Below are 60,169 nucleotides of genomic sequence, written 5' to 3' on the forward strand. Positions count from 1 at the left end.
AAAATAAATTCAAAATAGATATTACAACCTGATCTTTATGGTTATAATTGCACACTTACCCAGGCTTAGCATGTGCATGTTAACAATGTATCTTTGTCTTAAAAATGTGTGCAATAAGAGAAACTTCAATGTTTCTTTAAACTCTGGAATTATATGCAGCCACTTTAAGATATTATTCCCTTAGAATAAGGCTGAAAGAGACAGCCCTCCCCGCTGTGGTTACTATAATCTCCAGTTTTTTTTGTTTTTGTTTTTTTTTTTTTTGCTTCATTTATCATCCAACTTTTTTTGTTGAATATTATGTTAATTCTTTACCACTACATATGCATGATCGGATATAATATATTAATATGCAATCTTGACTTTGAAGTGATTTCTGAGCAGATGGCATTATTAAAAAAAAAATCCATAGGCATAGCGCAATGCATGGAAGATATCCAGTTTTCCAAAGCCAGAATCTTTTGACGTAGTCTTGGTTTATTAGCGGCGACATTACTCTGTTGTCGGTATTCAGTAATTCTTGATGGACATCTTATGCTTAAAATGTCAGCTGTGATCAGTCATCATCAATTTTTTTTTCTGAGAATTACCCACCCTAAAGATAGGGATGCAGCATAGTTTTAAATAAACATTATCACTTGATGCAGGAAAGAGAGAGATGCCACCAGGCATTGGTGGCTCAGGCCTTTAATCGCAGCACTCAGAAGGCAGAGGCAAGGGGATCTCTGTGAGTACAAGCCAGCTTGCTCTACAGAGCTAGTCCCAGGACAGGTTTCAAAACAATACAGGGAAACCCTATCTCAAAAACAAAGAAAGAAAAAAAGAAAGAAAGAAAGAAAGGAAGGAAAGAGAGGAAAGAAAGGGAGAAATGCTTTAGCTTTGATGGCCAGGTTATTTACTGTCCTTTGAGATTAATCCACGGAGCCATCCCCCGAGCATTAGTGAATGTTGTCTCTGAGTGGAATGCTAGTCATGGAAGCTTTCTCATGCATCAGACTGGAAAGGATCACAAAGACGACTGAATGTGTGGAAGGTGGCACAATCACGCCCAGATGTTGTGTGTGGTTGTGGAAAACCTGAGAGCTTTATACAGAACAACGTGGTAATTCTCGTCAGAACCATAAAAGAACTTTTGATCTGTCAGTTTTACTGCCAGAAATTTATTCTATAGCTTCATAAATGTAAGGGATGCAAAACAATGTGTTGAGATTTTCTAAAATAAATGATCAGATACAATTTGAGTGTATAGAGTATAAACACAGGGAATGCTGTAGGGCTATTAAAAATAAGTCTGCTATGTTAAGATCAAACTTTTTGATTTTTTTACATCAAAAACACATTAAATGGTTGTATGGAAATACATAGGTTGGGGAAGAAAACATTGTAAAAGTGAGAAGATCAAATGAGAGCCATTGGTAGAATAGTATTCAGGCATCAATATATCAAAACGAAGGGCATTTAGCCTTTTTTACTGTTGTTTTAAAATTTATAAAGGATTTACTCTTTCAATAATTTTTCATTATTTTGTTTTATTTTGAGATTAATAATTACATTTCCCCTTCACGTTCTTTCTTCTAATCTTGCCATATAGACCTCTCTGCTCTCTTTCAAATTCATGGCCTTATTTCTTTCATTAATTGTTGTTATATATATTCATATTGGTCTAATGTTACTTGAATGTGTATTTTTGAGGGTCACCATTTGGTTACATGATGAGATCTCCCTGTTCCTGTTATTCTACTTTTAGCATTCCTTAGTTGCCTGTAGTTTCTTGTGTAGGATGGAGATTTCTTAGGCTTTTTTTTTTTTCCTCTTTGCAACAGAGATCATTAAGGATATGACTTTAAGTAAAAATTAAAAGTTATGGAGCCTAGTCCCAATGAATACATCTACAAAACACTCCTCTACCCAGGGCTCAGGGGAATTCTGAAAAAAAAGGGGAAGAAAAAATATAAAAGCCAGAGGGCCAGGGGGTTTGCTGTGAGACTATGTCTCCTAGTAATGTCACAAGCTACACCCAGAGTCTATGTAACCTACACGACTGCCTAAACATGAGCTAAAAAAACGACAGCAATAGACATGGTAAAGTGGTCAGGGAAAAGCCCATAAGGCTCAATATTTTAAAATTGTATAAGAGGAAATTTAAGATACAATTTATTAACCATTTCCCTTGTAGTTTCATTTAGAGTGCACTTAGTTGAATTGCTAATTTTTCCCCCCAAGACAGTTTTTCAGTGGCTTTTTGACTGTCCTTGAACTAGTTCTTGTAGACCAGGCTGGCCTGGAACTCACAGAGATCCTCTGCCTCTGCCTCTCCGAGTACTGGGATTAAAGTGCCACCACTCCCTACTTGTGCTTTTTATTTTTAAGGATTTATATACCCATAGTACTAAACTTTTGCTCATTGTGTGATCTTCAAATATTTTCTCTAGTAGGGACCAACTTCAAGGCCGCCTTCTTGGTAGTCAAGTGCTTTACCCCTTATTTAAACAACCAACATTTTTGTTTGTTTTTGTTGTAGTCTTCTACTTGTTTCTCTCCTTCCTTTTCTTAATTAAAGTTTTAAAAATGAAATAATATAATTACATCACATTCCTCTCTTACTTTCAACACCTCCCATGTTCCCTCTTCACTCATTAAATTGATGGCCTCCTTTTGATTATTATTATTTTATATGCTTATGCATACACATGCATAAATATATAAATACAACCCACTGAGTTCATTTATTGTGGCTTGTGTGTATATCAGTTCAGGACTCATCATTTTGGATTAGATAACCAATAAGGAATCACATCCCTTGTACAGGCTAATTTTTGCCTCTCCTAAGTCATTAGCTGTCAGCCATTCTTAGATTAAAGGTGAGGCACACTTCCCTAAGATTTCTTTCTGGATGAAGCTTCCCAGTCATTTCTAGGAGACATAGACTCATAGCCGATTTCCTGGTGTTCTGACCCATACAATCTTTCAGACCCATCTTCTCCAATATTCCCCAATTCGTAGATGCAGGAGTCATGTTGTGAATGTGTCTTTTTGTGGGTGGATGCCCTACAATCTATTGATCATCATTTGCGGCTTTTTTTTTTTAATTGTTTGTTTTCATCTTCTTAATAGGTCTTTCCATAGTGGAAAAGTATATTTTGTTTCTTTTCTTAGCTCTAGGTTTCAAAGACTTTCTCTGGTTTTTGTGTTTCATATTCATAAACCATTTTGAGTTAGCTATTGTATAAAGTTTTAAGCTTAGTTTTGACTAAGTATGTTGAGTTGTTTTTAGATTAGCTTATTAAAATAGCTATTTTTCTATTGCCATTACCTTTGTATTTTATCAAGAAGTCTCTGAGCATATTTTATTCAAATGTATTTTGTTTTTATCAATAGAGTGTTCTGTTCCATTGACTCATGAATTTATATTAGCCCCGCTCAGTCTTTATTACTTATTATTTATGTTATATTTACATTTATATTTTATTTTTTTGTGGCGTTTTCATTCTCAGTGGTACCTTGTGGCTTAAGAATTATGGCTTTATATTTTTTCCCATGTACTCTGTGCTACATCCATAATATTTCTTCCTGTGTTTTCTGTGTTTTGGTTTGTTAGATGTAAGATTTTTTTAGGCTATTTACATGGTGGAGAGTTTTCCTTTTTTCCTCAGTTAGGGTTTGTAGTTTTGCTGGGTATATTAGTTTAGGCTGACTGCCATAGTACTTTAAGATTTACAAAGCATTTATTGCAGGCTTTGCTGGCTTTCAAAGTTTCCATGGTGAAATCAGCTATTATTATCATGGGTTTTCCTTTACATGTGGCTTGGACTTTTTAATTTTTTATTCTCGTATCTTTCAATACATTTTCTTTGTTGTGAATACCTAGTGTTTTCTTTTCTAGTCTTGTCTATTTGGTGTTCTGTTTGCTTCTGATAACTGTGTGGGCATGTCTTAAGTTTGTGGAAGTTTTCATCTATTGCTCTTGTTTGCGATCTGGTCTAAGGCATTGTCTCGGGATTCTTCTCTCTAACCTAGTGTTTTCTTTTCTAGTCTTGTCTATTTGGTGTTCTGTTTGCTTCTGATAACTGTGTGGGCATGTCTTAAGTTTGTGGAAGTTTTCATCTATTGCTCTTGTTTGCGATCTGGTCTAAGGCATTGTCTCGGGATTCTTCTCTCTAATCTATACCTGTAATTCAAAGGGTTGACTTTTGCATGGCATCTCACATTTCCCGTATGTTACTTTCCTATGCTTCCTTACATTCTTCATTTTTCCTTGCTTATTTGTTCTTGATCTTCTGTAGTAGCCATTTGTAGTAGTAACCTGTCTTTTAGTAGCCCCTGTATTAACCTGTCTTTGTGGGGCTTCAGTTGGATCCAACTGACTTGCCCAGTTTGAACCTGAGAGGTGGAGTGTGGATTGAGAAAAGGCAGGTAAAAATGTTAAAGAAAAAACACAAAGTAGAATCAGGAGAGCAATCCAGTGAATACTGAATGCACCAAGTTTATTCTTCAACATTCTTATATACCCCAACCAAAAAGGGGAAAATGGCAAAAGATTTCTTTATCATGAACAGGAACAGAATTTCTTAATTTTCCAAACATTTAGTAACCATGCCTTAGACTAAATCTCTTGTTATCTGGCCTTGAGGATTAATAGTAACCATACCTCAGACCAAGTCTCTTGTTATTTAGATAAAATATCTGCAACCAAGCATCCTATAGTAGCCACACCTTAGATCTTTGGGTTTTATGACTTTAATCTTGGAAGAGTTAGCCAAGATGAAGTGATGCCATTTTGTTTTGCTTTTTTTTTTTTTTTTGAAACAGGGTTTCTGAGTAGTGCTTTGGAGCCTGTCCTGGGACTAGCTCTGTAGACCAGGCTGGCCTTGAACTCAAAGAGATCCGTCTCCCTCTGCCTTCCAAGTGCTGAGATTAAAGGCATGAGCCCCAAACAATCTTCTACTTTATCTTGACTTCCACCTATAAGTTTTTTGTTTTTTTTTTTTTGGATTATTTAGTTGAATTACTGGGTTTTACAAATCCATCTTCATTTCAGCTTGGATCTTTCTCAATGTTTCTGTTTCCTTATTCTATTTCCCTATTGAAATAGAAATTCTCAAGTCCTGGATTGTTTTTCTCATTTCCATTAACATTGTATTTGTGTTGTCTTGGGCATCATTCTAGTATTTATTCCAGTTAAACTCTTTCTCCTTAATTTCATTGAAGTCTTCTTTGAGTTGAGTTTTTGATTATTCTTTTAAAATTTAGTGTTCTGAGGTTTATCTAGGTAAATCTTTTTTTTTTTTTTTTTTTTTTTTTTTCTGTATAGCTTTGGAGTCTGTCCTGGAACTAGCTGGAACTAGCTTTGTAGCCCAGGCTGACCTCAAACTCACAAAGATCCACCTGCCTCTGACTCCCAAGTGCTGGGACTAAAGGCGTGCACCACTACCACCCGGCTTATATAGGTAATTCTTATTGGCAAACATTTCTACATGGCTGGTAGGTTTTTGATAGAAGGTAGTGGCTGGATCTTCCCTATTGTCAGTATTTTTATGACATGATCTAGGTTTGTAGACTTTGTTTTTAATGAAGCAGGTTGGGAAAGAAAACTTGTGGGGATGGATTGGGGATAGGAGTTGGAAATGGCTTTGATGGAATCAGGTCAGGTGGACAGAAGGTACTGGGCTAATGTACAGGATGACATTCTTGGATCAAGACAGGAGAGTGAGGCAGCTCTGCCTAGGGGAAAAGACAGAACACGGCATGCTAAGGGCCTGCTGATTGAGGAACAGGTAGAGACAGTCCTGGCAGAAGCCTAGAGATGCTTGTGGTGCAGGCAGGGAAGGACAGACTAGACAGGCACACTGTGTATGGGATTCTGACCAGATAGTGAGGGCTGGAAAGAATACACAGGTGGAGAAGGTAAAAGAATCTCACCAGGATGGATGCTGGAGAACAAAGTAGGGGGTCTATCTGGTTGGAAACATTTGATGCAGTTAAGAAGGGACCAGCATTTGGTGGCAGGTAGTGTGAGTTCGGACAGGATCCTAAACAAGGGTTTCCAGTGTAGACTTGGGTGGCCAGATTTGGCTTGGGCTTTGGTTTTGGGACCTGGGCTAACTCTGGAGGGTTGTTGAGAAGGTCAGGGAATCTCACCAGGATAGACACTGGAGAATAAAGTGGGAAGTCTGGATCTGCCCTCCCACTTTTAACCTTTTATTCCAATGTGCGCTGCCCCAAATATCCTTGAATATGTGACCCTTCTTCCAGACAGAGGTTCAGTTAGCAGAGGCTACACTCTTAGGAGAAAAAGAAGAAAAAAGTGTCTCTTCTCTCAGAAGCTAACAATTGCCGATAAATTCTGTGGTGCCTAATTCCTCTCTCCGTGCTGCGATTTGTTCAGGCTTGGCTTTTTTTGCACTGGTTTTTGGAAAGTTGTCCTAGTCACTGTGAGCTCTTCTGTGCAGCTGCTCTGCTGTTTCCAGAAGACAACCTCTGGCTGTTAGACTATTTCTCACCCCTCTTCTATAATTATCCATGAGCCTTGGGAGGCAGAGTACAGTATATATGTTCTCTTCAGGGCTGAGTGTTCTGTGGTCTACAATTCTCTGCGTCAGGGCCAGTGTGGTTTCTGAGTCAGTCACTACCCTACTGTTTATAGATGCTTCCCAGATGAGGATTGTGGGATACACTGATCCACTGGTATAATGTTAAGTTGCTAGGAATCAGTTTAACATTACTAATAATACATCCATTTAGCAGAGTAACAGTAGTAGGTCCCCCTGCCCCCAACCAGGGCTATCTATCCATACATTTTTGGCTTGATCATGGTGCAGGATATGGTTTTCTTCTTGAGAAATGGAGCTTAAAACCAATCTGAAAGTAGTTGCTTATGTGACTTTTGTGCCCACTGTTGCCCCGGTGGGCATTTCTTGTCAGCCTTGTCTTTATTGTAGCTCACGGGGTTCACAGCTGAGCAGAATTGGTTATTACTATCCCCTTTGATAGTGTGAGTAGCACCCCCAGCTCTGTGAAACTAACTTCAAGGTGTATGCCCCCCTTAATTTTGCCATGGTCTATGATTCTTTTACTTGGTGTCTTCTATAGCAGGATCTAATTGCCAAGTTCTGGGGGGCCTAATCAAGGGCAACTGTATTAGCATGTAATGTAATTTTGTTTTTCAAGGACAGTCTAAGGAACCTCATTGGCTAACAACTCCAAATGAGGGAACCCATTCCCAGCACTGGCCTCTTCATTTGTCAGATTTGTCTAATCGTTCAGTGTTGTTCTATTGTAGGGTAACTCTATTTTAATTATTTTTATTTATGGGTGTGAAGCTTTTATAGTAGTTGCTTTCCATCTGTCTTTTTTTTGGAAATGGTATTTAATACCATTTATCCCTCTCCAGGCCCCACCCTATATCCTGACCTCCTTTACCCATGCAATTTACCACTCCGGTTCCATGATTCTCTTTTAATCCTTTATACCACTATATTAGTGTGTTACACCTCCACTCCATTAAGAGCCCCACCCAATGGCCTCTTGGTGACATTCTGATCTCAGTCCTAATCGTTCCAGGTATGGCTAACACTTGCCCCTGTTATTCCATGCCGTGACTGTAGTAGTTTTATTATTCACTCACTTAGACACGTATGTACGATTTCTGACTTTGGTTCTAATGTGGGTAAATATTGTTAATATTTTGTATATGTTTTGTGACTTTTTGTTTCTCTGGGATGTACAAATTCCTGCATTCAGTGCTCACTGTTATTTTCAGACATATTTGGATAGTTTTATTCATATTAGATATATCCTTTTATGTCACATCTGTAATGTGTAATATGGTCAACTTTCTCCACAAATTCACCAGTATTTGTTGCTAATAGTTTTTAATATTAAGTTATTCTGATAGTATATATACTTAGTAGAGTATAGATTATGATTTTGGGATTGTCCCTTGTCAAATATATTTCCCACGCCACCTTTTGATGTGTCATTTGGTTACTTTTTGCATACTACAACAGATATAGGGGGGTAAAAACTACAAAAGAAACTTTAGAGTCAAGTCTATATAGACATAATACTTTGTTATTTGTCAACATCATTTTTTTCAGCAGCTCATACATTTCTCATCTGTGTTGCCCTTGTAATTATTTCACTACATTAGAGCAAGCAGCAAATTTTTCTATTTTTCTAGAGCATTGTAATAAGGTTCAGGCTTTCTTCCGATTCAGATAGTTTGTACTTTATATTCTGTTTTAGGATTAGGAAGTACATTTAACTGAATCCAGGAGGAATGTAAAATTCAACATTCAGATTAATATTTAAAGAAAACCGTAGCCAGTAAAATTGTAGCTTGCTAAAATTTAAGTTTCCTAATATAGATCTGTGGGTGTTCTAGTGCATTAGGAGCATAAAGTTTTTGGCAAATGCCAAAGCATAGTCTGGCTTGTCAGAACCATCCCTTGTCACATGCAGGCAATTTTGTGAGACCTGTATCTCAGTCCAGTGCAGTAAAGCCTGTAGAAGCTCTATGCTAGATATAAGATGTGCACGTCTCTTGGTCTGCAATGTCTCTGCAGATTTTCATTACAAGTGCTGATTAAAACATATTTCATAGTTTGGAGTCGAGAACTCCTGAAATATGAGGCAAAAATTACGCAAGTATTGAGGCAATTCTGCAATGAAAATATTAGTGTGACCTAGGAAAGAAAAAGAAGATGAAGGAGGAGAAGGGAAGAGGGAAGGAGGAGGAGGAAGAGGAGGAGAAAGAGGAGGAGAAGAAGAAGAAAAGAAAAGAGCTAACATTAAAATCATGGGAAAAATGAAATAAAAGGACAGTTGCTTTTTAAAAAGCCCTTTGGAATATTAAAAGTCAGTAGTATTGGTGAAATTGCCAAAATCCTTGCAAAATGTGGCTTCCTAAAACCAAGGCAACAAAGAATTTAAGTAGCAGTATATCAATCGGGTGAATTTCTAATATATATTATTCAGAATATAATATACATGTGAATTATATATATTATATGTATATTATATTCTGAAAAGTAATTTACAGTTGCAGATTGCTCTATTGGTGAGCATTGCCAAATACTTAAAAAAGAAATAATAGTGATTCTATATGTTTTTCTTTCAGAAAATAAAAGAAGTATCAGGCAAACTTCCTCTTATGAAAGCATTAAAATAAAAAAAAACAAAATATAAGAGGAACATTTAATGTACATTCTTAAAATACTTGTAACCAAATGTTCAGTGTGTGTGTGGTGTGTGTTAAGGTCCCATTTTGCTCTAAGGAGAAACTTTGAAAAGGGGTGGTAACCACACTTATCTGTGTATATAAGGATAGGACTTGGAATGTAGTAAGTCATTATTCTGTTCTAGCAAAGTCCAAGGGCATAATTTTCCTCCTGTTGAGTGGTCTTAAGTTCAACTAAACAGGAGTTGGTGGCCCCAACTTGGTTGTTGTGGTTTATATGTATTGCAGCTGGGTAGGACTGTTAATCACTTTCTCCCAAGGCAGCTTGCATAGCGTTTTCTGGAAGGTATATCACAAGGGGAGAGACATTTTGGGTCAGATACAGCTAAAGTCATCTGAGTCCTGAGTGTGTGGTGTCTTCAGGTTAGGCACCCATCCTCAACCCTGAGAGGCAACCGTAGTAACATAGGCATCTATTTTATTTTGACAACAGATCCTGGGGAACTCAAACCCAAGTGATATATCTACATTATGTAATTACGGCTTAGTGGGCATCACAGGAAAGGGGGCAGAAATGTTTTGAGAGCCAGAATACTGGGACATTCAGCATGAAACAGTCTTTCCTAGAAAACAGCTGCATAAATAAGTTGGAACAAAGGCAATGTCAATACATGTTAGCATAGGAGTAGCTGGATTTAGTGGGGTCTCACCTCTATACAAGGAACTACAGACAACTAATGGCTGCCAGGGGGAGAATCAGCCCCGCTCAGGGATTAGCCCTTTATTGGTAATCAAATACAGAGAGGTCAGCCTTGAAACCTTATACACAATAACAACAAAAAACCTCAGAAGGTTTTTTGTTGCACATGATTGTGCACACACACACACACACACACACACACCAACAATAATATAAGAAAAAAGAGCTATTAATTTGAGAGGGGACAGGCATGGTAGAGGTTGGAGAGAAGAAAGGGAGAGATGAAATTGTTATAATTCTATTTCAATTAAAAATATATTTAAGCCGGGTGTGGGTGGTCCCTTTGATCCCAGCAGAGGTAGGCAGATCTCTGCGAGTTCAAGACTAGCCTGGTCTACAGAGCTAGTTCTAGGACAGTCTCCAAAGTAATAAAGAAACCCTGTCTTGAAAAACAAACAAACAAACAAACAAAAAAAATTAAAAACTAAAACCTACTAGAGCCAAGTCTTAAAAATAATTTTCACAGGCTTCTTCTAGTGGTACATTAAACACAAAATATATACATTATTACATAAATTAAATCATTTAAGAAACGGTCAGTATTTGGTATTCTATATTAGCATGTTAAGGAGTTACATAATTATTTTAATAAAGGCAGAAATGCATGGGTCAAAATTAGTCTCTTAGACTCTTATTCATATTTTAAAATAGAAATTATAAAATTCACTTCCTGATTAACAAATGGAACAACTTTAAATTGATACAAAAAAAGTACTTAAAAATTCAATTGCTAAAGCTTCACTTAATTGAAGAGTATATTTCCAGTTTTGTTAGGACATAAGGATGTCTGTTTGCTCCTAGCACTTTTGTTCAATATTGTGTCTTAGCCAGTAACATCACATGAATGAGAGATGTTAAAATTAACTAATTAGAGAAGCACACGTTATATTATCTCCATTCATTGATAGCATGATCACATAAATATCTATTCTATATTATCCTACAAAATGACAATCTGATTTATCATCATTAGAAGGGAGAAAGTGAATTAACAATCAGTTTTCTTCTGTATACAGTAAAAATGAAGTCCGAAACTAAGAAAGAATTATAATAATGAAAATGTAAGGTAACTAGGGGTAAATTTAACAAAGTATACTATGAAAGATTGTTTAGTAAAATTGATGAATACTGTAAATGTAGAGATATGCCATGTTTATGAACTGGAAGAGCCAAACTTGCAGATGACATTATACCCAAATGAATTTGCACACTTAATGTAATACTGTTTAAAATACCAGGAAACTTGGTTTTAATTATGTTTTAAAATTTTAATTTTTAAATTATTAAAGTTAATTTAATTTAATTTAAATTTTTAAATTATCTCTCATTCTTTGACTCTATTTGTGTCTCTGCTTATCTCTCTCACTCTGTGTGTGTGTGTTGTGCATGTGTGTATGTGGTGTGTGTGTGTGTATGTGTGTGTGTGTGTTGTGTTGTGTGTGTTGTGCATGTGTGTATGTGTGTATGTGTGTGTATTGTGCATGTGTATGTGTGTGTGTTGTGCGTGTGTGTGTTGGGCATGTATGTGTGTTGCGCGTGTGTGTGTGTATGTGTGTGTGCATGAGTGTATGTTTGTGTGTTATGCGTGTATGTGTGTGGTGTGTGTATATGTGTGTGTTGTGCGTGTGTGTATGTGTGTGGTGTGTGTGCGTGTGTGTGTTGTGCATGTGTGTATATGTGTGTGTTGTGCATGTGGTGTGTGTATGTGTGTGTGTTGTGCGTGTGGTGTGTGCATGTGTGTTGTGCATGTGTGTTGTGCGTGTATGTGTGTGTATGTTTGTTGTGCGTGTGTGTATGTGTGTGTTGTGCGTGTGTGTTGTGCGTGTATGTGTGTGTATGTGTGTTGTGCATGTGTGTGTGCATGTGTGTGTGTGGTGTGTGTGGTGTGTGTATGTGTGTGTGGTGTGTGTGTGGTGTGTGGATGTGTTGTTGTGAGTGTGTTGTGTGTGTTGTGCATGTGTATGTTTGTTGTGTGTGTGTATGTGTGTGTGTTGTGCGTGTGTGTTGTGCGTGTGTGTTGTGCGTGTGTGTTGTGCGTGTATGTGTGTGTATGTGTGTTGTGCATGTGTGTGTGTATGTGTGTGTGTGTATGTGTGTGTGGTGTGTGTGTACCATGGCTTACATGTGGAGCTGAGAGGACCACTTGCTAGAGCTGGTTCTCCTCTTTTACCAAGTGGGTGCTTCAGAACAAACTTAGCCAATCCATCAGGTTTGGTGGCAAAGTGTGCTCACGATCTGGGCTGCCTCACAGGTTTTTCTCTTTGCCTTTTGCTTGACCTTCGCAGGCTGATTTCAGCACAAGTGTTGGAAGACAAACACCCTGACCAGGTAAATCATTCTGTGAAGTGGAGGAGATATAAGGTAGTTCTGTTGGAAGTATTTGTTGTTTTAAAAAGATGTGGGGTTAAAATTTAAGTGCTTCAAATGAATTTTATTTTGAAAAATTACGTGTGATGATAACTATTAAGTAGATGAAAAAATGTATGGATGAGAAAATTTAAATACAAATTTAAACAATAAAGTTCTCAGCACATTTTCTAAGTAGCTATTTTTATACATTGACTAACAGAAAGACAAAATAGTTTGACATTTAAAAGTGCTGTGTTATTTAGAGTTCTTGTTTGCAAGCTGTGGAAACTGATGCTGGCAAAAAAGAAGCAAATTGAATATATATATATATATATATATATATATATATATATATATATATATATATATATATATATATAGAAAGATACTGCAACAAGGCCACAGACACAACAGGGTGTTTGGCAATGAGATGGAAAGAGGAAAGTTGCTCTGAGAGTAGTTGTGTTCCGCCATTGATATATTTGATGGAGCTTAATTGAAGGAAGAAAATGTTGTCTCCTTATGACTCAAACCACATGCAAGGAGGATATTCAAATAGGACAAACATGGAGCATTATTTTCAAAGATGATGATGGCAGTTTTCTCTTGTTGCCACACACCCTTTGTTGTACAACTTTGTTGCCCCTTCCTTCAAACAAACCAAATCAAACTGTTTATGTGTTCTTTATTTCTATCTAAAGATTAACTTGCATCTGAGTGTGGTGGTGCACACCTTTAATCCCGGTACTCAGGATGCAGACGCAGGCAGATCTCTGTGCGTCTGAGGCCAGCCTGGTCTACATAGTGAGTTCCTGGACAGCTAAAGCTATATAGTGAGTCTCCTTCTCAACACTCCTTCAAAACAAACAATTAAACAAAACTCTTTAAAAAATTATCTAGCAAAGTAGATGGTTTCGTTATGGTGTCTGGATACATTTGGTACCGGTTGATCGTCCTTGTCTTCCACCTCCCTCTGGGCCTCTTGTACCCTTCCATTGCCAATATGCCCCATTCTACTCTCAAATACATATGTTCTACCATCTTATCTTGTTCCCTTATAAGATCTGCATGAAATAGAACATGTGGCATTTGTATAAGCCTGGTATGGTCCACTTAATATAATTTCATTTCAAGATATTTCCATTTTCCTGGGAACTGCATGATTTCCTTTTTCTTAGTGGCTGAGTAAAATTCCATTGTGAATAAGCACAACACATTCATTATCAGTGCATCAGCTGGTGGACATTTCAGCTGATTGTATTTCATGGTTATTGTGAAAAGAGCAGTGGTAAACATGGATTTACAAGTATCTTTGTGGCCTGATACAGTCATTTGGGTGTTTATCAAGGACTGGAATATCTGGGTCTCATAATTTTATTCCTAATTTTATGGAGAAATCTTCAGACTGTTTTCCACAATGGCTATATCTGCTTACACTCATGCCACGAGTCAACAGGGTTCCTTTTTTTCATATCCTTCCCAGATTTTAAAATACTTACTGATCACATGGGTTTCTTCTTTTGAGAACGTCATGACTAGTTGTCTAGCCCATTCATTTTGGCAGAAATTTGTTTTGTCTTTAGCAGTTCTTCACATACTCTAGACAGTAGAATCTTCAGTATAGCTGGCAAAGATTTTTCTCCCTTTCTGGGGACTTTTCAATCACTGTAGCCCCACGTTTCCTTCATGTGCTACTTCTAATATTTTATGTGACCCACTTGTTAATGTAGTGTTGTTACTTTTACTATTGGGATTACATTCAGGAAGTCCTTGTCTAGACCTTGAAGGGCATCCCCTGTTTTATGCTAGAAATTTCATATTTTAAATTAAGGTCTTTTATCATCAATATGGATTTTATGCAACGTGAGAGGTATATATCTAGGCTTATTCTTCTGAAGGTGGGGACCCAATTTTGTCAGCACTAATTGTTGAATAGGCTGCATTTTTCCACCATCATCAAAAATAGTGTGGCCAAAGTTGTGTGAAATTATTTCTGAGTCCTCTGCTCTTTTCCATAGGTTTAGAGGTCTATTTTGTTCAAATCAGTGTGAATTTAGTTGGGAGCCTGCCTTTGAGCAGTGAGCCATTTTCAAATATGGCTCAGTGGCTTACTAGTACATTCACTTGGGCTTACCTTCCTTAGGCTAGAATTGGTAATCTGTGTTTACAATATACACAGCGGGCCAGACTGTAAGGATACATCTAGAAGATATACAGTGAACTGAAGGCTAGTTTGTCTTCTGCTTGGTTGAGGTAGAGACTTTAGGGTCATCATATTGGAGCTGAAAGAGTTCATTGGTGCAGTAATATGGCATGTTATAACTGGTGCTAGAACTGTCCACGAAAACCTAGCTCACATTAGTGAACCAATGACTCATACATGCTCAAAACTCTGGCTTTGTTTGAAGTCAGTAGGTTTTGAAATGACTCGGTATGAAAAAGAAGAACATAGTATTTAGGAAAAAAGTCCTGCTGAAACATGAAGTATTTATATTAATTATTTATTAATTATAGACTAATACGTTTATAAGCGTGAACATAGTCACAGTGTAAAAGCAGACCCTTATTGCACCTTCTCATTATGATGTTATTTCCTCAAGACTTTGTTGGGCAAGCTTATTGTCATTTTCAATTTACTAGTGTGTTAAGTTATTTGGTCAAGATAAAGCATCCATAAGATTTCAAATGCCCTCTCTTTATAAACTAAATTTAAACATTTGGCAGTGATGTATCTCTTCCCATGGGCATATTAGTTCTTATACGATCTCATTATCATAAAAGAAGAAAGCTTATATGAGAGCAAGAAGAGACGAAGTTGAGGACAGTATCTGTTAGATTATGAGGATTCTGTCTTCCTCTTTCGTGATGAAACAATGGCATTTTTATACTTGTATTTCTATATATTCCTCACATTTTATTTCCCAATTTTGATACATTAATTTAAATTTCAATTTGCATCTTTCTCTCAATATAATTTCTACAAATTATAATTTTTCTTTTGAGACAGAGTTCCTCTGTAGCTTATGATTCTATTCTGAAACTTGCTCTGTAGACCAGGCTGGCTTCAAACTTACAAAGATCCACCTGCCTCTGATTCCCAAGTGCTTGGATTAAAGACATGCACCACCAGTGACCCGCCAAATCATAAACCTTATTTCCTATAAAAATCTCAACTTCTGCGTGACTTCTCCTATGGTGGTTCTTGTGTGGTTGAAGTTCATGATGCTGCAGCCCAGTTCCCCAGTCTGCTGCCCCATAAGACTCCACTGGCAGGAAGGAATAATTGCCAATGGCATTCATAACTGCAATACAAAGTAATTCGAGTTTGCTTAAATGGGATCTTGTTGCTACTTAGCAGCCACTTCCCTCATTATATTTACATTCTGTGTTTGTGTTTGTTCATCTTCAAGCTCTACTCCTTTTTCTCTTGTATCTATAAAATACTATTTCATTTGTCATAATGATTTGTCTGTGAGGATAGGAGAGGGTTTCCATCTTGATTATATATATGTGTGTGTATATATTATGTATATATATACATATATATTATTATCTTTTTATAATATTTTTAAAAACTTATTTACTTATTTTTAATACATATATGGTGTTCTGTGTGCATATTTGTCTGCATGCCAGAAGAGGGCACCAGATCACATGATAAATGGTTGTGAGCCACCACGTGGTTGCTGGGAATTGAACTCAGGACCTCTGGAAGAGCTCTTCACCTCTGAGCCATCTCTCCAGCCCCCTATATATCATTATCTTATAATGAAATATAAATGAAGTTAATTGGGGGAATTTACTTCTTAGACTAGGGTTTATTTATTTGCTTACTTAAAAATCATTTTGTCATTTATTTTACATACCGACCTTAGTTTCCCCTCCTCTCCTTCCGGTCCCCGACTTTCCCCAAGCTCTCCATCTACCTAACTCCCCTTTCCCTCTTTCTCTGTCTCCATTCAGAAAGTGTCAGGTCTCCCATGGGCTTGAACAAAACATGGCACCACAAATGGAGGCAGGACAGTGCTCCTTCCTGCAGCACAGCTGGGAGAGGTAATCCAGCATGGGAAACAGGTTCCCTAAAGCCAGCGAGGCTGTAGGGACAGATCCCTGCTAGGAGCCCTATAATGAGACCAAGCTGCAGGTTTAGGTTTTCGAAGAGTTTGGAAAACATTTTTGGTAAAAGAGTCTGGGCATAATCTAGGTTTTGTAAGCCACAACATAGCCTTCTGCTGTAACACAAAGTATTAGATGATATGTATTAGAAACATTAGGGACATTGTGGGAAAGGGTTACAGTTGGACTGAAATGGAGTAAGGACATACCAAACGTAAGTCTAAATAAATAGAATCAGCACGTTGTGACGTTCGTGACAGATCTCCCAAACTTTGCTACTTCATACACCAGTCAGTTTCATGGCTTTCATTTTAGATTTTTAGACTACACTTCCCATCCCTTGCAAATGCAAACTCAGATGAAACAAGTACATAAAGCATATCTGCATGTAACAGTGCTGATCTCTTTATATATCACTTTTTAAAGTGGTATACAACCAGATGCATAACTTGTTTTCATCAAAGATGAACAGGCAAGCCTTATAATTTTATGACTCCCTGCTGGAAAGATGTGTCCTATTTTTTTCTTTTTTGAGACAGGGCTTATCAGTGTAACACCCCTGCTGTCTTAGAACTTTGTAGACCAGGCTAGAAGTTATACAAGTAATTGTACTGAACAGAAAGAATAGATGTGTAAGAAAAGAGTTACTTGAGTTAGAAAGGAAAGAAATCAAGAATGCTAATGAACAGTTTTATTTTATTTTTTGGTTTTTCGAGACAGGGTTTCTCTGTATTGCTTTGGAGCCTGTCCTGGAACTAGCTCTGTAGACCAGGCTGACCTCAAACTCACAGAAATCCACTTGCCTCTATCTCCAGCGTGCTGGGCTTAAAGGCGTGCGCCACCAATGCTCAGTTCAAAGTGTAGTTTTTCAAGGAGGAATTTAACTAAAAGAAATATGTGTGAAACTCATACTCATTCTAGTTCAAATACTTTTGAAATTACTGAACCATAAAAATGAACAGGAAAGGATTTTGACGTATTGTTGATATATTTCATTACTAAAGATCACATTTCAACTTTTCATTTCACAGGTATCTACAGAGTATTGGGATCAGAGCCAGGATCCCTAAGAATTCCTCACCTTGAATCAAGGATTTATATGATAATCATCTCAGATTTACTTCATTTTAAATAACATTTAAAAATATATTTGTCTCAAAGGCGTGTTTAAAAAGAGCACTTTCCAATGCCTAAGAATAGCAAAGTGGTAAAGAGAGATTTAGATGATGAGGTCATTGAGTCTGTCAAGGACCTTCTGTCCAATGAAGACTCACCTGAAGATGCTTTTAAGAAGAGTGAACTAATCGTGGATGTTCAAGAAGAGAAAGATACAGATGCTGAAGATGGATCTGAAGCTGATGATGAAAGGCCAGCTTGGAACAGTAAGCTGCAATACATTCTGGCTCAAGTTGGATTTTCTGTAGGCCTGGGGAATGTGTGGCGATTCCCATACCTATGTCAGAAGAACGGCGGTGGTAAGTTGCATTTGTTTGCCATACAAGCACTAGTAAATTACTGTTCGTTATTTCAGATAGCTCCTAATGCTACTACGGCATTGTTATTTCTGAAACTGTCACTTCCCTTGAAAAGGTAGGGAGACTCACATGTGGGAAACAAGCCCAGCTCTGTGTTCAGATTAAGTTTCCAGAGAAACAGATTGGCGTCCTACAAATACCCAGGGATTTCTTAAGGTAACACATTCTCAAACTTCTTCCCTGGATACTGTAAACATTGCTGAAGTATGGAGGGGAACTTTTCTAACATGGGTTATGTTCTTTCTGCGTGCCAGACTTTCTTTTCTTCTCTCTCTCTCTCTCTCTCTCTCTCTCTCTCTCTCTCTCTCTCTCTCTCTCTCTCTCCCCCCTTCCTCTCTCTCTCTGCCTTTCTTTCTTCCTTTTCTCCCCAGTTCCCTCTCCCTCCCTCCCTCTTTCCCTCTCTCCCACCCTCCCATGTCCCCTATTCCCCTCCCATCGCCCCCTACTCCACATGTAGGGTGATGCCTTCCAGGAGGGGTCATCTAAATCTGTCAAGTCATTTAGAGTAGGGACTAGGCCCTCCCTCCTGCCTCTAGGTTAAGGGAGTATCCCTCTATGGGGAATGTGCTCCCAAAGTCCTTTTGTGGACCACAGACTTTAGCTTTCAGTAAGAATCTAAAGCCAACAACATTGACCGAGTATGGATGCTCTCTTGGTGACTTGTTACCTCTGAATTTTAAATTGTTCATTCTTTAGCAAATGCAGAACTAACATGTAATTTAGAATGATTATGGTCTTTTAAATGCGGCGTAGCACTCTTAGGACTCATGAGAAGGTGTTGAACCAGATAATTATCACAATGCCAGTCATTCTTTTTGCTTTGGAGATTTTTTACACCATCGATCGCAGTTCTGTAATACTTTGGAATGCTGTCCAGCCTCAACAAGTACTTCACAAAAGAGAATACTCTTAATTTTAAACAAAAATAGTTTTGCCATTATCAGCACTTTTACTATGTATAGTGGGCACATAATTATCGGTGTTTTAAAATGAATAAAACTGTCATAAAATTCCTGTACAAAAGCTGGGCATGGTGGTACATGCCTTTAATCCCAGCACTCAAGAGCCAGCGGCCAGTGGATCTCTGAGTTTGTGGCAGCCTGGTCTACAAAGCAAGTTCCTGTACATCTAGGAACAGCTATGGCTTTAACAAAGAAACCCTGTCTCAAACAACAAATATATGTATGTGTGTGTGTGAGTGTATACATACACACATACATACATACTGAAAGAACTCTAGATGTGTCTCAAGAGTGAAATGATTTTCTGACATATATGAAATCACAGACTCAATTTCTAGCTCAAAGGAAAAAAAAATTGAGAAAAGCCAATTGTTTTGAAATTTTATAATAGATGTATATATAGAGTCTGTTGAAGTAAGTATGGATATAAGTACATATTCTGAGCTGGGAAGATGGATCAATAGGAAAATTACGCTGTGTGCAAACTCGAAGCTTTGAGTCTGGATTCTGTAACCATAATTCTCATGGCAGGGAGTCAGGCAAATCCCTGAGGCTTGCTAGCAGCCAGTTAAACAAAATTGGTGCCAGTTTCAGTGAGAGACCTTGTTTGATAGACGAAGATACTTGAAATTGACTCCTAGTCTCTACGTGCTCATGTACATGTCAGTGAACTTCTGTTCCCATACATAAACAAACCCAAACGTACATATTCTGTACACATTTTATCACCAAATATTATAAGGAGTATTTTGATATTTTATTCTGGTCTATGCTTGTTTGGTTGGCTGAAAAAAATATGGTTTTGCTTCACAGTAATTATGATCTACACACACCATGTCAAATGAATAGAACTATTCATATGCAATTTGTCTCTTAGTTACTCAGATAAACTCCAAGGTATTGTGTTGATTAAAGTATATTTGAGATGGTTAGATAATTCCACCAGGAACACAGTATGAGGCTTGGGGCCAAAACCATTTAACAGACTTGTCTGAGAGCTAAGAATTCAATTTTACAGGAAGAGAGCCGCACACTATGTGTTGCTCATAAAACAGTAATTCCCTAATAAGTTGATAATATCACATGGGAAGTATTTATGGTGTCAGAGATTAGTACCTGCATGTGATTGTTTTTCAAGATAGTTTGCTTACTTGCTGGCTGGCTGGCTTGTTTTTTTTGGGGGGGGTTTGTTTTGTTTTTTCTGAGATTGGTAGACCTTTCTACAACTTACTGGATGAAGGCATAAGGATGAAGGCAGCCTCAGATTAAAGTCAACTTTCATTCCTTTTAGTAAGACATTGGCCTTGCTAGACAGGTATTAGAAGTTTAACTAGTAGTTAGTAGCAAGACACACACCTCTACCTATTATTTTGATAAAAGTAAAATTCAAAATATTTTCTCTACTATTTATTTCTCACCTACAAATGAAAATAGAGAGAAGTGTTGCATGTCTCATGAGAAATAGGCTGGATTGGCGCAGGACAAGGACTGTGTAGCATAGATTTCTAGAAAGTTGAGGGGTATCTTAGTCAAACACAAAACAAACAAAACCCCTTATTCATATTCATGAATCATTTGAAGCGTTTTCTGAATAACAGAAAAAGTAGTTTATAACATTGATTTGTGTAGATATTACATTACCACATACTGCCACACTTAATAAATCTTAGGCTACACTCCGACAGTTGGAAACCTAGTTCTTTACTCTGTTTCAAGCCATGTGACATTTCTGTAGCTCATTTCTTCATACTCAGTTTCCACACTTGTAAAATGAAGCTAGTAATTGTAACATGCTCCGTGTGTGTGTGTGTGTGTGTGTGTGTGTGTGTGTGTATTTGCGTTGTGTGTGGTTTGCTTGCATTTGTGTAGATTTGTGTTTCTGTGCACCCATGGAGGGCAGATGAGCACATTCAGTGTCCTGCTTTGTCACTCACTCTCCACCTTATTCCTTTATGACAGGGTATATTTATTAATGAACCCAGGGCTAGGCTGCCCGCCACAATTTGAATGCATGAAGTCCCGTGTGTAGGTCATTTCACACTCATTTGCAATGTTCTCACATAAAAATTAATGTACATAATTTCTTTATCCCATCAATCAATCAATTAAAAAAAGATACTCAGCTCTTCTGTTGCTTTGCAAATCGTTAGTTATATGGGATTTTGATGGAAAGTAGTTATTTCTTTAACTATGAATGTTTTGCTACAGAATCAGCAGTACATACAATTTGACGGAAGATATAAAGTAGGTTTGTTTTACTCTTTTCAAGCACTCTGTGCATCCTTCTTCATAATTTTAGAAAACAAAAAGCATATGGTTCCCGGAGTGAACTTTTTATATGTGATGCATGTGAAAAAATACCATACTATCTTTGTTAGAAGTTGTTTATTTTTCTTTTTCTGTCTTCCAGACTAGGTATTTGCTCTCCTTTGGCATTACTTTATTTAGAATGCAAAAAATTTTAGCTTGTCAAATGCCACTGATCTCACTTCATGCTTTTGGAATGCAGGAGTTAAATGAGTTTAGGTTAGTATTCAGTAAATGAATTTGTAAGTGCTATGTGAAGACGGATTTGAGTTTGTGAAGTCTATTGACTGAGATAATTATTTCAAAGGGCTTATCCTTTATTTTCAAATGAAGCTATTTTACCTTTTCAACAAAATGAAAATGGGGTTATTTATAACTCCTTTTAACCAGCGTTATTCTACCATAAACTACTTTTTAAACATTTTAAACTTGTTTATTGTGTTCTCTGCGTGTGTTTGTGTGTGGTGCATATGTGTGTGTGTGTTGCGGGAGGGGACATGCATGCAGAGTTCATAGGAGGTTTCAGGGCAGTTTTCTTTCCTTCCACTGTGGTTCAGGGAATCAAATTCATGTCACCAGACTTGGGCAGCAAGGGTTCCAGCCATGGAGCCATCTAGCTGGACTGTGGGCCTCTTAGAGCAATTGAATCCAGGATTCAAACTTTTGAAAATCAGTGATATTTTCTCAAAGAATTCAAATAGTGTCTTTCATTAAATAATTAGACTCCATGTGCACTCTACTATGACTATTGAAAATAGCATACATTCTGCCTGTCCTTGTCTTTCCAGGTGCATATCTTTTGCCATATTTAATACTCCTCCTGGTAATAGGAATCCCTCTCTTTTTTCTGGAACTTTCTGTGGGTCAAAGAATTCGGAGAGGCAGCATCGGGGTTTGGAATTACATAAGCCCTAAACTGGGCGGGATTGGATTCGCAAGCTGTGTAGTAAGTTTCCTCCCCTGGCTTTGTTCTGACCTTTGTTGCTTTGGAATAACTTAACCCTCATCTCTGTGATCTCCAAGCCTTTGTGTCATGTTTTAGAAGCTTCTGGGACACAGAGCACCATACACAATCATCTATGACTACTGATAGTAACTTCATTTTGCAATGTATTTTTAAAGTTAACTCAGATTGTTTGTTTTAAAAAGAAGAAGACAGAATAATAAAAAAATTAAAAAACAAACAAAATAATGTTCAACTCAGAAACAGTATTTTAAAGAAAAGACAATGTCTTCAGATAAGAAAAAAATATTAGATCAAGAATTAAATATTGTTTTAAAGGGAGTGGCAGAGGATGCAAGATATAACTATATTCTTTTATTTGCTTGTTTGTTTGTTTTGCAGGTGTGCTATTTTGTGGCCCTTTACTACAATGTCATCATTGGCTGGACATTGTTTTATTTCTCTCAGTCTTTTCAACAACCTCTTCCTTGGGATCAGTGCCCGTTGGTGAAAAACGCATCCCGTCCTTGTAAGATACATTTCCCTTGTTTTCTTCTATTGAACAATCTAAAAATTGGCAAAGGCACAGACTTTCTGTTCTGCCTTTTAGAAACTGATGGGTGGGAACAAACAAAACACAACTCAACACAACAAAAGCAAACAAACTAAATGAAAGATCAGTAACAAGCATCATAGCAGACTTCCTTCGGCCTGCTTCAATATTAGGAACAAGCCAACCAGAGAGATGGACAGAGCCTCATATAGTTTGCCTGCCTGACTCTTTTCAGATTTGGTGTACACAAGGCTTTTGGTTAAAGGGCTATAAGGTTGCGAGCTTTCTGTTGTACACCCCTGTGGAATCCCCAGTTTCATTAAAGCCCATGAAAGGAAGGAAAACACTGATTTGAATTGAACTTGTCATGTTTTTATGCTTTAGGTTATACTGTTTTGTAGTTTTTCGGTTTTTTTAAACAACAAATGCTATTGAAATTAAAAACAATCTTATTTTACATACCAATCCCAGTTTCCTCTCCCTCCATCCTCCCACTTCCCCCATCATCTCCCCATCCCACCCCTCATCCACTCCTCAGAGAGGATGAGGCCTCCCATGAGGGAATCATCACAGTTGGTCACATCATTTGGGGCAGAACCAAGACCATCCCCCTCCACCTCCCCACCCTCCCCCCACTCCCCCACCCCCGTATCTAGGCTGAAAAGGTATCCCTCTGTAGGAAATGGGCTCCAAAATCCCAGTCCATGCACTAGGGATAAATACTGGTTCCATTGCCTGGGGCCTCACGCCCCCCAACTGACACCCAGGGGGCCTAGTTCAGTCTCATGCAGGTTCCCCAGCTGTCAATCTAGAGTTTAGCAGCTCCCACTTGCTTTTCCTTAAAAAAAAAAAAAAAACCTTAGAATATGATGAAACATTTTCTATAGAATATAACTCATTTATGTAGTTAAAATGTTTCTGTTAGTCACCTTTAAGGAAGAGAACAAGTGAAATATTTCATTTAATCCAGTACATACAAAAGATTACCATTTTAACTTGCAACATATGAAAATATTGTTTTGCTAGCATGATAGTTAACGTTAGTTTTCATGCAGCAGCTCTGAAAATCCTGTTTGATTTTCCATTAACAACAGCACATGCCATTTCATTCTGCTCTCCAAAAAAATCCCTTTGGCCAGCAGCTATCAAAGTTGACTGTTCTGTGTTAGTGTGCTATGGGTCTGTCTGGGAAGGGAAATGTAAATTACTTGTTTTAATTATTTCCATAAGTTCGCATATTCCTCAGCAATTCTTGATTCCTGGTTTCTCCAACTTTACATATTTTTGTCTTTCATTGTGAACGTGACTGCTGTTTTCAGGTTAATGTTTCTCTAGGGAATCTGCTAATGGGTTTTACTGAGCATCTTCTCTCTCTCTCTCTCTCTCTCTCTCTCTCTCTCTCTCTCTCTCTCTCTCTCTCTCCCCCTCCCACAGATATTGAGCCAGAGTGTGAGAAAAGCTCCGCCACCACATATTACTGGTACAGGGAGGCATTGGATATCACCAATACCATCTCAGAAAGTGGAGGCTTGAACTGGAAGATGGCTGGCTGCTTGCTGGCTGCCTGGGTCATGGTTTGTCTGGCCATGATCAAAGGCATCCAGTCTTCTGGAAAAGTTAGTATGCTAGAATCTCCCCTGATTCTGCCAAGTACCATTCTGGGTACTGCCAATCCCTCGCAGCTATACCCCAAAATTCAGCTAACAAATTGCTTGTAAACCTTCATTCTAGGTATTTACCCAAAGTGATGCTTTAAAAAAAATGTGTCTTAAAAAAGGAGATGAGCAATAAGGGAAGTGTTTTGTAGTGATATTTAATATCATTTATAATATCTATTTGTTCTAAAAAAATTCTCTTTACAAAACCCTTCAGTATTTGAAAATCTGTTCATTTTGCTAATTGTTCAGCATCTACTAATCCTCTGACTACAAGTCTCCTCCAGTCATGGAAATTGATGGAATGAATAATTTACCTTTTTATTCATTTGTTTTGTACCATTTCCTCCTTTCAGGAATTGTATGGTCCATTCTGTGTTGTCTCTTAGTATGTATCATATTTATGCCCATCAAATGATGACTTGGGCATGGGGATGAGAGTGGGCAGAAGTTGGTGTGGATCATCTTTGCTTCCTACTAATTTGATTTAATAACAATACTGATGACATTTTATGCTGTAAATTACAGTTTACCAGACCTTTACATTCCTGTTGTAGTTGCTACATTATTTTGCGTATGAATAAGTCAACATAATAGCTAACACAACTAAATGTCTTTAAATCTTCTATAAATGTTGTTGTTTGACAACTCAGTAATTTTTGACACTGCTTTGATTGAGTGCACTTTGACTACGTAGGCGTCATTGAAGTTATATTGTAAATAAAGGAAGAAGTTGTTAAGCCAGGTCTAATCACAAGCATGTAATTGCTACTGCAGTGTCATGTGGTTGGCCATTGAGATTTAAAAGCTGCCATGATCGAGCTTGCTGAAGGTTTCTGAGTTTGTGTATTATTGTCACATAGAGGATAATTTCTTTTTAAAAAATATACTAGTTTCTATTATGGTATATTTGCAAGTTACAGTTGTATACATGTGTGTAATACACAGCTGATGTTACAGCTTCTGAGGAAAATGTATAAATCAGTATGAGCTAATTAACATATCAATCACATCAAATATTTTAACAACTTTTTTCTGACAAGACTATTTGAGATGTACTCCCAGAGATGCTTTTCTGTAACATCATGCAATCAAAAGTCATCGGTAGAATGGAGTACAAGCTATGGAGTTCCTGTGACTTACTATTCCAACGAGAGGACCTTAGCGAGAGGGTGACATTGAGGCATAATTTGAAACAGGACAGGTGTCATGTTGTATTAGATGCTCTAATAAAATCCAGTGTCTCTACCACTAAGCCATCATCCTCATCCCAAAGTGATTTAACAGTACAGATGGGGCAAAAGCTAGCTGTAAGGAACATGAGAAAAGATACGAATGCCAAATCAACACAGTTCTTTAGTATGGAATAGTAAGGAGGCCAACAGAGTGAGAGGGGAATTGTAAAGGATGGGTGTAAATCTCTGTATGTGTATTAAAAAAAAAAATCAAACTAAAGCTTCCAAATGAAGAGCTCTGTAAGCGTTAGTCAGGTGGAGAAGAGTGCTGGGGGGGGGGTGTCTAGCATGTGCAGCTTGTCACTGGAAAGCCCCAGCTGGAAGATGAGGATTTGTTATATAGTGTGTGTGTTCAACATACCAACAGAGTCAGGATGGAGAGTGGGAGACGCTAACTGGCACCCACATGAGTGACATGAGGAGGATGTTGGTAATCTCTCAAAATGCAGCTGCAGCACTCAATTCTGAGGTCTTTTATATTATGGAGGAGAGCAATTGTTGGTCTGTGATCACAACCAACAAACCCACAGCAGCAAAGCTGCAAAGCACGGGACTGTGTCCCAGTATCAGACTGTAGAGGGAATAGAGTGGAAAACCATTTAGGGACGATGCTTGGCAACAGTAAGATTAATTGTCCCCATAATAGACTGCTGAGTAGCATTGGCTATATTCAGGGGCTTTATGATCCTTTGTTCCAGCATCTTATGAAATTCTTGCCCTCCCCCCCCCGCAGAATAGAAGACTGAGATGAAGTTTTATCAACTTGCTTCTAGCTCCAGGGTGATGTTTCTTGTTGTCATTTCTTCACTATTAATGCATTGCTCTGTTGAATACATTGCACACACTGCTTTCTTTATTCTGAAAGCCAAACAAGTCATACTTTTTATCTGTAATTCACCACCAAGTCGTTCAGGAGCATGTTAGCTGTCCTGAATTAAGTAACTAATAAACCACGGAACTAAAGCCAGGCCATCAAGCCTGCAGAAGTAAAATTCCTTTTGAATGTGTGTTTATAATAAGCATTTTAAGATAAAGAGAAAAAACAATCGGGATTATATATATATATATATATATATATATTTTTTTTTTTTTCTAAACATTAGTTGTGTAACAACATGAAAATATCCTATTTAATATCATGGCTGATAAAGTAATATTTTACTTAGTGAAATTGCTGTGAAAAGTATTTTGGTTGACAACTCTAAGGAGGCTCAAAATTAAACAAAGGAATGTATCTGTTTTCTTTACTCAAATAATATGTGCTTCCTAGACTACAAAAGCCTCATGGACACATCCACTCATCTATTTATTTTACAAAAGTATTGAATATTTGGTACTTACCAGATTCAGTGCAGCAAGAAACAAAGCTTGAACTTAGGAAGTTTCCATTCTAGTGGCAGGAACAATCCACAAATTTGTAAAATAATTCCAGGTATAAATGTACAATGCCAGTGTATGCAATGCATGAGTTTTAGATGGCTATGTACAATAAAGAGATTTCAGATACCAATGCATATGAGTCTGTGGTATATACAGGCAGATTTAATTGAACACCCTTGTAACTTCATACAAGATTTTGCTATAAAAATATAGCTGTTTGTGTAAATGTAAAGACTTTGCACCTTAAGATACATTCTTTTAACTCTTTAGAATTGAATATAGGAACCTTTCTTTGCTTAGAGAAGAATATATTTAAGTGTTTGGCATACTTAGTACTATCCATCTGTTTGAAATATTGACTTTGTTTTCACATTATAAACTTGAAATATTTCTGTTTTTTTTAACTTAAGAATGCATGTTAAACTCTTATCACAAAATTCAGATTAGCTTATTTAAGAACACAAATGTACATTGAACTAATTAAGGAAAGTGAAAATAATTGGGCACACATAATTAGAATACAACTTAATATTATAGAATAAAGATACTGTAGTTTGTGTGTGCAAACTAAACTTAACTTTCTATAAATTCTCTTTTAATGTACAGTAGTTTTGATGACCTACTGTATGTCGTGAACTAGCGAATATAGATATTAGTAGAGCAATTTATGCCTCCATAAAGGCCATAATGTAAGGAGCCAGGCAGATTAATTGCTGTATTGAGTATGGTAATGAAGGCAAAGAGAATATGCCATTGTGTTAGCCTGAATTTTGGGAAGCTTCAGAAAGTGGGTAATTTTAGGCCATGCTAACATGGTTGAAGTAAAGTTCACCTGAAGGATCAGAAGGAGGTCATTGCAGGCACAGAATCAAACATACATGAAGCCTAGAGGATGCTGCATGGTCCTGTGTAACTCTAACATGCAGTTTGTGTAGTGGGAGGGCTGGTTGCTGATGTCCATGGAGTGTCTGCAGAAACTGATAAAACAATGGACTGTCATATAGTCAATACTTCAAAGATCTGAAGATTTTTATCAGTTCAGCAAGCAATACCATCAGATTTCTAGAAAACTCCATACAGAAGAGTCATGGATGTCGAATCTCTGTGATGAAGAGGAGGCCTAACAGGGAGACGCTGGAGGAAAGATGAGCAGGAAATAAACCAAGTGAGAATCGGGAAAGTCCTTCCTACGTCACTTAGGAAGCAGCAAATTGGGTTTGATTTAAGAAATGTGCAAAAAGGAGTCCATGCTTTTGGTAGCCTCAAAACTGTGCAGAACTACAGTCAAACGACTCTTAGGGGATGGGCAGACCTAAAGAATGCTGAAGTCATCAGAGATAACCATAAAAGTAACCTCCACTTCTGAAAGCATCCTACTAAGGAGAAACCAGGAAATACAAGGGAAAACATATCATCCAAGTAGAGGCCAGTCTAAGATTACAGAAAATGTTTGTTTTCACTAATGAAGATAGAACTATTTTTATTAAACCACTGATTTTAATATACTAACATTCTACACATAGAGCTAATTTATCCCTGATATCTTTGGAATGTTTAAGTATGATTCTCAGAGGATAAACAGCGGAGGAAGCACATACAAGAATCATCTTTCTATTGAAAGTTCCTTATAGTTATTGATTCACACATCCGATGCACTCCTCTGCTTTGATAGTTTCCCCCTTATTCTCCCAGCCTCCCTCCCTTTCCTTTCACACACGAATTGTATAGCTATTCTGTGTCTGCAAATGTTCACGATCTGTTAGTGAACAGGAAAGACATCACCCTCTACCCTAGAGCTTATAATAACAGCAGAGTGAACAGCACACAAGGGAACTCAAGTAAGGTAACTTCAGCGTGCTATACGCTGCCACAGACATACCCGATCCTAATGGTACTATCCCCAAAGAGATGTCATGACCTCTACTGTGGCAGAAGTACTAGCAGCTAGTGGATTCAGTTTGGGGGAGGAAGGGGGGCAGTCTTTTTTAGGGTGCTCAGGAAGAGGATGGTTTTGCGAGTAGTGAAGACGAGGTGGTGTGCTTACGGGGTCAGAGGCTGAGTTTGCTGCACCTACCAGGTGGTAAGGACATGAGGACCTGAGCTCTGCAGGAGGAGAGTAGTAGTTTAAAGATGGCCAGGGCAGAGGACCCTTAGCATTTGGTTCAGTGCTATTAGGAACTCTCTGGTGCATTTAGCGGACAATGGCTGGGATGCTGATGTGGAAACCGTGAGTATGTTACAGATTGTCTTGAACAGCTCTGCACGTATGACTTCAGCAACTTGAGTGGCCGGGGCCACTTTCTGAATTAGAGGGAACATAACTTAGAGAGAAATTCAGAAGTTTGCTTTTCCAGTGGGGGAGTTTTATACGTGATAGACCTCCACCTGGAGATGTCAAGGAGATGGTTAAGGCCTGGGTCAAGTGGCTCCTTTGGGTGATAGCAATTTGCTGAGTTCCTTAGAGGCTAACATTGCAGAAATAAAAGGTTAAAGGTTTTATCGTGTACACAATGCCTAAAGATTACTCAGTATGTTGGGAGCTTTACATACTCATCATCAAACGTTGCATAAAATATGTATAAAACAGGAATCAAGACTTGTTAGGGAGTTTATGCCTGTTCATTTCTTTCCTAAATATTGCTTTTAAACATGTGTTTAAAAATAATTAACGGCATTAACCCTACACCGTATTTGTGCAACAATTCAAGGGAAGTTAAGTCAAAGTTTTTCTGTGCAGACACACAATGATATATTATTCAACCATTGAGCAGAGTTAGTAGTGTTATTTGAAGTAGCATTGATGGTAAATATTTTGTATTTTTAAGAAAATATACACACACCTGCCTGCTCGTGTGCGCCCCACATACTATTCATCTACTAAATGGGATGACATCCTATCATTTACAGTAACACAGATGGAACATGAGAGAAATAATGCAAGAGAAAGACAAATTCTATGTGCTTCCCTGCCTGGCTAACTAAAAGTAGAGGGCAGAAGAGTGGCCATTCTAGAAGCTGGGGAGGGAAGAGATGGATAAATAACTGTTGAACAATAACCCAAAAGACAAAAGGAAGAACTAAATCTAACAGTCTGTATTTTACTGGGGTGAATATAGTTGACCACTATTTATTGTGCATCTTAAAATAATTACAAGAGATGAGCTTAAAGGTTCGCAAGGCAAAAATGTTGATTATCTTAAAATTGTTATTAAGCATTTTATAAATGTATTGAATCATGCTGCACCCATAAATATACAATATGAATTAGAATTAAAATCCGCTTCAATTCTCCCATACTCAGTGACAACAAGATCTCAAATAAGATCGCAAGGAAGGCTAAGTTCAGAATGGTTCCCTTAAAAGGTGGCTTTAGAAGTTGCTAATGATGCTGTTACCACCACAGAAACAGTGGCTCTCAAGAGTGTAGTTTCAGTTGTAACAATAGTCATTAGTCTGCCTCAACTATTGCCATTTTCTTTGTTCACAGATCATGTATTTTAGTTCTCTGTTCCCTTACGTGGTGCTCGTCTGCTTCCTAGTCAGATCTCTCCTTTTAAATGGTTCAATTGATGGCATCCGACACATGTTCACCCCTAAGGTATGTACCTTATTTTCCATTATATTTATTATAAGAATGTACCCACAGCTATATTTGAAGGCTAACTGTTTTGACAAATAATGTAGACCACTCCAGAAAGGTGGCTTTTCTGTATCACCAATTACATCTGGTCTCCAACTTTTAAAACATACCGTCCTGGTACTTGAGTTAGATTTTTAGAGAATTCTCTACTCATGAAACAGCTTTTTTTTTTTTTTTTTTTTTTTTTTTTACACACACAAGTCTGGGCAAGTTTGCTCATAGCCCTCCAGTTGAGTGATTCATCACAGATTATTTGAAACATCAACAACAGTATCTTTCAGCTACAAGAACTAATGGAATATTAATCTCCCATGTGTGCAGATTACAGATAATCTAAAATCCAGATTTTGGGGAACGACCCTACTGTTTTCTAGAATACTGTCTCAAGGAGAATTAGTGTTTTCATGGGAATGTTTTGCTCCCTCTGCAGTCATACGTATAGTGGTAAGCTTGGTAATTTTTATAGACATGTGCACATATCAGGGAATTTTCCATTAACTTCACAGAGGGTTTGAAACTCATACTGTTATTCTATTGAGTAGCGCTAAGCTTGTTGCTGTTTATCTTGACCCCGGTTACTCATAGCTAATTTACAGACTTAATCATGCCTCGTTATTTTTTGACTCAACAGAAAACAGAAATGGGTTCGGGAGTATGCGTGTTTTCATGATTCACCCAAGCGAAGTTTCAGCACGCCATTAGCTTGTTAGGACTCTGATAAGGAGGTCATAGCATGCGGTTAAAATAGTTCGGCACTGGAGGGTATTTGGTGGGTGTTTGCGGAGCTAGGGTAGGGTCCTGTAAGCATGGTCCCATAAGCAGGGTCAGAAGGGATTAGCTTCTGTGGAATTCTTTGTCAGCTGCCTCGTTAGGAGGGAAAAGAAGCTGTGTTCTTTGCATGTCTGGTTCTGAGTTTGTATTCATTTGGTGGGTGCAAAAATGCTGACGTGGGCGTCTGGTTTTCTTCTTGAGCCCGAGAGTGCTCTTAGCATTTGGAGCCGTTGAGAACTTGCAGTGGAACACTGCTTCAGATTCATAAACTTCACCCACCGTAGAATTAAAATCCGCTTCAAGCCCCACATACTCAATGAGTAAAAAAGTTTACATTCAGAGCCATGAAGAAAATGTTTCCCGAGTTCAAAGCCGTGAATTCTTCTGGGTTCATTTCTGAACTGTAATTACTTTCTGAGTTCACAACTGGTTGTCACGCAATTGTGGAATTTGACTTTAGTACATAATTTAGAATTGATAGAACAGTTATGTCGATCAAGCTTTTAATTTCAGCATAAATTAGCATTTGTATTTTTTTCTTTTTAGTTTCTTTTCTTTCCCTTTTCTTCCTTTCTTTTCAGCTAACTTCCTATTTGCTGCTGATAAAACGGTATTAGTTTATTCTAGGGCTGTGAGTCTTGATCCTTTTTGCAAACATCTGTCTCCAAAAATATTTACACACTGATACATAACATTAGCAAAGTTAGAGTTATGAAACAGCATCAAAAAAAAAATTGTATGGTTGGGAGGGGTCATGCACACAACATGAGGAGCTGTATTAAAAGGGCTCAGCATTAGGAAGGCTGAGAGCCACTGATCTAGAGTGTCGATATAAGGATTAAAATAATTTTAACATACTTTTTGTTTGTTCATTTTCACACAGGGTGCCATTGTATAGTCTCTGAAGGTTTGTGATTTAGTATGGGCTGGCCTCAAACTTATGGCAGGCCTCCTGTTTCCACCAGGTGCTGGGGTAGCAAGCATGAGCTGCCAGCTAACCACACCTGAGCATAAGTTAGTTTTTTTTTTTTCTTTCTATAATCTAAAACATCACTTTATTTATTTGTTTATTCATCTATTTGTTTTACACTACAGCCCATCCCCTCTACCTCCCATCACCCTTCCTTCTTAGTCATCTCCCCCATTCTCCCCCCCTCCCTCCCCACTCCTGTCCTACCCCCAATCCCCTCCTCTTCCATCTCCATCCAGGAAAGGGCAGGTCCCCCTTGAGTATCAATAAGACACAGCTGCTGTAAGTTACTCATAATTTACATTGCTTTTGTATGAAAGAAAGTGTCTAAGCATACAAAGCACCCTCAAACACCAAGGGGAAATTCACCTCGCAGTTTGGAAGCAGGCGAAATGACTTCTTCAGAAATGACTCTTTTCTGCCATCTAGTGGTCACACCGTCAGTGTGTTTGGAGAAATACTCTACATACTAGTTGACTACTAAAAATATCGTTATGTTTGATAACAATATTTCATAAAGTATTAAAAAGTAATGCTTATTAAAATTAACTGAGGTAGTACATCCCAATATTTGAGGGAGAGAAGAAGTTTTAGAGGCCACAAATATTACTATTTATTTTCGCCTCTGACATGTGTGGTCATCTTTATCTGACATGTTAGGGACATCTTTCCAAAGGCTCATATCACAGACTCAGCAACTACATGGGCTCCTGTGAATATTAAACGAGAAGAAGACACATGCAAAGTACTTATCTGTGTTTGTCACTATAATGTTCATTCGCTATCAACATTGGACACTGACTTTGTTTAATGCTGTGGCAATAATTTTGTTGTTAACCTTTCTATTGAAAAAGCAGAGTGCAGACAACCATGATTTTCCTTGGCTTCCACTTTCATGAAATGACTTAGTGGCAGCATCTGTGTCTGAAATTTGGTACAATTCACATTCTTACCCTCCCCCCATTTGATACTACTCTCAATAGAGACAATTTGACCTTGATGCGTGAGAGGAAAAAAAAAAATAGCAATTAAACTTTTTTTTTTGGACTGGAAATGAAGTTAATTAATATTGAGGTTCATGTCAATTGCAGGTAATATTAATTTTTCAGTTAACTGCTTAATTACATTCTTGAAAGATTTAATGATTTTTCAAAGAAGTAAGGCAAACCCTCATGAAATGTGTTTGCCCATTCAGAATGCTCATAATGCAATAGACTTCCTTCTATTTTCAAAGAAATGACCTTCAGGAAACTTTAAAGTGAATGAATAATACCAATGGAGAGGTATAGTGGCAGCCCAATCATTCCAATTATATTAGATTTCTAGCAGAATACTCAAAACTTGAGAGGACTGTGGTGTGATGTCATTATTCCACTTTGTGTTGGCAGCTGATGTATTATGCTATGGAAAGGACCAAGAAAGATATATGATGGGAAATGATTAAAGGCCAGTTATTTCTATGTCGCCATCTCCTGTTATGTCTTATCTGAAAACACTGAAAAGTTCTTTTATAAGGGGGAAATAAGGGCTTGATAGTAGTTCCTATTATCTTCTTAGCTGATTTTCTAGAAAAAAAAATACTTATTCCTAAGGGGTAGTTTGTTTCGCCATTTCAACTAGCATCTGGATTCACCAATATCGTCTATCTACATTGAAGTGGTATAATCCCGTAGAAGTGACTTGCTCAGCACGTAGACCGTATTGATGACTTCTGCTTTCTTTAATTTCGAGCAGCTTGAAATCATGCTGGAACCCAAAGTCTGGAGAGAGGCAGCGACTCAGGTCTTCTTTGCCTTGGGTCTGGGATTTGGTGGAGTCATCGCCTTTTCGAGCTACAACAAGAGAGGCAACAACTGCCACTTCGATGCTGTCCTAGTGTCCTTCATCAATTTTCTCACCTCTGTCCTGGCAACACTGGTGGTGTTTGCCGTCCTGGGGTTCAAAGCCAATATCGTAAACGAACGATGCATTTCCCAGTAAGGACAGTTAATTTCCATGTGCTTCTCATTCTGTTTGCATGCTTCTCTACAAAATATGCATCGAAGAACCGGCGAGCTCTTTCTCATTCTGTTGTCTTTTTCAGAAATTCTGAGGCGATCTTGAAATTTTTGAAAATGGGAAACATCAGTTGGGATGTCATTCCCCATCACATTAACCTTTCAGCTATCACGGCGGAAGATTATCATTTAGTTTATGACATCATCCGGAAAGTAAAGGAAGAGGAGTTTGCCGTTCTTCATCTCAACTCCTGTCAAATCGAGGATGAGCTAAATAAAGTTAGTAAGCCATGTCTGAGCAGTCATGCAATTATTATTCAGTTCAAGTATGCATCATCCAAAAGACCTTTTTCAGCAAAGTGGGTTGCAAAAAGCCTGGGGATGCAGTTTCAAAATTCTCAGATAACTCTGCATCTCATAGAGTATGTTTACTTACAAAGATGTTCACATTTTAAAAAGCAGGCGCATTGATTGGCTCACACGACTGTTCACTCTCACCATAAGTAAATTAATATCCTTTCCAGAACAAAGACCAATTCCATACAAATTTTTGTACAAAATTTAATGAAGAATTTGAATTTTCACTCCTGAGATTTTGATAAATGAATGAATGATAATGTTTGGGTTCTTTTGACAGTTCAATAAATTCTGGTTATGTCTTTTTTTTTTTTAGACTATAATTTATTTTAACCAACAAGGAATTAGAGAAAAGTAATAAATGTCCTTCTGTTGGTTGCTACTATTTACTCACATTGCCAAACAGGAAGACAGAAATTGCCCACTAATCACTTGCTCTAATATGGTTAACTATGCCTGGAACTCAACATAAATGTCTCATGTTGGCACCTATGATTGAAGTCTCAAATAATTATGATTTTGAATTCTAAGAGGAAATATAATTTCTAGTTTGTTCATCAATTTTTTAAAAAATGAAATAGCACAATTACCTTGCAGGTAGTTTAGGATTTCACTTTTGAAATAATAATAACATGTTTCATTGTGTGTGGGAGTTGTGTTGTGTGACAGCCAATCTCCCGTTGGGCATGTGTAGAGAGACCATAGGTTGTTAGGTGTCCTCATCAGTCAATTTTCTATCACATGACTTGAGACTGGGTGTGTGTGTATGTGTGTGTGTGTGTGTGTGTGTGTGTATTTATTTGTTTGTTTTTTTGAGGCAGGGTTCCTCTGTGTCTTTGGAGCCTGTCCTGGAACTTGCTCTGTAGACCAGGCTGGCCTTGAATTCACAGAAATCCACCTGCCTCTGTGTCCCGAGTGCTGGGATTAAAGGCATGTGCCACCAACGCCCGGCTTGAGACTGGGTGTTTCAATGAACCTGGAAATTGACACTGTGATCCACAAGGATCTGCTTGTCATTTCTCTTTGTGCCACCAAACCCTCCCTCCTGTACTGCAGTTATAGACACATGGCATATAATGTAGGCCTGACTTACACGGGTGCTGGAGAGCTGTACTGAGATCCTTATGTTTGTATAACGAACATTTCACCTACTGATCTGTGGCCTCATTTTTTCATTAAAATGTTTTTTAGTTTTTCTCCCCATGGCTGTGTATTCATTGTGTAGAGTACTAAGTTACGTAAGAATAGTTTTCTTTAGGAGTTTGATTCCTCCCATACACACTCTTCATAGCTTCTCCTACTCTTTGTTACCCTGGGCAATGTGGTTTATACTTTAGATGCACACGAAACTTAATACATATGTCTGTATGTATTAATTTATTTTATTAATATGTGTGTTAGACAAAAAAAGTAAGAAAAACACACCATATATGCAAACAACTACTAAGTAATAAGAACCAGACAACCCAATCAATACATGGGTTACTTTTTCCACTAACCACACACACCCGATCTCTCTTTAGGAACCACAAATAAAAAACATGCAAGATCAGTCTTTCTGAAACTGACTAAGTATGTTTGATATGATTATCTCCAGTTACACTCACTTTGCTGCAAAAGATGGGACTCAGCTCTTTAGGACTAGCTGATTCCATCGTGTATAGTGTGTGCATACCATATATCTGCCATTCCTCTGTTGGTGGGCACCTTGCTGGTTGCATGACTAAGCTGTTGTCAATAGTACTACAATAACAATGCTCAAGGATGCCTGTGCTGTCTTAACTTGGGGTTCTTTGAGTGAATAGCAGCCCCATACAGCTGGGTTTTATGGCGTATCTATTTTTAGTTCTGGGGGAAACTTCATAGTGATTTTCATATAGGTTGGACTAGTTACATTCCTGCCAGTGGCATGTACGAGATCCTTTTATTTACAATGCTACCAGTCTTTGTTGTGATTATTTTGAAGACTGCTATTCTGACATGGAATAGTAATGTAGTTCTAATTGTCATTTCTGCTATGGCTAATAATGTTGAGCTCTTTGCATGTGTTTGTTACTTCATCTTTTGAAAGTTATCTGTTCATTTCATGAGTCCATTCATTTATTGGGTACTTTGATTCTTGTTATTTAGTAGCCAAAGCTCTTTGTTTATGGTAGATATCAATCATCTGTCAGTTGTGCGGCTAGCAACCTTTCATCTGTAGGCTGGCTAGTCACTTGATTGTTTCTTTTGTTGTGCAGTTGTTTTAACTCCATGATGTTTAATTTTTCAGTTGTTGGCATTATTTTGTCTGCAAATGGAGTCCCATTCAGAGAGTCTTTGTACATGCCTATAATTTTATGAGTTTTCCTAATATTTTTCTCTAGCAGTTTCAGTGATTATGAAAATTATCAATTAATCCAATTTTTCTGAACATTAGAATATAAGAATATTAGATTGGAGAAGATAAAAATTTAATTTTTTTTATTAAGACATCTGTTTTCTTTTTTTATTTTGCATTTTCATTGAATATAGATTCTTCTCTCATCCAATAAATCTTGACTGCAGTTTCTGTTCCCTTCACCCCTTCCATCTCCCCCAGATATACTCCATTTCCTCTTCAGCAAAGATCACTGTCCCAGAAAGAACAACCAAACACTACAAGATAAGATAAAGTAAAAGCATCCATCTCAAGCCCAGACAGGGAACCCAATAGGAGGAAAAGAGGCATTTTCATGCAATGCATCCAGATGAAAGTTTCTCCTTCCCCAATCTCCTTCCAGCTCTCCCCACTCCCCACTCATCAATTTCCATGTTCTTTTCATTCTCTTTCTAATTAGAGAGAGAGAGGAAAAAAAAAAACAGAGAGGGGGAGGGAGAGGAGAGGCAGAGAAAAAAAAAAAAAGCCTTGCTTGTTTTTTCCCTTTGAAATTGATTTTTCTTCAGATTGAATACTGACATTCTATAATAAGTAATTCCTTTTTTGTATTCTTTTACCTGTTTTCTTTATTCTATTAACTGTTTTCTTTATTCCAGTTTACTAAGCTACTTCATAGGCTAGAGATACTTACATAATATGTATTGTGTTGTGTTTATTACAATAAATCAATATTTATATTCATATGCCTTAACAAAATTTTAAAAATATAATTTATTTACTAATACTTTATATTTCCAGGATTGTTGAAATAATAAGCAACACCATGTGGTTGTATATTCTGTTTAGCAACTCTGAACTATAGTTTGTTCTGTGATTATTCAAAATCTGGGTCTTGGGAATGGGAACACGATTTACAGAATAAAAGCTTATGTTAGCATATTTCTTTGCGGCCGCTCTGGCCATTGCTTAGTGATTTTCCCACCTTCACTGATGAATAGAAGCTTCCATGCTCTTGCTCTTAGTTAATACCGCTCTTGTCTATGTTTTGCAGGCTGTGCAGGGCACTGGCCTGGCTTTCATTGCCTTTACAGAAGCCATGACACATTTCCCTGCATCTCCCTTCTGGTCAGTGATGTTTTTCCTTATGCTGATAAATCTTGGGCTTGGCAGCATGTTTGGAACCATTGAAGGTATCATCACTCCTATAGTGGACACGTTCAAAGTGCGGAAGGAAATACTCACTGGTGAGATTCTTTTGACTTGTCGTCGTCTCCCCCCCACCCCATCCCGAGACAGGGTTTCTCTGTGGCTTTGGAGCTTGTCCAGGAACTAGCTATGTAGACCAGGCTGGTCTCTAACTCAGAGATATGCCTGCCTCTGCCTCCCAAGTACTGGGAATAAAGACGTATGCAACCAACAACTGGCTTCTTTTGACTTTCAACCTGAACGATAGTTCAATTATACTGTTGAGAGATTAGATATATATGTAATAGCTCTTGGATTATATTAGTATAGTATCAATGTGATCATAGATTATAATATTATAATAGCATTATTATTTTATTGTACTAGTCCTACAAAAGTTGGATTTACTATTTTACATATAAATCTTTTTGTTTGTTTCTTTTGAGACAAGATTTCTCTGTAGCTTTGGAGCCTGTCTTGGAACTAGCTCTGCAGCTCAGGCTGGCCTCTAACTCACTGAGATTCCCCTGACTCTGCCTCCCTAGTGCTGATTATTAAAGGCATATGCCACCACAGCCTGGCGACATTTAAATTTTTATCTTCTCCTGAAAGTAGATTTATTTGTATCCTAGATTGCTTACTTGTCTAATGCTGTGAAAATCCACCATGCCCAAGGTAACTAACTGAAGAAATAATTTATTTGGGGTTTATAGTTTCAGAGGGCTAGAGAACCTGAAGGAGCAGTAGTTGGAGCAGTAGCTGAGAAGTCACTTTTGGACCCACAAAGAGGAAGTAGAGAGAGCTATATGACACCTCTTTTAATTCTACTCCTCTATGCTAAAAGGGGATTGAGACATATACTATAGTCATTATGTTAACTGCCAAGAATCCTAAGATAATAGCTTTAAAATGTGCAGAAGACTCACCTGGATTGCAAATGTGTCTGTAAGTTTTTAAAATAACAAGTGTCCCTAACCTATTGTGAACCTATTTCTTAGATGTTGAGCAGGAAACAAGTGTAGATAGTTCTTCATAGTTGTTCCTTGGAAAATCAGAATATTCAGCCCTGTAATCATTACTTTACTTTGCACACTCAAGCTATTCAGGCAAGATAAATATGTAACTATGCGTTGATGGTGAAGCTTTTTCTAATTGGATTTTTTTCCTGTTATGCCTGAATGACATAAGCAATCATATTATATTGATAAGAAAAGTATAAAGTATAATGACATTTAATATTTTAATCAAACATGAGTATATGTAAGTTTATCTAATCTCATTAGAAGCCACACTAGACTAATTTTTAATTCAAACTTGCATAGGGATTTCAAAATTACAGATGTTTATTAATAATAGAAATATGGAAGTATGGAATGGATATTTATTTTTAAAATTGTCATACAATTTCCCCCTCAGATATTTATTTGTACTTGGTAGGGGGGATTCTGCAGAATTAAGGATCAGTTATGCACTATAAAATTTAGTAGAAGGTAACCCAGTATAACCAGAATCAGAGAAGCTGTTGCCTATAACAAATTATGGAAATTGAAACTGTTGAGTGAATGTAGAGATTCATAATAAAGGATAGTCTTGGCTTCAGGTACAGCCTAATTTTTCATTTGTTTATTTTCTTTAGTTATCTGTTGCCTCCTAGCATTTTGTATTGGCCTGATATTTGTGCAGCGTTCTGGAAATTACTTTGTCACAATGTTTGATGATTATTCTGCTACGTTGCCTCTGCTAATTGTGGTCATCTTGGAGAATATTGCTGTAAGCTTTGTTTATGGCATAGATAAGTAAGTATACTTGTTTGCATGTAGTTATTTTTCACCACTATCTTTGAAGTTTGATCGATAATTCATTTTAAAGGGGAACAAAATGAAAAGGGATGAATCTTCACCAAGTCAAGGATTTCACAGTCTTTTGTTGATTGGACAGTTTACTGAAGTGTACTTCTCCGGTGCATGAGGGTGGAGAAATGTGTACAATGTAAGGTTGTCTAGAATTCTAAGCATTGGCTTAATTCTTATTATCAAAGAATAACTCCCACACTTGAAATGTATGTGATATGTTCCAAGTTTCTTTGTTTCCCGCATTTCATATATGGGGAGAATAAAAAACACAAGAGACTCCTTACTCATTTACAATGTGAAGAGCAGCAGATCTGTGACTCAGATTTACTCACCTCATTCTAAAGTTTATGCTCTACTTAGTAGGCTGGATTTATTAGGGGAGGGGGGAGAGAAAGAGAGAGAAGGAGAGACAGAGACAGAGGCCAACAGGGAGAGAATGAGACAGAGAGAGAGAGTTAATGATTTATAGTATCAGAAAGATTTTGGAAAACGATCTATTCTGAGATGCATATACATCTCAATGGATAAGAGATCTTTGAAATATTTATTCAATATATTTAAAAACAATTGTTTCCACCGGACATATGCAGATTATGTGGTGAGAGTCCTGTGGAAAGTGCATGTTAGATGAAGGCTAGAGTCCTTTTATGTGACACAAATAGCAAAATGGGTATTGAATGAGAATTTTGACAAAGGGGAGACTGTCTTATTATTGTCCAAAGGTATAAACCAGGAAGAATAGTAATTGTATTTAATAATCATTTTTGGTGAAAGCTTCAATAGAAATTTCAGAAGTCTCATGCCTTAATTGTGGCTGCAAAACTTCATGTGTCATCACAGAAATGGATGGGAATTAAGGGGGATTGGGGATGACTTAGTGAGTGTGCACTTTCAGCTAGCATGAAGATTGCACCGGTCAGATTCATAGAATCTGCATAAAAAATGTTGGTTGGGCATGGTGGCTTGCCTGTAATCCCTCCATAAAGGAAAAAGAGGCTGGAAATCTTGGAAGCCAGCTAGCCCAAAAAAGTACTGTTCAGTAAGACACTCAGCTTAAATATATCATGATTGAGGAAGACATGTCTTAGTGAGGGTGACTAGTGTGTGTGTGTGTGTGTGTTGCGTGCTGCTTACTGGCTTGCTTCTAATGGCTTTCTTAGCCCACCTTCTTATAGAACCAGGGACTAGCAGCCCAGGGATGGCACCACCCGCTGTGGACTGGGCCCTCCCCTGTTGATCACTAATTGAGGAAACGCCTTACAGCTGGATCTCATTGAGACATTTCCTCAGCTGAGGATCTTTCCTCTGATGACTCTAGCTTGTGTCAAGTTGACACACAAAATGAGCCAGTACTACATGCAATGTCAATCCCAGGGTGACACACCACAGCACAAAATGTTGCTGGGGATGAAGACTAGAAGGGACCCTCATTTATTGCTGTTGGTGATATAAAATGTAGTCACTGCAGAAGACATTTTTCCAACTTGTGATAAAGTGAAGATAGTCTTATCATATGGCATGTTATATTCACAGTTTGGTATTTACTAAGAGGAATTGACAATATATTCCAGATAAAAAACGTGTACAGGAATGTTTATAGCAGCTTTCTTCAATGGTCGAAAGTTGGAAACAGTCAAGATGCCTTTCAACAAATGAATGGATAAATTTGCCCAGAGAATAAAATATTATTCAATCCTAGATAAACTCCTACTGAGCCATAAAAACAATGTTGGAAATATAAATGTGTATTGGTAAGAGACAGAAGCTATAGTTGATAATGCTGCATCTTAATGGATTCCAACTTGTTAGAGCCTGTTTAGACAGTATCCAGATCAGTGTTTGGCAGCAGTTGGGGATAGGGACAGATATATAGATTGAGCCAAAAGAGTATTATAGAACAGATATTAAAATAATAAATATATGTTGTCATGGTTTTGTCCAAATGCATACAATGCATAATACTAATAATGAATCTGAGCTATGGGCAGGAGATGATGTTTTATAGGATGTTGATACTGGGGGACATGATTCATGAGTTGGGGTCAGATATATATTGGATTCAGCATCCCTGGGTCAATTTTGTTATGAACCTAAAACTGTTCTAAAATTAGATGTATATAAATAAATATTCTATGGTGACTAATATTACACACACTTTTCAGATGGGAAATTGTCCTTCCTTTGTAGAAAGACACAGTTTGCTAATTGTACAGCTAGAAAATTGGTTTAGATCTTGATTTCAAAGCTAAATTTTTTGATGTGTGACCACATAGCCACTGATTCCTAACCTTTACTGCGATAGAATCTGATGTTGTTATCAGACTGCTCTCTCAATGAGTAAGTTATTAATTTAGATTTACATTCAAATAGTTCATTATTTGCAGGAGGGTTGCTAGAGAATAAAAATTTTTATGGTAGTGTTTTTAAACAATAATAACAACAAGAGGAAAAGTAATGCTAACCATAGTTGCCTTTTTGATTTCCTATCGTGCAAGAAATAGTATGTCCTGCCTATATCATCTATTATTTTAACAACAATCTTTCAATGTAGACACAGTATTTTTTTGAAGTACCAAAAATGAAATTCAGAGATGTATGTTAAAAGATGGCAGAATTATCATTTGGAATAGCATAGGTTGATTTCAAAGATCACAATTTCCTCTAGGATCCAGTATGGAATTATCACATGAGAGTCCTCCCAATTTAATAAGTTGTTTTCCTTTCACATCATTGAGCAGTGTGGAATGCTTCCTGTTCAGCACCAATGATTTTTAATTTCATGAGCTTGGTAACCTAGTTCACTTCTAACTGAATCTCCACTAATACCACTAATACTGGCAGGCAGTTAAGAGTAGATAGTCTAAACATAGCAAATAGTTTACCACAGAGAAAGAAAATAATGAGGCATACCAATTTAGTGATTATTAATTAGTAAATATGAATGCAAATGTAAAAGGAGTAGTCTCAAAAGCTGGAAATGATGGCAATACAGTCCTTCATCGTTTTGAGATTTATTTTTTCTTCACTGGCTTTAATAGTGAAACCAAAGACTTCCAGCCTTTGACAAGAAGATTTCCCCCCATGAAACTTCATGAAAGATTAAGGAAAAGCCACCATCAGCTAGAAGACCTGTCTGGGGTCCCATAAGTGGGGAGGGCAGCAGAGAACACGTAGCTAAGTTTCTGGTACATCCTTTAATCTCTAGTTCATTGAGGTAAAGATCCTCACCAACCCCACATCTGACAGAGGGCTGATTTCCAAAATATACAAAGACTCAAGAAACTAGTCACCAAAACACCAAATAGTCTAATTAAAAAAACGAGGTACAGATTTAAGTAGAGAATTCTCAATAGAGGAATCTCAGATGTCCAAAAGGCATTTAAGAAATTGCTCAACATCCTTAGCCATCAGGGAAATGCAAATCAAAACAACTCTGAGATCTTACTACTGTCAGAATGGCTAAAATCAAGAATACCAATGACAGTTTGGTATTCGGAGAGGATTCGGAGAAAGGGGAGCCCCCCTCCACTGCTGGTGGGAGTGACAACTTGTACAGCCACTTTGGAATTCACTATGGCATTTTCTCAGGAAAAGGAGAATCAAAGAGTTCTTAACCAGATATAATGGCCAATGCCAGCTAAGTGATTAGCACAAGAAAAAAGTACTGAGCATCATACGTAAAACTTTATTTTGATAAAGCAAACTAATTTCTAATAGAAAAATCCACTTGTCAGCAAATTTCCAAATATTATTGTTAACTATATATGTTTATAATCAAGAAAAATATTTTTCAACATAAAGTATCATTCAAGTGTAGCTACTTTGGACAGTTACAGCTGTGAAAATTTATAGTTTAATATGATCATAATCTTACTGAAGGAATCCACTAGAGATCTGGAGTTAGATTCCTAGAAAGTGTGGGAAAAAAATCAGTAAAAGGGTGGCAGTAAGATTTTTTTAAAAATGTATCTGTTTATGTGTTTATTATTTCATTACCATTTGTGTGTGTGTGTGTGTGTGTGTGTGTGTGTGCGTGTGTGTCTGTGTTTCTGTGTGTGTGTGTGTAATGAATACTACAGTGCACCAATGGAAGTCAGAGGACTGTTTTCAAGTGTTGATTCTCTCCTTATTCGATGTAGTTTCTGAGTATCCAATTCAGGTCATCAGACTTAGTCACCAGAGCCTTTACCCACTGAGTCATCTTGGTGGTTTGAAGATTCACTTTTAGCTGAATACAAAGGGAGATAACTATTTTTTGAAATGGCTGTATACTGCTACCATGTTGGTGCTATATACTTAAAAGTCTGAATTTCTTTCCCTATAAATTATACCGCAATAACTGGACAACCCATCCTCCAGTCCAGCATAATTCTAATCATGACTCTCCTTCTGTGGCTAATTTGTGAGGAGTAAAGGAATCAGATGCCTTTGCCAATGAGACAATGGAGATGGCCTCAGGTAATTGTCACTGGAAAACTACAGGACAAAATAAAGAGACCATCCTGAGAGAGGAACTTGAAGACTCAGATTGGATTTAAGAGATATGTGAATGAATTACAAAATGGGAACATTTTTTTCAATTATGAAACTACTCAAAATACAGTGAGAATTCCACAGAATATAAACACCCACCGGTGGTGGTATTTTATGATAGCATAGACTCATTATTATTTTTGTAAAATGATAATCAAGATGCTTAACATAACAGCAAATTTTGCATTTGTAAAACAGGTCATCATTTACAGTACACCAGTCATTGGCTAAATGACACACTGATAATAGCTTCATTTTGTTTTATAAGTAAATATTCATTGGGGAAGTCATCTACTATTATGAATTTGTGTGTGTTTACATGCATGCATGTATGTAAAGGTAAGCTTGTCTGTTACTGTGCCTGTGAAGACCAGAGGTTAATGCTACGGTCTCTTCTTCTGTTGCTATCCATCTTATATTTTGGAAGGGGTCTGTCTGAGCCAGGGGCTTGCTATGTTAGCTAGACTGGCTGGCAAGTAAGCTCCTGGGATTTGCTAGTCTACATTTCCTTAGCACTGAGATTCACATGCATACTGATATGTCTTGGCTTTTTAAGTGGGTGCTGAAATTTGAACTTGAGCCCTCATGCTTGAATGGTAAGCACTTAGCGCATGGAGCTATCCCTGTATCCCTTGAATTTGTGATTAGTACAAAACATACCAAAAGTGTTTAAATAAACATTTCTGTCAAGTTAGTAAGGTAATATATTAAGATGGAAGAATAATTAAATATTTTATTTTCACCCAGGTTTATAGAAGACCTAACGGATATGTTAGGCTTTGCGCCAAGCAGATATTACTATTACATGTGGAAATACATTTCCCCTTTAATGCTATTAACATTGCTAATTGCTAGCATTGTGAATATGGGATTAAGTCCTCCTGGCTATAACGCATGGATCGAGGAGAAGGTAAAATACAAAAAGAAGTTAGCTTATTTTGCCATCTTAGAAAACTTTGTATTTTATTTGTTTCATAGTATTTACTTATATTGAATGATGTTGCTTTGGTTTGGGGATATTAAGATTTATAATGTGTCCCTCCCACAGCTATGATGTTTTACACACTGAATTTCTGTAGCAAATGGCACCAGCTTTGTTCATATCAAACTAGAACTCTACCTCTTATCACTGAAGAACAGTGGCTGCATGGCCTTGGACTCTAGGAAACATAGTAACCCCCCAGAAGTATTCTCCTACAGAAATTCATTACATTGCAGCTACTCACAACACTTAAAATGCACATTAGTGATATAGACATAATTTAAATAAATACCGAGTAAGGGCTTTATGACAATTGTTTTCTTTGAGTAGTGACTGTGGAAGGTATGTTTCCAAGTAGTACTAGCCATATTGGCTCAAACATGTGCTCTGTGTTGGCTGTTATAGACAGTGTTCTCATCTTAACTACTCCATGGTCAATAATTCTACATAATAATAATTCATTCACATGGAAACACAGCTCAGCCTGTCATCTTTATCAAAAACTTGGGACCAGATTTGCTTTGAAGTCTAGGTTTTCAGACTTTTGAGGGCTAGTAGGGTACACCTAACAGACACCTGTTGTTTAGAGTATCCCAAAACCTAGTGACTAATTGCTTTGCTTAATTATTGTCATTTTTTTTGTTTTTGACTTTTCTTCGACTAACAGATAAAGTTGCATTTGGTATGGGAAATGGGATCTCTCTCTCTCTCTCTCTCTCTCTCTCTCTCTCCCCCCCTCCCCTTTTTCTTTAACTCCTCCTTGAGTTCTCTCAAGCTTCATGGGGTGAGGGCAGAATTCTAAGAAACCAAAATATAAATGATCAGACTTTTTAATTATTGAGTTTGCTGACCATCACTTCCATTACTTACTGTCAGTCAGAGCAAATGACTTAATTATCCCAGAGCTTGACATATAAATCCAAGACCATTGTAACTCTTTGGTATGCCTTATGTGTGCCTTAAAAGACGGTTGACATTTATTTTTCCTTGCCCTTACCAGGCCTCAGAAGAATTTCTGAGCTACCCGATGTGGGGGATGGCTGTTTGCTTCTCTCTGATGGTGCTTGCAATACTCCCTGTCCCGGTTGTTTTTGTCATTCGTCGCTGCAACCTCATAGATGATAGTTCTGGTAACTTGGCCTCTGTGACTTACAAGAGAGGAAGAGTCCTGAAAGAGTCTGTGAACTTAGAAGGAGATGATGCAAGCCTCATTCATGGGAAGATACCAAGCGAAATGTCATCTCCAAACTTCGGTAAAAATATTTATCGAAAACAAAGTGGTTCCCCGACACTGGACACCGCTCCCAATGGACGCTATGGGATTGGGTATTTGATGGCAGACATGCCCGATATGCCGGAGTCAGACTTGTAGCTGAAATGAGAGCACACGCTGTGTGTGGTTCATTTTTATTAATGAACGTTGGTTCTACAATGAGAAGCATCGAGCTTCACTTATCCGGAGGTGATCTCAGGTGTCTATGGCTGTGATCTTTAATCCCAACAGTACAAGGCAGTCCAAGAATAGCATCCCTCGGTTTACGTTAGCACAGAAATGATTACAAACAAAGCTTACTGTGGCTGAGGCTGTATTTTGCCAGGATATTTTTTTTTTTTTAAAAAAAACAATACTTTTGGCATATTTCAACTATTTCTATTTCTTAAAAACAAACAAACAGGCATTACCTCAGTTTCTAATGATTTCTGGGTTTAAGATTATTGGCAACTTTAAAATCCCTGGTACATCTTACAATTTATAATTTTACCTTCAGGGTAAGTCCCAGTATTACCAAGAACAGTTGTGTGAGTGCGTGCCTGTCAGCACATGTCCATGAATACATTCTGTAGATAGGTTGTACTTATTATCTAGGCACTTAATTGAAGAAAACTACAAAGTATTTTCTTATATGATAGCTGTATAGAGCAATATGAATCAAGGAGTGAGAAGGCGCTAATGCTGGATGAGATGTTAGATTGGGAAGTGACTGCGGATCACATATGATGGTTGGATATCTTGTGTAAAATCGGTGGGTGAAAATGACTTAAGAGTGAATTGCTCCACACTCTCTAGAATTATGCAGACTCTGCATTTTTCTTACAACGTGTGCCTGAAACCCTACTTAATATTTATCGTGGTTTCGAAATCACTTATAGTATATTTATATACTATATTGGGACTCTATGTGCTGATTTGGAAACTTGGAAGCAAGGTAGTATTTGATTTCACATATTTCCGTTTTGCTTCATTTTATGCAAATATGAATCCTCTTTTGAAGTGATTGTTAAAGCTGTATGGCATTACATTTTAACCTACAAATAAACAAAGTTTAAACAAGGGTGTTTGTTTCCCTCCTGGTTTTCTCTTGAGTCGCCTGAACTGGATTATGCCCCTGACAATTCATGAGCTAGGTTGTCTTTCATTTGAGCCAGCACTTAAGCATTCCTATCACATTCCCAGTGGGATTAACGAAGTCACAGGGCTGTGACCACTTTGTGGACAAAGGGTAGAATTTGATGACTGATGGGTCCTCTAACGTAGTCTCAAAATATATAAAAATGCATATAGCTTTCAACAAACTGTATTCAGTTGAGTGTTTGTTTTCTTCAGTTGCTTCATGTATGACATTAACTAAAGAACTGGAATTATAATAGAATAACCTGAACATACAACATGAATTTACTAATTATAATCAGTTTTTGTACCTCCCTCCCTTCTTTCCTTTCTTGGACATTAAACCTATGAGCACATTGTTCCAGCTGGGCAATGCTCTACCACTGAGTTATATGCGTGCCCGGGCCAGCCCTGTTACTAATTATGATTTATATTAGCCCTCTACCTACATTTAGTCATTTCCCATAATTCCAAGTCTTTTTCTCTGTTTCCTCCCCTTATCTGTTGCTGGTAATTCATTATTCTATTCTCAATGGTGACTTTATAAAAGAAAACAAACAACAAATCCTCACACAGAAGCGGAAGCATTTAATTTAATTCAGCTTTTCTGTTTCGGAGTCTTTTCATTCCCTTGGTTTCTTCTATGTTGTCCCAGATCTCTCTCTGTCTCTGTCTCTGTCTCTGCTAGATACTATTCTCCTGTTAAGATATGACAGTCCCTTTTCTGTCAGTGCTCTGGGGAGACATGGGAATTGCTTTTACGCCCCACCTGCTGCCTGGAGCTGCAGCAGATGCAGGTCTGGGAGGGACTGATTGCATTTCTGCTCTGACAAAGTTTGTAGTCTGAGGTCCTACCTTATCAGCAAAACGTATCTCCATCTTTTCTTCCCACACTAATTGAAAATGATGCAGGAAGTGCATTTTTTTTTAATTTGGAGAACAATTAAATCCATCACAAGGCCCCCACTTGTCACATGAGGAACACTGGCCAAGAGGTTGGAGCAAAGCAAAGTGTCCCTCGCTCCTTTTTGCCATGCTGACAATTCTCCAGTGGTCCTTTCTGGTAGCCCTTCCCCTGAGTTCAGCATCTGTTAAATAAAACTCTCAGCAAGATATGGTGATCGTTGTCTGTGATCCCAGTACTCAGAAGACGAAGCAGGGGATTGCTGCTGCATATTCAAGTCCAACCTGATCTACCACGTGAGATGTAAGAAAGCCCGTGCAAGACAGACATCCTGACTCTAAGTGAATAAGTAAAGGCCAACATTACTCCTTATACATGCTGAGACAATTGTACCTGATCATTTTAATTAAAATATAGATAAAATCATATTTCCTTATTAATTTCCTATTCTTTCTTTAATATCAAAGAAGTTTAATACGCTGCATAATTTCCTACTCTTAACTCCCCTTTCCTTCATTAATGGCCAGTGAGATCTTTACTTGAGCTTTCCCAGCTACTGTGGCATTTATTTAGCAACAGCAAAAGTTAATAGAGATAATCCCTCTCTAAAGTCTAGAATTTGAAGTAAATGGATGTTTTTATTCTATTTCACCAAAATTTGGCCTGAATTTACATCTAGGAGTGTCATAGCGAGGAGATGTCTGTTTGCAATTACAAAGCAGAATGAAAGGTGCTAGAACCCTCAATGAAGTGCTGAGAATAAAATGGGTAAAGGAAGAAAGGCCCCCATTGGTGAGGTTAGAGACTGTACATGAGGCAGTATGGTGATGGAATGTAATTGCATGAAGATGTGTTTGCATTTCAATACCTTTGCACACTTTGCAATATCATTTGCTTATCACAATCTTCCTTTCCTTCGACATTTTTGGGACTTGCTTACAGAGAATGGGTGAGGGATTAATTATTGACACATGAGCACACCGTACCAAATTCACTACCGCACGTCCTACTCGATCATGGATAACAACATGCAGTTACCTCTCAGTAAACCTTTATGTGTACATTGCAGCATCTCCCGAGATTACTGGCAGTGTGAGGTTTCCAGGAAGGTATAGAGGCTACAAATATAAGATCCTCTCTTTTCCCACTAGGAAGCGGTAATAAACTCTCTAGGCTGCATTCAGTTTTATGGTAAGGAAGATAAAAACTGTGTTGATGAGATGTCTCGGTGGAGCGACACCAACTCTCACGTGACTTTGGTCTCTGGAACCCACAGGGTATATAGAGAAACCGCCAAGTGTATGCTCTGACACTCACCCCCCCCCAAATAAATATGTGTTTTAAAAGGTATTTAAAATTCTCCTAATTTTTATTTTGCTATTTTACTACATATTTTCTCTCTTTTTACCTTCCAGGTCCTTTGCATTTATACTATAGCTTCCAGTTTAGTGTTTTAGTGGATTTTCTGAGTGTACACATGTCTCATTTCCCCATGAATTATAGCATTGTATTCCAATACAACTTTGAAGTACACATTGTGATAAAGAATTTTTGGGAAATGACATATTGATTACTGTAGGGGATAAGAGAAAATGTAACAATTTTAAAATATGTTTAAAATTCACTAAGTTAACTAACAAAACAAAACAATAAAGAAACAAAGTGAAACTAAAGAAAGAATCATAGTATTTGTTCCCCATCTTGAACTGAACCTGCAAAGCTCCTGTCATTCAAGCTTCTTCCAGAAGAGGGCAGTAGCATATTTCCTTATCACTAGAATATCTGCAAGTAGGTCAAAATCATCAACACTAATAATAATTCAGTACTGGAAACTGTTTTTCCCCATAAATCCTTTATTTTCTTGACTTATCATTTTATATTAAAATCTTACTGCCGTGTAATTAAAAAAAAAACTAGTACTTATTTCTCTGAAGAAATGAAACTAAGAAATAGAAAATGGCCAACATTAATAATTCTTTTTTCTTTTTATCCTTCTATGAATATTGATTTTTTTCTCACATATTGCATCTTGATTATGGTCTCCTCTCTCTCCTTCTCTAGTTTTCCCCCCACCTCTCCTCTCATACAGATTCGTTCCGTTTCTGTCTACCATTAGAACGCAAACCGCTTCTAAGGGATTACAATGTAATAGAATACAGCATAAAATAACATAATACGATAAAACTAAAACTGACATGTCCGCAGAACAGCACAAAACAAACAGATGGGGAGGAGCCCGAGAAAAGGCACAAGAATCAGAGATAGAATGCCACTCACACACTCGGAAAAATACCCACAAAAAACCCAATAAACTGAAAGCCTTAATATCTATGCAAAAGTATTGTAGAGTAAAAAGTAGAGAAAAATATAAGTAAACAAAAATGCCATAATAGAATAATAAGAGAGAACAAAAAGCCCCGATATGACAGTATGAGACAAGGAAATTCCAGTGATGTGGATGAGAACATTCTTCTGTTGGCCATCTATTGCTGAGCATGCAGCCTTCCTTTTCTCTCTCTCTCTCCTTTTTTTTTTTTAATTTAAATTTTGCAGGCAGGACACCATTGTGGATCCAATCATTTGTGCGTGGGTTGGTGTTTACTGTTGTACAATATAACTTTAACTGGGTAAAGGTGTGTTACTTTTGCTTATGCTGCATTTGTTTGATGATGTAAGGACGTGTGTTTAATCATGGAAAGATGTGTTGCATCTGTCTTACCTTGCCTAAGGCACCAGATTGGTCGAATAAAGAGTTGAATGGCAACTACCTAGCCAGGGAAAGGGAGGCAAGGCTGGCAGGCAGAGAATAAAGAGGAAAAGATGTCTAGAGGAAAAGAAAAAGTGAGAACAGAAGGAGGGGACAAGGGTCACACCTGGGGCGAGAAGCCAGGCAGTTGCCACACAGACAGACATTGAGAAGCAATGAAATTAAGATAAACAGAAGAAAGATAATACGCCCGGGGCAAATGGTAGACGAAGAAAAACGGGCAAATTTATGTTAAAAGAGCTAAAAAAGAAAAGCACTAAGTTAAGTCTGAGCATTCAAAACTAATAGTAAATTTCCATGTCATGATTTGGGACCTACCTGATGGCCCAAAAGATAAAAGCCTGGTACAGTTTACCTTTTTCCTTTGGTACCATGCAGACTATCTTTCTGTGTCAAAAACATCAAAAACTCAGAAAGTAGGGGTGAAGCCTTTATGTGGACATCAGCTCAACTTTTCCATGTTCACTGAGTAGTGTGGGTGTTGTCTTCAGCAATAAGGAAGGCCCTGACATCAGTTTGGGGAGAGCAACCTACAATCTTGGCAGCAGCCTGAGTTCTTTGGTGGTTGCTGTGGGAACCCTTTGGCCTACTCAACCCATTTCTGGTACTGGAAACTTCATTTGATGGCAAAAGATGTCCAGTTAAGACTCCATCTACTTCATTATTTGGTGATTTCTTTTAGATCACACACACACACACACATATATATATATATAAGAAATTTCATCTGTGCTAGGTTTCCATATGACCCCTCAAATGACTTTAGCTGTCTCCACATTTTCCTTCCTTTTCCCCTTCTTCCTTCCTGCTCTCCACTTGACCCTAATGGTCTAGTCCTACCCCTATCCATCTATAACTATCTATTCTATTTCCCTTTCCTAGGAAGGCCTATCTGTTCCTACAATCTCTACTATATGTGGGATTTCTGGGTTTAACAGATTGTAAGGTTGCTATCATTCACTTAACAGCTAATACCTACATATAAGTGAATACATACGATAGCTGTTTTTCTGGGTTTGGGTTACCTCTCTCAGAATTTTTTTTTATCTAGTTACACCCATTTACCTGAAAATTTTATGATTTCATTCTTTTTAATAGCTGAGAAATACTCTGTCATTAATACACCAGTTTTCATGTATCCAGTCATCTGTGTGGGATGTCAAGATTGTTTCCAATTGCTGGCATGCTAGAACTGAACATGCTAGAGAAATGTTATCTGTGGTAGGTTGAAGCAACCTTTGGGAATATGACCAAGAGTGGCCTAGCTGGATCTTGAGGTAAACCAACTCTCATCTTCCTAAATAGCTACCACATTGATGTCCATAGTGGCTGTGCACATTTGCATTCCCACCAGCAGTGAGTGAGTGTTCCTCTTAGTCCTTACTCTCACCAGGATAAGCTGTTAACTTTCTTCTGTTGTTCTTAGCCGTTCGAAGATGTGGAAAATGAAATCTTGAAGTAGTTTTGATTTTCATAACCATGATGGCTAAGGATGTTGAACAGTTGTGTAAGTGTTTCTAAGCCATTTGAGTTTCCTCTATTGATAATTATCTCTTTAGAACTGCACCCCTGTTTTAAATTGGGTTATTTGTAATTTTTTAAATATCTAGTTTTTTTGAGTTCTTTATATATTTTGGATACTAGTCCTCTATTAGATATATAATTGGTAATAATATTTTTTTCATTCTGTAGGGTGCCAGTTTTTCTGAATGTTGTTGTCCTTCACCTTTTAATTTTATGCAATGCCCATATATTAATTGTTGATCTTAGTACCTTTGCTAATAGTGTTCTGTTCTGAAAGTCTTTTCCTGTGCCAGTGAGTTCAAGATTCTTCCCTACTTTTTTCTTGGTTCTTTGTATCTGGTTTTATGTTGAGGTACTCAATCCATTTGGAGTTGAGTTTCATGCATAGTGATAACTATGGATCTATTTGAATTCTTCCACACGCTGACATTCTGTATGGTCAGCACCGTTCTTGAAGATGACTTTTCCATTGTGCATCTTTGGATTCTTTATCAAAAGGTATCCATAGGTGTATAGTAGATTTATGTCTAAATCTTCCATTCCATTCCATTGATCAAAGTGTCTGTTTTTGTGCTAATATTATGCTATTTTATTATTATAGCTTGAAAATGGAATTTGATGCTAACCTTCCAGAAGTTCTCTTATTATCTAGCATGGTTTTACCTATTTTTTAGCTATCCTGACACTGAAACCACATAAAGAATCAACAGACTAATTGAAAAAGAATTACAGACCAATTTCTCTTAAGAACATAGTTGCAAAATTTTCAGTATAATACTTGCAAACTAAATCCAAGAACACATCAAAATGATCATCCGCCATAATAAAATAAGCCTAACCCTAGAGACCTAACCTAGAGCCTAATCTAGGGATGGTTCAACATGCAAATTAGTAAATGTAATCCATTGAACAAACTGAAAGAAAAAAAAAAGCACACTTTCATTTCATTAGATGTAGAACAGGCCTTTGACAACACTTTTCATGATAAAAAAGTTCTGGAGAGATGATGGATACAAAGAACATACCTCAATATAATGAAGGCACTTTACAGCAAATTCATAGCCAACATCAACATAAAAGAGAAATTCTAAGCAGTTCCATAAATCCAGAAATAAGACGGAGTTGTTCACTCTCTCCACACCTATTTGATATAGTTCTTGATATCTTAGCTAGAGCAATAACACAACTGAAAGCGATCAAGGGGATACAAATGGGAAAGAACGCAAAGCACCTTTATTTGTGGATGGTGTGAGAGTATAGTTAAGTAACCTGAAAAATTCTACCAGGAATCGTCTGCACCTAATAAACACATTCAGAAAAGTAGCTGGATAGAAAACTAACTCTTACAAAAACCAGTAGTCCTCCTATATATAAATGACAACCAGGCTGAGAAAGAAGTAAGGGAAACAACACCTTTCACAGTAGCCTCAAATAACAAAATATATTGATAATTTGTAATATTTCATAATACATTTTATAAATTTTATAATATATTGAGCTAACTCTAACCGAGTAAGTGAATGACTGGTATGGTAAAATTTTAAGTCACTTAAGAAAAAAAAATATTGAAGAATATTTCACATCTGCCATGTTCATGGGTTTGTAGAATTAATGCAACAAAAATGGCCATCCCACCAAAAACAATCTACAGATTCAATATAATTCCTATTAAAATTCCAACACATTTCTTAATGGATACTGCTATGATAACATTCAGCTTCATCTGGAAACACAATATTATTACTTATTAAAAGAAAAATATAGATACTGAGTAAAAATATTACCTTCCTAAATGAAAACAAGTGAAAAGGTAAAGTACATAACAGGTTATTGTTTTAGCTAATGGTTGTGGATATTTTATAAAATAACATTTTCTATTAATGTAAAATAGAAGTATGAGATAAACATTTTTTCATTGCTGAGGCATTTAATATGTGAGGGTGTCTCTGTGAGAATGTGGATTAGCATGCACAAGTTATCATAACTCACTTTTGAAACAATGGAGACTTTTTATTGCAATGTAATAAAATTAACTTATTTACATAATTTTGAAGAACATACTCAAAATTAAACAGTGGTTTTTATTGTTGAAATTTATGTTAGAAAAAAGTATTCAAGGTTTTAATGGTAACTGGACAATTTAGAGTTTTGTCTTTGAGAATATAGGAATTGTTTCAGGAAGTCAACTAAGTGGCAACCACGTGTCAGGCAAAGGTCATGTGAGTGAGTTTATAGTTGAGATCCCATTCTTTCGTGTGGTGTTAATCAACATGGCAAGCATCATTTTAGGCTTTCAGATGAAAACCCATTTCTCAGCTTCATAGTGATTATCAAGTAGCCAAGCCAAGCCTCAGAGAGTCTGAGGTTTAACTAATATTCTGACATAAAGCCTCAAAAGTTTGAAACAGGCTTCCTTTATAAACTAAGACATCGTAAAACCTAGGTAGTTAATGTTCCCATATCTACATTTAAGACTTGTGGATCTTTGTGTGTAAAGGAGCTACTTAAAATGCTGCTTGCATTTAGACTAAATCTTCAAGGATGAGGATGACTTAACTAAAAGACACAGAGTCAACTTCTTCAGTTACCAGAATAGCAAAGCCAGCTGTGTTTGGGCTTCCATTTACTTGAAAGGATGAATTCCAACCATTGATTATTACTCTGTAGGTTTCTTTACCAGTTAAGTCTGTCTCTCAGAGATAAGAGGGGTTGGATCTTATTTCTTAATCCAGTCGGCTAGCATGCATCTATTGAAAAGCGAGTAGAAGAAGCTGTCCAGGGGAGTTTCTTGAATTACTTTTGCTTGTTTTTCTTCTTTACCTTTTATTATTATAGGTATCTTCATTTGCTATGTTGGACATGGTAGAATCCTTTTTAGCACTCCTTTATTAATTATTTATTCTCATCAATTTTTCCCTGCTTGTAAGAATCCTTGTAGGAATTTTCTACAGTTAGCGCCCAAATACTCATTTGTAGCTATTGTTCTCTACCTGGGCTCTTTGAAAAGTGGCCAATTTCAGGATGTGTAGAGAAAATAAAAAAAAAAAAATAAATAAAAAAAAAAAAAAAAAAAGGACTTGAGGTAGCTTGTTGGCTGATAGTAAGAAAGTTCTGGGTTATAACCTTATACTATTATGGGATATAACCGTAGGGAACCTATGCTAACATACCACAGAGATACTTGTCAGGCTTAGTCTGTAAAAGTGCTTGCTGCTAAGCCTGGCAGCCTGAGTTCGATCCCCAGCACCCACACAGTAGATCTCTGTTATTTGAGGTCAGCCTGGTCTACAAATCGACTTTCAGGACTGCTAGGGCTGTTATCCAGAGGAACCCTTTCTTGATAAACCAGTAAATAAATACATAAGTAAATAAATGGAAATAAAGCCTCATCGATATTGACTTTCTTGGTGTATTATAACTTTTAGATAAAGATATTCACATGCAAGGCCAAATACTAGTAATGAAAAGATAAAATGATGGTTGCTTTAGAGATGGCTAAAGTAAGAGCTGGTGCTATTCTACACTAAAACCTAATAACTTTTTATGATACATTTTTTAAACTTATCCCAAGGAGATTGATTAACAAGCCCCATTTGTCCCACTTATATAATTATAAAGGGCTTGCCAGCATTTTAATAACATTTAATAAATCACTCAGTAACATTTTGAAGCTACACTCAGAGATACAGGAATTTTAATTGGGCTATCCTAAAAGAAACAAGGGTTATCCAGAGCCACAGTCCAGTCTACTCTGCTGATCCCTAACATGTATTGAACATATTCAGTTCTTTTTTTTTTCTGCCCTAAATTTGAAGACCTTAGTCCTAATAAGAATGAATTTTTCTCTTCTTATTTTGATAAAACTCTGATCACATCAGGACATCCCATAGAGGAATGCCTGGTTTTGGTTCCAATCAAATGACTAATGCAATGTTGAGAAGGTTTTGGTTAATTTTATTACTGCCCCTTTAACTGGAACAATGAGTCATAATTCTATCATCTCATTCAAGAAGAGTAGTGTAGGTGGCCTCCCTTTATTGCCTATAGTGGCATTGTGATAGTAAACCAGCATCGCATGTTGCTTGCATTTTAGCTAATTTTATTTGGGGATTGAAGTGTCAGATCCCACTTATGTCCTATGAGAAAAGGGAAAAAAGATCTTTGCTGTTATAAGTGTTTGGGAATGTTCCACCTTGCCTTAAGTCCTGGGATTTTCAAGAGAGTTTATGCTCCGTAGGCATATTGTCCTAACGGACTGCTGATCCCAGACATCAGAGTCTCTCTGTTGTCAACCTCCTGAAGGACACTTCCCTTTAGGGAACTTGCATTTTCTTTCCTTCCATTGGAGAACTCCACTCAAAACTGCAAAGCAAGGCCCACACTGGAAGCGGATCTTTCCTCCCATAGCACATACTGGCAGATGTATTTGAGTTCAAATCATGCTGGTTTTAATCATCAGTGGTCTAAGTCATCCTGCTTGAAACAAACAGGTTTTTCCATGGATCTGCCCCCATGAGAAATTCCTTGTGTTAAAAAATAATTCAGAAATAAAGGTAGCATATTGATTTAGGTTAGATTAGGTATAAGTCAACAGATATGCGTGGATGATGCAAGCTGGCAACTTGTTCTCTTGAACATACAGAGCATTATCAGTTACGACAAGGGTTAGACACAGTTGGTAGGGAGGGTTTCCCATTTCCTATCTCACCATATTGCCGCAGGTTTTTCCATCTTAATGTAGAAAAAAGAAGGCTTTGTTTTGGAATGAGGAAAGGCTGGTAGACTTACTCCTAGAATAGAGTCATGTGTGTGATGATCTGATATTCAATTTTGAATAAATCTTTAGCAAGCAGCATTTTAATTACTGTAAAGTTTAAAAACTATTGCTATAAAGGCTGTGGAAAACTCTCCCAGCTGTTTCTTTTTTTTTTTTTTTTTTTTTTTTTTGGGAGGGGGGAGTGCTGTAATACATTGTTTTTTTTTCTTTTTTAAATCCTGATCAAAGTTCTCCCCTCCCTCCTCTCCTTCCAATTCCTCTACCCTGCTACCTTCCCTCCCCCCAAATCCACTACTCCTTTTTCTATTCAGAAAAGGTCAGGCCTCCATGGATATCAACTAAACACGACTTATCAAGTTGCAGTTAGAGTAGGTACTTCCCCTTATATTAAGGCTGAATGAGGCAACCCAGTTAAGAAACGGGTCCTGAATGCTGGCAGAAGGGTTAGAATCAGCCCCTGCTCCCAGTGTTAGGAGACCCACAAGAGGACAAGAATCATAACTTCTTAGTTCTCAGAAATTGTCATTTAATAACCTTGAAGGGGCTCAGTGGACAAACAGTGGTAGTTTATTTTGTTGTTTGTTTTTTCCCAAGTATCTTTTGGGAGATTTCATACAACAGGTTTCTATCACTTATGTAAAAAATATTCTTCCTCACAGTGTAAGCATAAAATAGCCTTAGTTACCTCTTGGGGGGCACCCCTAAACTGTGTATATGTTACATTCTGCGATCTCAGATGGGTATATTATTTCACTTTGCTAGATACTCTGAGCTCCAACATATCACCCTTGATCTAGTTATCCTGACTCCTTGAGCACTAGGACACAGCTTGTTGCATGTTTTCTTTCATTGCAAAGAGACTTTGCTTGCTTCCTTCCCCCATTAATTCTCCTCCCCAGGCCCCATATCATCAATGGAAACCTACAGAGTATGAGAAAAAGAAAATAAGCTCACTCTTTGTGCTCTTGACCTAAAGCGCGGAAAAACACAATGAAAAGACATTAATAAGTAGTAACAAGTATGATAGCAATTGCTGTTGATGTCCTCAATTATGATAATGTTCTTCCTGTTTCTTTCAAATTTCCCCTTGATATATTTCTCAATTTTCTTCCAATGAAATTAATTCATAAATACGATAGGAATTTGAAAAATGTCAAACATCATGGGTGTAAGTGAAATTATAAGACAGAACCCTCACCCAACATGTAACATGGATAACAAAATTCCCTCTAAGTAACCCTAACATTTTTGTAGCAGTTTGTTTCTTTATTTCACAACCAAGATCCTGAAATAACCATAGATGGAGGAATATTCTAGCAAAGACTGGTAAGAGTAAACATGAGTTAATGGAGTATGGGGAAATAATAATTGCAGAGACTCTTTTCTTACTTTTTTTCTCTTTCCCAAAATTATTCTGTTTACCACAGGATACTGGCTTGACAGCCCAGCTGTATTCTGTGGTCAATATGGCTGATTTTTGAGAAAATTATAGGGATCTAAAGTAAGTTTGGTTTTATGCTTTATATAAAACAGTTTATCTAAATCTTCAATGAGTTTCACCACAAAATACCATATACTATTCATAGGCTTTCAGTGGGTATTATGTATGTTCAATTTCTTTGTTTAGTTTTTACCTTTAACATGATAATATATTTGCAGTTTTTTATTTTCTTTTTTTAAATATTATTTTTCCTTATTTTACATATCGATCCCAGTTCCCTCTTCCTCCCTCCCTCTCTCCCTCCCTCCCATGCTCTCTGACCCCCTCTCCTGTCCCATTCCCCCACCCCCACTCCATAGGGAGGGTAATGCCTTCCAGGAGGGATCATCAAAATCTGTCTAGTCATTTGGAGGAGGGCCTAGCCCTCCCTCCTGTCTCTAGGCTAAGGGAGTATCCCTCCATGGGGAATGTGCGCCCAAAGTCCTTTCCTACACCAGGGATGCATCCTGTTTCCACCGTCAGAGGTCCCTTAGACTGCCCAGGCCTTCTAACTGAGACCCATGTTCAGGGGGTCTGAGTCAGTCCAATGCTGGTTTCCCAGCTATCAGTCTGGGGGTCCATGAGCTCCCCCTTGTCCAAACATTTGCAGTTTTTTATGTAGATGGCTAATTCGCACGTTTACAAAACCTCCATGCATGTCGAGGGCTGCAGTGGAAAAGAAGCAAGAGGAGTGGAATTTGTGTGATA

General features: G+C 37.4%; 1 protein-coding gene across 1 annotated transcript; it reads left to right on the forward strand.

The window, feature by feature from the left end:
- Nucleotides 1-17,444: 17,444 nt before the first annotated feature.
- Slc6a15 (solute carrier family 6 member 15) lies at nt 17,445-47,013 on the forward strand. Its single transcript, XM_051206406.1, has 11 exons — nt 17,445-17,878; nt 21,996-22,153; nt 22,553-22,679; nt 24,138-24,319; nt 30,461-30,571; nt 34,089-34,330; nt 34,438-34,630; nt 38,119-38,311; nt 39,889-40,048; nt 45,386-45,548; nt 46,621-47,013. The coding sequence occupies exons 1-11, from the start codon at nt 17,590-17,592 to the stop codon at nt 46,990-46,992; spliced, it is 2,190 nt and encodes a 729-aa protein (XP_051062363.1). The 5' UTR covers nt 17,445-17,589; the 3' UTR covers nt 46,993-47,013.
- The last annotated feature ends 13,156 nt before the right edge of the window (nt 47,014-60,169 follow it).

Source organism: Phodopus roborovskii, unplaced genomic scaffold, assembly GCF_943737965.1.
Source record: "Phodopus roborovskii unplaced genomic scaffold, PHOROB, whole genome shotgun sequence".
Classification (NCBI taxonomy): Eukaryota; Metazoa; Chordata; class Mammalia; order Rodentia; family Cricetidae; genus Phodopus; species Phodopus roborovskii.

What these genes read in the sequence shown, in the direction of transcription:
- Slc6a15 (XM_051206406.1), top strand. Translation starts at nt 17,590, where the DNA reads ATGCCTAAGAATAGCAAAGTGGTAAAGAGAGATTTAGATGATGAGGTC. An exon ending in GAAAAACGCATCCCGTCCTT is followed by an intron (nt 22,680 to 24,137) that starts GTAAGATACATT and finishes CCCCTCCCACAG; the next exon opens with ATATTGAGCCAGAGTGTGAG. An exon ending in AACGAACGATGCATTTCCCA is followed by an intron (nt 34,331 to 34,437) that starts GTAAGGACAGTT and finishes TGTCTTTTTCAG; the next exon opens with AAATTCTGAGGCGATCTTGA.